Source organism: Ipomoea nil, unplaced genomic scaffold, assembly GCF_001879475.1.
Source record: "Ipomoea nil cultivar Tokyo-kokei standard unplaced genomic scaffold, Asagao_1.1 scaffold0873, whole genome shotgun sequence".
NCBI classification, from domain to species: domain Eukaryota; kingdom Viridiplantae; phylum Streptophyta; class Magnoliopsida; order Solanales; family Convolvulaceae; genus Ipomoea; species Ipomoea nil.
Genome location: NW_017617301.1, coordinates 483,567 through 555,655, shown reverse-complemented (window position 1 = coordinate 555,655; position 72,089 = coordinate 483,567). Strand labels below are relative to the sequence as shown.

Here is a 72,089-nt window from a genome sequence, read left to right as displayed (position 1 = left end):
CATCACGGTTCAACGAAACACAATGTTGAACACTTAGCACGATTCAAAACACCAAAACCTACATGGATCCCTACCATATAGTTCTAGACATACGAAACATCAAGAAGACACTCAAATAGTTCCACAAAAGAACATCGGGAAGTCAAAAGACCAAATACCGAGTCAAAAGAGTCACCGGGAACAAATCCCCAAGAACACCATAATACGTACCCGCGGGAACCACTCCCACGAAGCCTTGTACCCCGCGGGTGGGGCGACGGGTGGTGCCCCGCCCGCCGTTCCGCCCGCGGGTACACACCCTGTACCAAAAACAATCCCTTCGGAGATTTTCAACTCCAAGCTCAAATTCAAGTCCAAAATATGCCAAATCTCACCAAATACAACAAAATGACTTGAATAAAAGGAATAGCCAAGCAATGGCACACAAGAACCCTAAACACAAGCTCTAGATATGCATTTTCACAAGACAATGCATAAACACTCACATTTCATAGCAAAACACATGTAGAATCCAAGAATCATCAAATAGGTAAGCAAAATAGATTTTGTAGAGCATGAGTTACCTCTTGAAGACTTATCCTTCACTTACAACACTCCACAAGGCTCCCAACAAGGTTCCCTTTCCACACCCACTTCAAGAACACACCAAAACAACATAAAGATTTCACCTTTATAAAAAGATACATTAGAAAACACTAAAAACACAAGAGGAGCTTAGATCTTACCCTCCTAGATGCTCAAAAGTATGAAAGGTAGAATCTTGAAGGTAAACTTGAAAGATCTTGGTAGCCCTAGGTGTGGCTTGGAAAGAAAGCTAACTAGCTTTTAGAGAGAAGAGAGAGAGAGAGCTTATGATTTTTCTCTTGGAGAGTGTTTGAAGAAATGAAATGTGTTTTCCTAGGTTAGCTTGAAAGACTATTGCTGAGGAAGTGTCTTATTTACCCTTACTAAGATGAAATGTGTAAGGGAACAAGGGAACAACTCACAAAGCTTTAGGTATAACTTTTGACTTTGAGTTGACTAGTCAATTACTAGTCCCCGACTATTGAATTTTTAGGAATTTAAGGAATTAAATTACCAATTGAATTATGATTAATTACTTAATTAATCCCTTAATCGAATTTGTATTACGGGGTGTCACAAACAGTGTAAGGGAAATACACTACAATGAAATACAAAAAAACACCAAAAAATACACAACAGACCCAAAAAATACACCATATAACTCACTACACCGCAATGGTGTATTTTCGAACACTGTATGGTGTTTTTTACTCACACCTAATGGTGTGTTTTTGGTGATGCGTACCTAATTTATGTGTATTTTTGTGGTGCATTTTCCTAACGTTGATGGTGTATATTTGTTAAACTATTGGTGATGCCGCACCGCTGCACTTAAAGACATCGCCACACTTGAACATATATATATATATATATATATATATATATATATATATATATATATATATATATATATAGTATTTTGTTAAAAATTAATAATTAGATTGTTAAAGGTATGTGATGTCCCGTCTAGAGACATGTGTGCACTCATATTAACCTCATGCCTACTTTCGACATTATAAGCATTAATTTTTTTTTTTTTTGTTTTTTTTTTACTTAAAGCATCAAAATGGATAACACGTTTAAATTATTGGGTCAATATCTTTTACATATCTCATTTATGACTTGTTAAACATCTCACTCTAAAAAAACGAAGTCCTTTACCCCTATGTCCCCAACACTCATGCCCCAATAAATTTGTGAATAGGTAAATCACAATAACTTTAGCAATTTCTTAAGTGAGAGGAATAATGTCTAGTGCATATAAAAAGCTCACCACATTAAGTTGAAACTCTCGCATTGCAGCTATCATGACTTGATCTTGAGTTCTCACCCTTAATCTACCGCATTCTTAAATATATCTGTGTAATAGTAAGCAGTTTTTTTTTTTTTTTTTTGAAAGGGGGCCAGTATGGCATATATTAAAAGTACTCAGAAATAGAGTCTGGGGGGACATCGTCCGAATACATAATCGTAGAATAATTAAAAGCAGAAGCTGCTAAACTATGAGCTAAATAGTTCTCTGATCTAGGAATAAAATTAACTGAGCAGTAATCAAAAGAAGTAATGCGCGCTCTACAAGCACTAATAGCGTAGCCAACATAAGTCCGAATCGTGACAGCTTGATTCGTCAAATACTGTTGTAAGGTCAAACAATCTGTGAGTAAGCATACAGAGCGTTCCCCACGATTCCATAACCAAGACAAGGCTTCCTTACATGCTATTGCCTCAGCCATAAGCGGGGAGAGACAATCTGATAGGGGTGCACTGAATGCCGATACATATTCCCCTTCCTCGTTCAACAAAATTGCGCCAACCGTAGCTCTTCCTGTAGCCGGCATAAATCCGGCATCGACATAACATTTCCGTATTAGCTCGGTTGCCTCCAGCCGTAGGCCCTCCTCGGCAGCCACCAGGTCGTCGACAGCGGTTCGTTGCTGCTGCTGCCGTGTCACGGCAGTGGCGGTAATAGGGCCCTGTGCGGCTACTTGGTGGTTTGCTTGGCGATGGGTCGGGTGGATACGTTGCCATGCAAGTGTGGTGGCTTCGGCCAAGGCTATCACTTTCCGTGGTCGCGGTAGACATGCATCCCATACCGCTCCGTTTCTGGTCCTCCAAATATAATATAAAAGTGCAGCTGCGTGAACAATTTGGTTAGTGTCTAAAATATTTAATAGATCACTAAACCAAGTATGAAAAATATTTGTTGTTATCATGGGGATTGGAAGGTGAGATTGTGCCCAAATGGAACTTGCATAACCACATGTTACTAAAGCATGCATTGTGTCTTCATCCATTATCCCACACATAGCACATGTTGGTTGTATTTCCACTCTCTTTATAATCAAATTTGTTGTTGTTGGGAGAATACCACTCAAAGCTTTCCATAAGAATGTTTTCCATTTTGGGGGGATTTTTAACTTCCATAGGCGTAACCAATTATGAGTGCCAGTATTATCATCGAGGTTACCCACAATTGTTTTGTAGCCACTCTTAACGGTATAGTTCCCTCCCTGATCATCATGCCAATACCACATATCCTCATAATCCGGTGATACCGGTCTTCTTTTTATCCTATCCACATCCGCAGGATTAAAAATATCTGCCAATATATCCGGATCCCAGGTCTGTGTCTCATGATCAATTAATCCTTCCACTGCTGCATTATTTAAATATGGGGGCTTATTTGTATGAATCATTGGGTCATGTTCATCCTGTAACCATGGGTGATCCCAGATGAGGGTTGTTTTTCCATTTCCAATTCTGCGTCTGATTCCACTACAAACCATGTCCTGAGCTGCGATTATACTGCGCCAACAGAAACTGGGATTATTTCCTATTTTGGCATCATAAAAGGTCCCTCTTGGGTAATATCTGGCTCTGTAAACTCGTGAGACCAAAGAGTCAGGTTTTGTTAGTAATCGCCATACCTGTTTACCCAGCATTGCTATATTAAAAGCATGCAGTTCTTTGAAACCCAGACCACCATATTTCTTTGGCATACATAACTTGTCCCATGCCTTCCAATGAATTCCACGTTCATTCCCAGATCCCCACCAATACCGGTTCATGGTTCGCTCAATAGCTGTACAAATCCCCATAGGTAATAAGAAAACACTCATTGAGAAAGTAGGCATTGCCTGGGCCACACTTTTCAATAAGACTTCCTTACCAGCTTGCGATAACAACTTCTTATTCCAAGAAAGGATCCTCTGCCTTATCTTATCTTCGATATATGAAAAGGCTGCCTTCTTATTCCTTCCTACAAATGAGGGTAGCCCCAAATATTTTCCAAAGTTTGGTGCCTGAGCAACCCCAAGAATAGTAAGCAGTTATTAGAAGATGTTATACACTTTATTTATAAGGAATAATTAGTAGTAAACACGCACCACGTCCGAGCAATGACGTCCAATTAATAACAAAAAGTTGGTAAAATTAATTGATCAAGACAAATAAACGTATGAATTTTTTATAAATATTAAATGACTGGATTTTAATGTTTGATGATAAGAAATATTATTATCTAGTGTCAGTTTTTTTTTTTTTTTAAATGCATTGAAATTCATATATATTGTGTTTCAAAAAGATTAGATTTAGCTTTTAGCAAAGCCAATTCAATTAGTTTTTTCTTGATAATATTTATATTATAATTAAATTTTAACATTGGTACCATAATAAATGAAACAGAAGTCGATGATGTATATATTCTACACTAATAAGTGTCTCGTGCGATGCACAGACTATTATTAATTTAACAAATGAGCAAATTACACTTTTGGTCCTATGACTATAGGGGGCGTGTTAATTTCGATCCATGAATTTTAAAACTAACAATTTAGTCCTTTAACTATGTTTTTTTTAGCAGATTTGGTTCTTCCGGCAATCACCGGTGGAAATTGGTCGGAAAAACTTAAACCTTTTTAAATTTTTTATTCATGAGGGCAAAATAGTCTCTTTACGTAAGCTGTTTCTTCTTCTTCGCGTTCATGAGCTACGACTAACAGTGGCCTCTGTTTCTAAGAAAGAACAACTCCAAGAATCGAAGCCCCAGGTTCAGAAGCAAGGTATGATTTTTATCCTCAGCTTTTTCTTCATGTCTACTGCACATTTATTGATTCAGCTTCCCCAGATCGCACGGTACAAAGCTCTAAAAGAGATCTAATGTATACCCCCGATTTTCAACAACTTTTAAAACCAGTTAAATCTTATGAAAGAGGTAAAGTTTAAACATTAAGATTAAGCAAGGTGGAAGCGAACTAAACAAATTCGGGAGATGTTATGCCACACCTACACAACATTAGGTGCACAGGCAAACACTAACTACTAAGCAGTCTAACAGTTCAACTAGATAGGCTCACATGCCTCAACAACTATTAAAGGAAGATATCTAATCTATCTACAGGCCACTAGCGCGCTCTCCAAAGCTACTCAACCTGTAAAAGATAAGGGATAACACCCGGTCAACGAATAATGCTGGTAACCCACCAACACGCGTTAAGTATCATAATATACATAGATATAATCAAAACCATTTGAAACTGGGAATACAGTTATATCATTTTTAAGCCGAGAGAGAGGAAACATCAATAGACTCATCAATCACTCACAACCAAGGTCAAAGAACATCATACTCAACCAGACAATAGAACCACAAGCAAGAAGCTCAATAACAAGGTACAACGTACGACACACAAAGAAGGATTCACAAAAGACATGCTCTTAAACAAAGAGAGGCAAGATTCACACCATAACGATTTCTAAGTCCACATAGGACACAATCACACCAAGTCATATACCGTGGAGTCAGCACCACAACTCGATTCATAGTGGATCAGTGTGTACGGCTCCAAATCATCAATCATGTATCACGTAGTCATTGCAACGACCCGGATCACATGCTATAATGTCATCGCAATGACAAGGACCGCAGCCCAATGTAAGCAGAGCTAGCAACTTTAAGTGTATACACCCCCTATTGAGATTCCAAGCTCAACGGGTTAGTTACAATCTCTGGCAACAGGGATAAGTTTCCCAAGTTGCCCACAAATCATAAGTAACCAAAAGACAATCCGGAGCTTTAAACCCACTACCGGATGCAATCACACATAAGTCCCCACACTGTCCACTTTACCAGCTCAATCATCTCATCACATCAATCCATCATCTCAACAAGAGTCAATACACACGGAATCTAGAGATACAACAACACATAGATTCCACACAAAGTGTGTACAACAAGGGATAAGCTCAACAATAGCTTAATCAAGGAATAATCATATGTAACACCCCGTGTTACGACCCCTAAAGCCATTTAACTAATTAATCAATAGCCCAAGAGAAAGAATAAATTATAATGATTAATTAGGGAAAAAGGCCCACCATAGTCCATGGGCCCTCATATATAAACCCAACCCCTAAGCCCAATCCTTAGTTCCAAAAGGAATAGAATTAGCAAACCTATAATATTAGTTCCTAATTAGGACTCCTAAATATATAAATAGGGGACTTAAGAGGCACCTAGAACTCCCCACAAGATTAACGCCCCACCACCCCAAAAGAGCTCCAAGAATCCCCTTAGGAGAAATCAAGAAAGCAAGGAAGCTTAAAGAAAGATCCTTCATAGCCAAGGAATTAATTAAGGCTAAGAGGTAACCCATGTCTCAACAAAACCTATTTTCATAGTTATAATTCCCCCTTAGGGTTTCCCCATATTATTGTATATTGGCGAGTTATGATGATTATTATTGGTAATTGATGTGATGATCCCATGGGGGATCTTGATGATCTTGATATTGGGAGATTCTTGATAATTATGGTGTTCTTGATAATTATATGGAGTTCTTGATGATTATGTGTTGTTCCTGATAATTGTGTGATGTTCTTGATGCTTATGTGTTATTCTTACCGAATCTTGCAATTAGAAGACGAACCGTATTCTTGTTGATATAAAAGTGATTAGAACCCTAGGTTGTATCGTATGATCTTATTCTTGGATTATCCGGTGGGGAAATCGCATGTTTGGGTGTTGATTATATTTAGAAAAGCATGATAGGTTATGTGCCGTTCGTTTCTCGTATTTGATCCGTTAATTGTCTACGTGTTGTCGTTAATTGCGTTGTAAGGTGTCTAAGCATGGTTTCGGGTTCCACAATGGTTCCCGGGGCGCAAAAGTGATGAAAAGAGTCAGTGGGGGGTAGGTGGGGGGGTAGGGGACCCGCCACCTACCCACGGCCGTGAAACACCGCCCGGCAGCGGGTAGCCGGCGGGCGGGCAGCTGCCAGCCGGCGACCCGCTGCCCGGAACAGTACTTTCCGGCGGGCAGCCGGTGGGTGGCCCCCACCCACCGGCTACCCGCTGGAAATTCCCCCACCTTGGGTTCCCGGCTTCCCCGTTTGATGTTCCCCCGATCCCCGTGGTGTCCCAACGGACTCCGTTCATCGTGCCTATGTCTAGTTTGATATTTCGGGTGCCGTTCGTAGGTTTACGAGTCTATTACATTGCATGCTAGTTGAATTGGTATCCCGTTGACCTAGGTGGTAGAAGTATGAACCCCTTAGGACTATTCTTAGTATGTGATGGATCACGCATAGGTTTTGTTATACGTTTTCTCCCCCTTCCTAATGTGTAATGTGGGTTGCATGTGCTTGCTATGTGTTATGTGTGTGTGTTACCCCAATTCGGTTGCGATCGGATTGGTTATCCTGAGCTGCGGTTCAGAAGCTGGCTGCGGTCAGATTGATACTCTTGGGCTGCGGTCCACCGTTTGGTTGCGATCAAACGTTTCTATACGAGCTGCGGTTCGTCCTTTTTCCTGGCTGCGGTCAGATGACATTCTCTTGGGCTGCGGTCCACTGTTTGGTTGCGATCAAACACTATGATGAGCTGCGGTTCATCGGTCGGTTGCGATCGACCCCTCCGTGTTGCGATACGGGGCAGGGTGCTGCGGGGCCGTGTCAGAGCTATATGCGCTGACCCTCATGTATGGGCATGCGATTGGTCCTGTGGCGCCAACAAAGTGTGTTATGTGTTGTGACATGGACGAGTTGTGATTACGAGTGTCTTGGCGGATGTGACTATGGGATTTATATTGGGGATTGTTCATGTTGGGTTATGATCATTGTTTATGCTTTGCCTCATCTGCCTTATCTGTTGTGAACTGCATATGCTCGTTATAACTGTTGCTTGTGTCTGGCCTTATCTGTCGAGTCATTCCCGGTTTTAAAGCTAGAGTTCGTAGGACATATCTTCATGCTCAAAATGGTTTTCGTATATCTATATATATCTCTATATGTATTGTATTTCAACGCGTTGGAGTGGGTTACCAGCATCTCTCGCCGAACAGATATATTTGGCTTTCAGGCACAGAGGACTAGAGCACTGGAGCGCGCTAGAACTGGAACGTAGAAGTAGATTAGTTTCCCTTTTCGGCCTGCGCGCCATATTATTCATTGTGTTTCAATGGATACTAGTTAGACAGCCTGTGCACCTGGGTTCTCTAGCCCAGGTGTGGCATAGCACCCCGTACACTTATGATATACTTTGGGATGTAATGAGATATTACCTCTATTATATAAGCTTAAAATGTCTTAAAAAATCTGGGGTGTTACAGTTGGTATCAAAGCCTAAGTTTGACCCTAGGAAAAGACTCTTAAGACCGGACTTTAGGACATTAGGCGTGAACTCTAGGTACCTAGGAACATAGGACTCAGGAATCTTAGGACGCGCGGTGAGATTGTGAAACCTACACATAACTTCTCTACACTTTACCCTTCCTCATTCTAAAACCCTTCCCCACTTATCACTTCATAAGAAGTACGTCAGACTCTAATTTAACGTTCTTATAAACACTGACCAGAAAGACGATAGCATGGCACCGAACAGAAGGCAATCAAGAACTCCAGAGCCCGCCACAGACGACCCCTTGACCCAAACCCTACGACAGCTGACACAAGTCGCACAGGCACTAAGTGACGCGGCCCTTCGCAACAACAGGCCCCCACCACCTCCATCAAACGCAAACTCAGACGTCGCCCGACAAGTTTCAAATCACCGACCACCCACGTTTTCGGGAGAAGAGGATCCCGCGGTCCTAGAAGAATGGATCCGAACCCTTGACAAGATTTTTGGGGTAGTAGAATGCCCGGAGGAACGCCGCGTAGAGATAGCCTCGTTCTACTTCGGGCACGAGGCCGATCTCTGGTGGATCCACGAGGGACCCACTTATCAACAAGAACCGGGGTTCAATTGGGAGAACCTCAAGACACGACTACGAGAGAGATTCTACCCAACCCACGTAAAGGCATCCATATACGAAGAGTTCCTTCATCTAAAACAAGGAACGGCCACCGTCGTGGAATACCATAAACGATTCCTCGAGCTGGCACGCTTCGCACCAGAGCTAGTCCCCACCGAGGTAACCAAGATAGAAAGATTCGTGTCGGGCCTCAACTTCGAAGCTCGGAAGGCGCTAGTGGTAAGCAGACCTCGGACCCTCAACGAAGCTTACTCCAGCGCCGCGAATCTCTATCGGATCCAACTACTCCAACGCAGAGTTCAGGAACAAATACGAAGAAGAAACACCGGAAGTGGGGCACCGCCAGTGAAAAGAACGAGAAACGACACCGGCACAAGGACGAACAACCCGACCAACCAAAGACCACCCCTGGGAAACAACGAAGCTAATCCAAGAAGCTTCCCTTGCCCAAGATGCAACAAAAGCCACAGGGGCAAGGATTGCGCGGGCAATCCCTGGCGATGCTTCAACTGCGGGGAGGAAGGACACAAGGCCTTCCAGTGCACTCGACCCCAAAGACCACGCCCCGCCACCGTGGGTCAACACGGGGGCACTGATCATCAAGGGAGTTACGGCGCTCCCGGGAAAATATTTGTCATGAGCCACACTCAAGCCAACCTCGGGAACGAGGAGGACCTCGGGAGGGGAAACCCAATCGCGGAAGACGAGGACCATACGGACCCCGCAGAAGAAAACCAAGAAGATGAATACTGTCTAGGATAAGCCGTCACACCCCCTTGTAACCACCCCCCTCTTTTGTCATAAAGACCACTTACTTAGCTTAGCTATTTCGGAATTATTATGAATAAAGATTTTTGATCAAATTCCAATTTCCACTACAAAGGTAAAACACAAGTTATACTAGCAACCCAACTTTCCCTCCACTAAAGGACGAAACAAGGAAAAAGACAAAAACCACACCATCAAGAAATACTTAATGTTACCACTAAGAATGGAACCTTAGACCTCCCTTCTACAAGTTAAAGCCTCAATCACTAAGCTATGAGTGTTTCTTGAAACCTCAAGGGAATACTCCCTTGTTAAACCCCTCCAAATCCCTAAAACCCACAAAATCCCCAAATCAAAAACCCTTCTTCTTCTTCTTCTTCCTCCCCACTCCCTCTCCTCCTCCCTCTCACACACCCCGCTGCCCCACCATAGCAACCACCCACAATCACCTCACGCCATCGCCAATCGGACGCCGCCACCGCCCGGCCACTCCCTGCCGACCTCGCTCCGCCTCGCCGCCGTCCAAACCGAGCCACCGGAGACCACCCGCTATCCACCCGAACGCCACCCAGCTGCAACCCGCTGCCCAAACACCACCCCCACGCCGTCGCACCAACCCAGAACCGCCTAGCCGCCACCACCTCGCGACGCCACACCGTCGGAGACCCCACTGGAAAAATCGTGCCAGAACACCACCGCCATCTCGCCGGAAAACACGTCGGAGGCCCACCGGAAAACCGCCGCCGCCTCGCCGGAAAAGAAGATCGCCGGAAAAACGTCGGAAAACGTCGCCATCAACCGAAGCACCACGATGCCAAAGAAACCCCTCGGAACCCGCACCCCGGAGTGGAGCAACGCCGATTACACCGTGATCGGAGGTAAAGCACTTGAACCCGACCAATTCTCTCCGGAATTGGTTGATATGCTCAAACATCAAGGGCTTTTAGATACGTATCTCACCATCAAAGGGGATACGTACCCCGAATTGGTGAAGGAGTTCTATCAACACCTTGTAGCCACCAAACGGGGTGACAAGGTAGAAATCACCACCAAAGTCCGTGGCAAGGAAATTGTGCTTTCCGAAGGCCGTTTGGCCAAGCTCTTGAAATTGACCACCACGGGTGTGTCTAACTATGACCGAAAGGGGTGGATTGATACCCAAAATACGGGATACAAGGACTACCTTGGGTACCTACTCGGGAAGGAGGACGGGTTCACCTCGGCCACACGGCCAAACCGGAAGTGGCTATCGGCAGAACAAAAGATATTGGTTATGATTGTAACCGATAGCCTCTTGCCCACCAATAATAAAAGCAAGGACGTAGGGAGCCTAGAGTACACCTTTGCTTATCTCTTGAAACATAAAATCAAGTTCAACCTACCGGCACTCATGCTAAAGCACATGGAATTCTGCAAGACAAACAACCGGCTTAGTCTACCCTACGGGATGATCCTAAGTTGGATCATGGAAAAGAAAGGGGTGGACCTAAGCCACACCGAGGTCAAAACCGCCAATGGTATGGTTTTCAATGCTCAAAACCTTCGCCGCAACGACATCTACTACACCGAAGGGGGACATTACCTCACCCTCGAAGAAATTTGCCAAAAACCCGAGGAAGAGCGGAGAGAATTGGTTGACCGGTTGGACATCTCCAACAAGAAGCTCAAGCGAGCCATGCAAGATTGTGGGGGCTCGGAGGGAAATGAGGAACAGGAGGAGGATGACGGGCCTAACCCGTCAGTGCACCACGGTCAGGAGGGGACCCGAGGGGACAGGACGAGGGTTCGGTCAATGAGCGCATTCTCGCACAACTCAACCGACAGAACCAAATCATGGAAGAAGGGTTCTCATCCTTGATTCGCACCACACGCGCATTCGATCAGAGGGTGGCAGCAATCGAGGCCGCCTTGGGCACTCGTGGGGCGTCCAGTTCCAGCGCAGGAAACCGAGGTACACCCGGAACTTCTCTATCACAACACCATCAAAAGTTCAGCTTACCCCAAGCCAAGACAAACGTAAGGCCGCAACCCTAATCAGGAGGCCGAGCTATGAGGTGTCTAGGGGTGAAAGGATGGACTATAACACCGGGCTTCGGGGACGAAGCCCCTTGTAAGGGGGGGAGAGTGTAACACCCCGTGTTACGACCCCTAAAACCATTTAACTAATTAATCAATAGCCCAAAAGAAAGAATAAATTATAATGATTAATTAGGGAAAAAGGCCCACCATAGTCCATGGGCCCTCATATATAAACCCAACCTCTAAGCCCAATCCTTAGTTCCAAAAGGAATAGAATTAGCAAACCTATAATATTAGTTCCTAATTAGGACTCCTAAATATATAAATAGGGGACTTAAGAGGCACCTAGAACTCCCCACAAGATTAACGCCCCACCACCCCAAAAGAGCTCCAAGAATCCCCTTAGGAGAAATCAAGAAAGCAAGGAAGCTTAAAGAAAGATCCTTCATAGCCAAGGAATTAATTAAGGCTAAGAGGTAACCCATGTCTCAACAAAACCTATTTTCATAGTTATAATTCCCCCTTAGGGTTTCCCCATATTATTGTATATTGGCGAGTTATGATGATTATTATTGGTAATTGATGTGATGATCCCATGGGGGATCTTGATGATCTTGATATTGGGAGATTCTTGATAATTATAGTGTTCTTGATAATTATATGGAGTTCTTGATGATTATGTGTTGTTCCTGATAATTGTGTGATGTTCTTGATGCTTATGTGTTATTCTTACCGAATCTTGCAATTAGAAGACGAACCGTATTCTTGTTGATATAAAAGTGATTAGAACCCTAGGTTGTATCATATGATCTTATTCTTGGATTATCGGGTGGGGAAATCGCATGTTTGGGTGTTGATTATATTTAGAAAAGCATGATAGGTTATGTGCCATTCGTTTCTCGTATTTGATCCGTTAATTGTCTACGTGTTGTCGTTAATTGCGTTGTAAGGTGTCTAAGCATGGTTTCGGGTTCCACAATGGTTCCCGGGGCGCAAAAGTGATGAAAAGAGTCAGTGGGGGGTAGGTGGGGGGGACCCGCCACCTACCCACGGCCGTGAAACACCGCCCGGCAGCGGGTAGCCGGCGGGCGGGCAGCTGCCCGCCGGCGACCCGCTGCCCGGAACAGTACTTTCCGGCGGGCAGCCGGCGGGTGGCCCCCCACCCACCGGCTACCCGCTGGAAATTCCCCCACCTTGGGTTCCCGGCTTCCCCGTTTGATGTTCCCCCGATCCCCGTGGTGTCCCAACGGACTCCGTTCATCGTGCCTATGTCTAGTTTGATATTTCGGGTGCCGTTCGTAGGTTTACGAGTCTATTACATTGCATGCTAGTTGAATTGGTATCCCGTTGACCTAGGTGGTAGAAGTATGAACCCCTTAGGACTATTCTTAGTATGTGATGGATCACGCATAGGTTTTGTTATACGTTTTCTCCCCCTTCCTAATGTGTAATGTGGGTTGCATGTGCTTGCTATGTGTTATGTGTGTGTGTTACCCCAATTCGGTTGCGATCGGATTGGTTATCCTGTGCGGTTCAGAAGTTGGTTGCGGTCAGATTGATACTCTTGGGCTGCGGTCCACCGTTTGGTTGCGATCAAACGTTTCTATACGAGCTGCGGTTCGTCCTTTTTCCTGGCTGCGGTCAGATGACATTCTCTTGGGCTGCGGTCCACTGTTTGGTTGCGATCAAACACTATGATGAGCTGCGGTTCATTGGTCGGTTGCGATCGACCCCTCCGTGTTGCGATACGGGGCAGGGTGCTGCGGGGCCGTGTCAGAGCTATATGCGCTGACCCTCATGTATGGGCATGCGATTGGTCCTGTGGCGCCAACAAAGTGTTTTATGTGTTGTGATATGGACGAGTTGTGATTACGAGTGTCTTGCGGGATGTGACTATGGGATTTATATTGGGGATTGTTCATGTTGGGTTATGATCATTGTTTATGCTTTGCCTCATCTGCCTTATCTGTTGTGAACTGCATATGCTCGTTATAACTGTTGCTTGTGTCTGGCCTTATCTGTCGAGTCATTCCCGGTTTTAAAGCTAGAGTTCGTAGGACATATCTTCATGCTCAAAATGGTTTTCGTATATCTATATATATCTCTATATGTATTGTATTTCAACGCGTTGGAGTGGGTTACCAGCATCTCTCGCTGAACAGATATATTTGGCTTTCAGGCACAGAGGACTAGAGCACTGGAGCGCGCTAGAACTGGAACGTAGAAGTAGATTAGTTTCCCTTTTCGGCCTGGGCGCCATATTATGCATTGTGTTTCAATGGATACTAGTTAGATAGCCTGTGCACCTGGGTTCTCTAGCCCAGGTGTGGCATAGCACCCGGTACACTTATGATATAATTTGGGATGTAATGAGATATTACCTCTATTATATAAGCTTAAAATGTCTTAAAAAATCTGGGGTGTTACATCATACACACGGGATCACATCAAGGGATTCAATCAAGGGGTTTCAATGAAGGACACGAAACTATACTCAACAACAACAATGGACCTCAATCCAATATCAACATGATTGGAAACATGAGTTGCCAATCCTCAATAGAAAGGGATAAACAACACATACTAGCATCAATGACACCAAGACTAGCATGCATATCAAACGGGTAAACCAAAATGGTTCCAACGAACCCCAACGGCTCATAATAATCCAACGAATCACAAAGTTAGACCACAAGCACGATTCAAGACACCAAGTCCTAATATGGATACTTAAGACATCGCTCTAGGCATACGTAACATCAAGGAGACACACAAAAGCTCAACAATCCAATCAAACGGGGGCCAAAGAATCACACACGAATGGGCAAAACGGTGGGCAAACAACCCCACCCATTTTTCAAACATGTACCCTGCGGGTGGGGCCACGGGTAGGGCTCCACCCGTGGTAGTACCCGCGGGGTACATCAGGGCCCAAAAATCAGCATTTGCAAAAATTCACTTTCAAGGCCAAGTTCAAGTCCAAATGACCCCAAATCTTCCACACAACAAAGATATGACTTGAACCTATGAATAGCTCATACAATAGCATTCAAGAACCCTAAATACAAGCTCTAAACATGCATTATCACAAGATCATGCATCAATCACTCCAACACATCAAGAATACCACATAGAAGTCAATAATCATTATTATCAAGTGAAAATAGGTTTTGTGTAGCATGTGTTACCTCTTGTAGACCAAGAACACCTTCTTCAACCTCAAAACAAGACCAAAGCTCCTCTAGATCAACCTAGCACTTCACTCACTACTAGATCTTCTACAAACTCCCAAAACCCACAAGGTAGAAGAAAGATTTAGAGAAAAGATGGAGGAATCTTGTAAGGAAAAGGTAGGGAAGGATAGATCTTACCAATCCTAGCCTTGTAGTGTTGGAAAGTTGGAATCTTGGCTTGGAATTTCTTGAAGAACTTGTGAAGATCAACTCTAGGATTTCTTAGAGAGAAGGAGGAGTAGGGGGCAAGAAAGAGATGTAGAGAGAAGGGAAATCTTGAAAAATGATTTCGATTCCTTGGTTAGGGTAGGGTTTTAATGCTATCATTGTGTGAAATGACCAAAAGGGCCCCTTCCTCCTAAAACTAGTTAGGAGAAAGACCAAGTCTAGGGTACAAGGGTTAAAGCACAAGGTACAACTTATTAACCAAATTAAAAGTGTAAGGGATTTGGTCAAACTAGGTCCCTCAACTAATTTCAAAGGAAAATTAGGATAAGAATTGTAAAGCCACAAGGAATTAATTAAGGAATTAATTCGGGTTTTAGGGAATGAATTTCCTAGGTGTTACATCTAAACTCCCAGAAATATTCTTCTTCATATTCTAACCACAACCATCCTCCCAATTCCAGCTACGACCAAAACATAATTGTAGTATTGGTTGTGGTCCTGTGGATGATGGTTTATTTATAGTGTTGAAGTAGGTGTAGATGTTCATGTAAATATTGATTTTGAATTTTAAATTTATCTCCAATCAATTAATGTTAGAAACATAAAATAATTATTGCAATGTTAATTCTCAGTTATGGATCAACAATTATTACTCAAATTGCTTTAATATATATAGAGACTAGTAATTGTCTCGTGCGATGCACGAACTATTATTAATTTAACAAATTTACCAATTAAAATTTTGACATCATTTGAATTAGCAAAGAAAGTAATGGTTGTGGAAACAGAAAAATGGACTTGAGTTCTTGAGCTCAAAATTAGTTTGATTAAAAATGTAAGTACAACTATACAATGTAATATTTAATATTTTTAAAAATTTAATTATGTTATTATTATGTTGATTTTAAAGTTTATTGTTACTTGTATTATTATTTGAATTTGATTTTTTTTGAAAGGAATTTGAATTTGAAATAACTACGTACTTTAATTATATAACTAACGTATTTAAATAAAACTTGTAAATAAAATAACATGCGATATTTGTCGAAAATCTCCACCAAAAACTTATTCATTTGAAAAAGATTATTTATGTAAGAACTATATTTATTTTATATCTAATTTCTCCTCTTTATATATGTGGAGTCAAATTAATTATATTTGAGGTTTAAATGAATATTTACACAAATTATATTAAATATAAAACTTTACCAATAAAGTTGAACACAATAAACTTTTTTCCATACTTCATTATGCTTTAATATATATAGAGATAGAGATAGAGCTAAAAAAATATGTATAAATACATCTATCCACATAATTGAGATTTAAATGAATATATACACAAAGAGAAAATTTCAATTTTGGTCCTATGACTATAGAGGCTTTGTTAATTTCAGCACATGACTTTCAAAAGTGTCAATTTAGTACCTTGACTATGCAATTTTTATCAATTTTGGTCACTCCGGTCAAATTGCCGACCAAATTTCACCGAAAAATTTTAACAGTTAAAATAATAAGGGTATTTTAGTCATATCACATCTCTTCCCTTCTTCTCTGGCGAATTCATTTTTTCCGGTGAATTCGAGGATGAGGTGCGATGCGATGCTTTCAACATTATCCAAAAAGAAAAGTATTTATTCAACATTATCCAAAAAGATAAGTATTTATTCAACATCAATTTTATCATAATGTTGATATAGAGAAGTTTTAGAATAAATAGGCACCAACATCACTTTTAGCATTTCGCTTTCTTCTTCGAGCAAGCCTTTTTTTGGCCGGAAAAGCTTCCAATCGGAATTTTGGCAGGAGGTGCGCTGGACGAGCACAAAGAGAAGTGCAGTTTGGAGATTTCTAGGTCCGTCGATATATCATGCTCCCCTTACACAAACGGCCAGATGTTTTCAACCGGAATTTTGGCCATCTAAACCCTAATAAATCACCGGCGACGGCTTTGGAAGGTGTGCTGCTGCGACGGATTTGCTGGAGAAGATGGAAGAGATGTGAAATGACTAAAATACCCTCATTATTTTAACTGTTAAAATTTTTTGGCGAAATTTGGTCGACAATTTGACCGGAGTGACCAAAATTGATAAAAATTGCATAGTCAAGGTACTAAATTGACACTTTTGAAAGTCAGGTTCTGAAATTAACAAAGTCCCTATAGTCATATGACCAAAATTGAAAATTTCTCTATACACAAATTATATTAAATATAAAACTTTACCAATAAATTTGAACACAATAAACTTTTTTACATACTTCATTATGCTTTAATTTATATAGAGATAGAGATAGAGATAGAGATAGAGATAGAGATAGAGCTAAAAAAATATGTATAAATATATCTACTCACACAATTAATGCATTCATACTTGCTAATCTTGTTTCTATCAAAATGCACTCACATTTTGGAGGGAAAATTTTGTGGCTAGATTATTTATATATAATAATATAAAGATAAAGATAAAGAAGATAAAGATATAAAGAGATAGAGATAGAGATAGAGATAGAGATAGAGATAGAGAAGAGAAGAGAAGAGAAGAGAAGAGAAGAGAAGAGAAGAGAAGAGAAGAGATAGAGATATAATATATAATATATGCAATATTTTATAAATTACCGATATAGACATGTTATGTTGACTAATTTAATAATTACTAGTAGTTCCACCCGTGCGTTGCACGACAATATATGTAATCAATATAATATATATTGTATAATAGAAAAACGAGCACTGCCGCAAAACATTTAAAATGTATTAGACATTATTGAATACTTCTTTATATACGACATTTGTAGTCGTATTTTTAGATTGTACATTTTCGTCATAAATAAGTATTTTTAATCCCTTAGGATTACTAACTCTTGACAATGTTACATACATTTGACCATGATTAAAAACCGGCCTCTTCAAAAACAAACCCACATTGGACAATGTTTGGCAGTGGCTTTTATCTATTGTCATGGCATATGACAACATTAGCGGAAATTGCTTTCTTTGGAATTTAAAAGGGAATCTTGGATCCGAAGGTGTTAAGGACATCCTTGGAATTAAGACCTTTGTACCAGCACTTGATCCGGTCAGTATTTGAGCTTCTAAAACATGATCAGCCAACTTTGAAATAATCATCCTTGTACCATTGCACAACCCCAATGAGTGATCAATATTTCTTAAGAGCATAACTGGGGAGCCAACTTTTAGAGTCAATGAGTGATTTGGAACTTTAGAACATCGTAAGCCATTTAAAAATTCCGGTGTGTGCAGATCAGCAAACATGTCAACATTAGAATCAGATTTGCATACCGATTCACAACTGAGATACGTCCTTCCTTCAGCATTGTTATAGTCATTCATGTATTCGTTGACTGTATCTACAACATCCAAAGTTGGCGCCAAGATCGCACGATCTTTTAGATATTCATGATTTCTGTGGCCACCGCGAAACATAGGGAATGTGCTATCAACAATTGTAGAAATAGGATCCTCCCCACACGTGAGCAAAAATTGTTCAGGAATATTTATCTCAGATTCTCCATCCATTGAATCACCAATTGTTCCATCACCTATATTAGCAATCCACTTTGCAAAATCCGCAATCTCTTGAACTTCACTATCTGATTTCAAAGCCCTAAGCCATAGATTCTTTGTTAACCTAAACACTTTACAGCTTCTCCAAAGATAGGATGAATTTATACTTGCTCGCACAATATCTTGCCTCGTGCCCTTTGGAATGACTGGTAGAATCTGTCTGAAATCTCCACCTAACACCACTATTTTTCCACCAAAAGTCATATCGAAGCTGTTTGGATTTTTGGCACGCATTATATCTCTCATAGATCGGTCCAAAGCTTCAAAGCAGAATTTATGCATCATTGGTGCCTCGTCCCAAATGATCAACCTACTTTGCATGATCAACTGTGCCAAAGGACTGCTTTGGCTGATATTGCAGGTTGAATCTTCATTAACAACGATCGATATTGCGAACCTTGAATGGGCAGTTCTTCCCCTGGGTAATAGAAGAGAAGCTATGCCACTTGATGCAACGTTCAAAACTATCTCACCCTTTGACCTTAGAGCAGAAGATAATGCTCTCCACAAGAATGTTTTTCCCGTTCCACCGTATCCATAAACAAAAAAAATCCTCCAAGATTATTCTCAGCATCTTGCAATACGTTGTCATATATTGTTCTTTGCTCTTCAGTTAGTTTCTCCACCAAAGTATCATTCTCTTCCTTCATTACATTAATATCATATGCCAATTCCTTCTAACCGATTGGTTGTTCTAGAATGATTAACTAAATCAGGTATCGGCATTGACTGAAAGTCTTTCAAACTTTTTCCCATAGCTGAAAGCATTATTTCTATCTCCGTAAGTGTAAAATTCTTCTTCTCATCTTCAGATATAATCCAATCTGTGACAATATTATTAACAACTATGATAACTTTGTTTGTAAAATTCTATTGTAACAGTAAAAAGGAAAAATAGAATACCTGGAATTCCCAATTGTTCTCTAATCTTGAATTGTGCATCGTCTGACAAATGAATCCACGCAGCTTCCCACACCACCTCTGGTTTTGCTATTGAGTTAGTCATCAAGAGAGTGACAAACAATCTTCTCAAATTCATAGCTGTGGCCCAGTGACTTGCTTATTCTATAGCATGAACATATTCCCTGTTGTCATCTACTAATCCTCAAGCACAACACGCATTCCTAAAAGATTCATATTAGACACCATCCACTGTTTTTATATCTAAATAACTTGTGGGACCTTTGACTTTATTCAAAAGACACCTCAAATAAAAGATCTCCCCTAACCCAGGAGGTACATAGAATGCTTTACCAATTGAAAATCCTTTTTTCCTTGGCTGCCATTGTAACACCCCCAAAAACCAATCTATTTAAAGCCTTAAAACATGCAGATAACTTAAACCAAAACACCAAACACAGCGGAAGACTGAAAGATAAGGTATATATAAAACAAGGAAACGGGGTGCTATGCCACGCTCACCCAAGGGTGAACGCACAGGCTAAATCTGTATTGTTTAAATCTACAACCATCCAATAGAGTTTTACGTCTATATTGGCTCCCAGGCCACAAAACAAAAAGGGGAAACTATGCTAGCAGGCTCTAGACCGCGCACTCGTCTAAGCATTACCTGAAAGAAGCATATAAAACATGGGACGACGCCCGGTCAGCGAATAATGCTAGTAACCCACCAATACATGTGAAATATCATACATAGGTAAGATATAAGTTTGTAAAACCATTTTCGAAACGGAATATATATATATATATATATATATATATATATATATATATATATATATATATATATATATATATATATATATATATATATATATATATATATTAGTAGAGTTATTATTTGTCACATTATTATTATATTCTATAGGTATTATTTGTGTGGTATTATAGGTGTTACACAAAAAGCCGCCCCCATACACATTTCTTCGTGTCTTTGGGTGCCGGTGTTACCCTCATCTACGGCCTTATAATCGCCACAAGATAGAGTACCGCTCGGCCCCATGTGTATTCCTAGGTTACCCCCCGTCTTTTAGGGGATATAGGTGCATGGACCTAACAACTGAGAAAATCTATATCTGCCGCCATGTCAGATTTGACGAAAGTGTGTTTCCCTTTGCAGAACAACAATCACGGATTTTATCCGAGTCCGCACCTCTACCATGGGCAGCAGGGCCCATTGTGCCCCATGTTTTACCGCCAGGCCCAACTCCGGGTCCTGGCCCAGTTGTTCGTGAGCCCACTCCATTGGCACAGGAACCGCAGCCTCTTGCATTAGAGGCCCCGGTTGCTCGGCGGGGCCGGGGACGGGGTCGCGCCCGAGCGCAACCGCAGGAGCGGGATCATGTCATGCGTCTGCATCATCAGACCCGTGGCACGAATGAACCCTTTCAGGCCCTAACTACATCTACTGACCCGACATGTTATTCGCAGGCTGTAGGGCACTCACAGTGGCGTGATGCCATGGATCAAGAGTTCAATGCTCTTATACATAACAATACGTGGCGGCTTATTCCCGCTGAACCACATATGAATATTATCGGGTGCAAATGGGTCTACCGTACCAAGCGCACTGCAGACGGTAAGGTAGAGCGCTATAAAGCCCGGTTAGTAGCCAAAGGGTTCAACCAGGTGGAGGGCGAAGATTTCTTTGAAACTTATAGCCCTGTCGTCAAACCTACCACGGTTCGTTTGCTCTTTTCCGTGGCCGTCTCACAAGGCTGGACACTCCGTCAGCTGGATGTCCATAATGCCTTCCTAAATGGGCACTTAGTGGAGACTGTTTATATGAAACAACCACTGGGTTACGAAGACCCTGCTCATCCAGGGCATGTATGTCATTTGCAACGGTCGTTGTATGGTCTGAAGCAAGCACCCCGCGCCTGGTTCAAGCGCCTACATGATTACCTGGTTTCTGCAGGTTTTTCACCTTCCAAGACAGATGTGTCCCTTTTTCACTACACAGCGGGCTCATCCCGGGTTTTTCTCCTTGTTTATGTCGACGACATCATCATGATGGGCAGTGATGCAGCCCTCATTGATGCCTTACTACACCGATTGGCAGCAACTTTTAAAATCCGGGATCTTGGCACACCTAGTTTTTTCCTTGGGATTGAAACGGTGCAGGAAAATGGTGGGATTATACTATCGCAGCGTCGTTATATGGGAGATATTTTACACAGGGCAGGTATGACCGACTGCAAAGCTTTGGCCACTCCAGCTGCAGTCACGCAAGCCGTTACACCATCACCACAACCGTATGAAAACCCGACGCAATATCGACGCCTAGTCGGTGCTTTGCAGTATCTCACCATCACCCGTCCGGATCTTTCTTTCTCAGTGAATCGCTTATGTCAGTACATGCACTCCCCGACTGATGATCACTGGGTCTTATTGAAGCGGGTGCTGCGCTATATTAAAGGCACACTCGACTATGGTTTACGTCTTTCACCGTCGTCGTCTACTTCGATACATGCCTATTCAGACTCAGACTGGGCAGGCTGTCCGACTGATAGGAAGAGTACCAGTGGGTACGCTGTTTATTTGGGGCCCAATCTTATCTCTTGGTTATCCAGGAAGCAACGCACTGTTGCGCGCTCGTCGACTGAAGCAGAGTACAAGGCCCTAGCCGATGTCTCGGCGGAGGTAACCTGGGTGGTATCCTTACTACGTGAGCTGGGGTTGCATAGTGGTGAACCGGCAACTCTATGGTGCGATAATCTGGGCGCTACATATCTCTGCGCCAACCCCGTCTTTCACGCGAGGACGAAGCACGTCGAAATACACTTTCATTTTGTTCGGGACAAGGTAGCTTCAGGGGACTTCGTCGTCAGCTTTGTGTCAACGAAAGACCAGATAGCGGACATCTTCACCAAACCTCTGCCAGGGCCGCGATTTGCTTTGCTACGTGACAAGCTCAACGTTGTTTTACATCACCCTTGTGCTTGAGGGGGTGTATTAGTAGAGTTATTATTTGTCACATTATTATTGTATTCTATAGGTATTATTTGTGTGGTAGAGAGTTAGTCTACTTTGACTATCCTGATAGATAGGGATCTCTACGTTAGCTTTTCCTATTGTATTGTATTCAGATTATGATTGTTCAATCGAATTGAATTAGCTTTCCTCATCATATATATATATATATATATATATATATATATATATATATATATATATATATATATATATATATATATATATATCTATATAAAAGTCAAAAACCAAAAGTAATAGTCAACACAAGACTCAAACACTCTCAACAAGAACACGGGAACACATCCCAAGACTACATAGAACTACAACGACTCACAAGAAGTCTCAAGGTATAGTCTATCATCACACAATAGACCAACACCCGACATGCATAACTCAAAGGGATAAAGACACAACACACGGCAACACATGCCAAGGCAACACATGCCTTTGTGACTACACACGTCACAAGAAGAGAACTCACAACAACGGCTACACAAGCCCTCGTGACATCACCCATCACGAGTTGATATGCCTTCCTTATGCGCGGTTCCAACCTTATGGCTACCCCCAACCTTATGTCTAGTTCCAACCTTTACCTCTAGGACCCCTGTACACCAAGTCCAACCTTATTCCCCCGGGAACCGTCGTTCCCCCTCCAACAGACCTCCAACAAAACCATCGATTTCATAGTACACGAGGATACCGATCACACATGGCAACACATGCCCTGGATAACACATGTTATCCCAGAAATAAACACGTGAACCTTACACAAAGGCCACAGCTCCATAATCACGTCATGGCCACCACGAGGACCACTGCAATACCTTGGTGACTAGTGTCCCATACCACTAATCGTGCAATCCAGGTAAAGCCACACACACATCACACCACGACAGGAATCAATCAACGGATCACAACGAAGATTTGAAACCATACTCAATCAAGGAATGGGTCACAACCCAACAACAACAACGATGATTAACACAAGTTAACATCAACCAAGGAAGGTACAAACAACACACATGCTAGCATATAAACACCGAACAAGCATGCTTATCAAACGGGTAAACCAAACGTAATTCCGAAGAACACACAAGACTCATCACGGTTCAACGAATCACAATGTTGAACACTTAGCACGATTTAAGACACCAAAACCTACATGGATACCTACCACATAGTTCTAGACATACGAAACATCAAGAAGACGCTCAAATAGTTCCACAAAAGAACATCGGGAAGTCAAAAGACCAAATACTGAGTCAAAAGAATCACGGGGAACAAATCACCCTACAACCACAATACGTACCCCGCGGGTGGGCCCACGGGTACCAACACCCACAAGCCACGTTCCCGCGGGTGGGGCGGCGGGTAGGGCTCTACCCGCCGTTCCGCCCGCGGGTACATCCTTGTGCCCAAAATAATCCCTTCGGGGATTTTCAACTCCAAGCTCAAATTCAAGTCCAAAACATGCCAAATCTCACCAAATACAACAAAATGACTTGAATCAAAGGAATAGCCAAGCAATGGCATACAAGAACCCTAAACACAAGCTCTAGATATGCATTTTCACAAGACAATGCATAAACACTCACATTTCATGTCAAAACACATGTAGAATCCAAGAATCATCAAATAGGTAAGCAAAATAGATTTTGTAGAGCATGGGTTACCTCTTGTAGACCAAAAACCTTCACTTAACACAACACCAAGCTCCTATCAAAGCTCACCTTCCAAACCCACTTCAAGAACACACCAAAAGATCATAAAGATCATATCTTTAAGAAAAGACACCTAAGAGAACACTAGAAACACAAGATGAACATGGATCTTACCCTCGTAGATGCCCAAATGTATGAAAGGTAGAATCTGGAGTCAACTCTTGAAGTCTTGACAAGGTTTCAACTTGGCTTGGAAGAAAAGCTATCCACCTTTTTAGAGAGAAGATGGAGCTAGGATTTTGGAAAGTGTAAGGATAGAAATGAGGTGTTCTCACTAGGTTAGGTTACAATACTAACACAAGGTGAAAGGTCAAGAATACCCTTACTAATCATGGAAAGGTGTAAGGAACAAGGGAACTCCTTACAAAGCTCAAGGTACAACTTTGACTATGGGGTTGACTAGTCAATTACTAGTCCCCGACTATTAAATTTCGGGAATTTAAGGAATTAAATTACAAATTGAAATAGGATTAATTACTTAATTAATCCCTTAACCGAATTTTGATTTCGGGGTGTCACATCCTCCCCCCCTTCAAAGAAGCTTCGTCCCCGAAGCTTGGGTACGGCGAATTAGAACAAACGGTAACAAAACAACAATGTGACTTAACTTCTTGTGTTGGTTGCCGAAGCCAGTGATGATGTCTCTCCAGTGTTTATTCCAGAACCCTCGGATGGAAATCGGGCCGGGGCATTCCTTCAATTTTTTGCTCAATGTGCCCTCGAATCTGTTGAAGAAGCTCGACGACGAGAGGAGTCCCAAGCTCTGTATCTCGAAGCTGCTCAGAGAGAAGCGACACACAGACAGGAGATTATTCGACAACGGGTAAATGATTCTGAAACCCCTATTGAAATTTCTCCTGATAGACCTGTTGATTCTTCTATTCCATCGTCTGTGTCTGTTTTGCCTGAAAATCTATCTGCTTTGGGTTCCGAGAAGTCCCCTGTGAATGTTGATCCTCTATCTTTGTCTGTAACTGATTTTGCTGGTAAAAAATCTGATGCGTTGCATGTGTCTGATGAGAAAACAAAGTCCTCTGATGAACCAAATCCACTAAGTCTGGTTGTTTATGCTTCTGAGAATATTGCTCTGCCTCCGTCTGAAACTGTTAATGTCTCTAAAGAGTCTTGTCCTGCTGTTGATCCTCCTGCCTTACCTGCAACTGTTGAAACTGTTGAGTTATCAAGTCCCCACAAGTCTGAGAAAACAGGTGGAGTCCCTGTTTACACTGCAACATCTTTAGGAGAAAGCCTGGATCATGTGCGACATTTTGCTGGGTTACCATCTGCTTCAATTCCTCAACCTTACCGAGTGATACATCCTTCAGAATCCTCCAGTGAAGATGATAAGATACTGGCTGAGGTGTATGGATCCCAAGCACCTTCACCGGCTGCACCTACTGTTGAGGCAACTGCACATCCTGATTCCACGAATTTCAAAATTCGAGAGATATCGAATATTGTTGGAAGCTCGTCTGCAAATGTTTCTGATTCTAGCCATTCTGTGACACCAGTTCAATCCCCGACCAGAGAAACAAGACCGACGAAAAAGAAGAATGTTCCAACAAAGGTTGTTGTTGAAACCAGTGCTGATAATGCTGATGTGGTTCAGCCTGTGAAGAGGAGAAAGTCGAGTGAGAAGCTTGAAGGAGACCCACCTATCCACCAAGTATTCAAGACTCTACGTTCCTCTGTTAAGCAACAAGGAACTGCTGCTGCTGAAGCTACTTCTGCACCAGTCCCCTCTGCCAAAAAAGGGAAATCGACCACAAGGTCAAGAGGTCGAAGTGTAACTCCGGAGGTTCCACCTGTTGAAGGAATTGACACTACTGTTTACAAACCTCAGTTTGTATCCCTTGCTGCACAAACAAAATGGGCCACTATGGTCAGAAGGGAGCTGATTGTTCAAAGAACTGTGGATGAGAATCAACTGAACTCAGTTTGCGATATCCTGCCCTTGCTGAATGAAGTTGGCCTTTTGAAAACTGTTACAGATGTTTGTCCTTACTCCAAGCTGCTCACATATGAATTCTATAGCAATCTCAGTGATGAGATTGACAGTCTCACAGGGCCACGACTGATGCAGATTTTCATCAGAGGGAAGTGGTATGATTTTGGGCCAGATGTGATAAATAAATACTATGGCTTGCCTGCAGTGCAAGAAGAAGCTGTTACTGAATGGGATGTGGTGGCCAAAACTCTTACCGGTGGACAGACTACATCTTGGCCTACTGGAGATAAGGACTATTTGCTGAGCTCGCATCTCACGTCTAGATATGTCATCCTACATCGCCTGGCTCTGCACAACTGGCTTCCATCAGCTCATTTCAACACAGTTGGTAAACTTCTGGCAGGGTTCTTATTTAGAATTGGAACTAAGATGCAGTTTGATCTGGGCAAATGGATTTATTATCATGTTCTAACTCTGGTTCATCCCCGGGAACAGAAGGTAAGACTACCGTTTCCAAATCTGATTTTTGGCATCCTTACCTCTCAGGGTCTTAAGCCTATGCCCAGCGAAGTGATCAGTCCGACGCTGCTCTATACTGTTGACAAACGTCTTCTCTCTGGAGATCATATGAAGGATGTCGTTCCTGTGACTGCCCCATCCAATTCGGAACCTGATGTCGTGAATGATGAGTCTCCTCATGCTAAAGATGTGAAGCTTTCCGAACAGTTGAAGGCGCGAGTTGCTGATCTTGAGACGGTGCACGGTATCATTGCCAAGCAACTGACAGGTGCGCGCACTGAGCTAGCTACTATTCTTCTCCGCATGAGCCTGACTGATACTGCTGCTGCTGCTGTGGATCCCGTGAAGTCTGACTGTGACTCTCCCTCAAATGCTTGATCTTTGGCTACCATTGGCAAAGAGGGGGAGAAGTAACTCAGGGGGAGTTTTTTGTGCTTTTGTGATCAAGTACCTTTTGGCCCTGGCTGGGCGTTATGTACCTTCTGACCCTGGCTGGGCGTTATGTTTTGATGTCGTTTTTTTGTTTTTAGACTGTTTTGGATCTTATGTGCTTTTTATCCTATGTAATCAGTTTGGACACATGGGTTGCTTCTTTTAATAACCTATCTTAGTTCTTTTTATATAGTTGAGTTGTTTTGCCAAATAATAGCCAAAGGGGGAGCTTGTTAGTGTTTTTATGTTCAAAAACCCCATATTATAATTGGCAATATTATTATGGCATACTAAGATAGGTTTAGAGTTGTCCGGTTGGGTCTACAGATATCTGATCAATCAGAAGCAACAACAGAAGAACTGACACTGAAGATCTGACTTAGGGAAGCTGTTTCCTTAAGAAGCTCACGCGGTATTATCAGTCCAGTATGGAAAGACGATCAACGTATCTTCAAAGAAGGTAATGGACCTAATCTGCTAAGATTACATTCCTCTTTTATAGTCCTACCTTCTACAATCAAAGACATCTATGGAAAGTGTTTATTGAAGGATCTATAAGTACCAGTTCTTGAAGGGAACTAGGGTTACGTCAAATAAGAAGAAGAAACACTTCATATCAGCTTGATGAGACTAGATCTTTGATTGTCATGCATCTTCTCAATACAACATGTTCACGGTGATTAAGATGATGAACTTGAGAAGAGTTACTGCTGCTTAAACGAAAGGACACTAAGATCACACTGTTGTGGGAACAACGTTATAGAGCGTCACTGAAGTGGACTGCATCAGAGTGAGCTCTCCAAGTGAAGGGATTTCATTGGACTTCTGTATGCATGGCTCTCCATCTTCAACAATCCACTAAACCTGTGTAGACTGGGTATGTACCTTGTGTGGGGCACTAGGGTAAGATTATTGTATATCTACCTTTGTACATTGGATTATGATTTAGTGGATTGGACGCCTATGTGATCGTCCCCCAGACGTAGATACACACCGTATCGAACTGGGTAACATTGTGAGTGTTCGTTCTGTGTGTTTGTTTATTTTTTTCCTCTGATGTTCTCTTCATGATCTATCATTACTTAGTAGGCGCTTAACTGAATCAATCAGTATTTTAAGTCAGCCAACCATTTCTGACTTTTTACGTAAAATGAGGTAATGCAAAATTACATAGGTTAAGAAGGAAATCAAGATCTTCAAGATTACAACTTAGGAAAACGAGGTTGTCATCTTGTATAGAATCAAATTAAGAAGGAAACGAGAACGACGCTCGAAGAGATAGGAAAGATTTCTCGGAAAGAGACAATTGGTTTGACAAGAAGATGATAAAAAGACGGCTTAAAGAGGGTTAAGGATTCTCGACTTCAGGCTACTTCTTCGACTTGACGCTTCGATCACTGCACTATTGACGAACTGAAGGCTCTCTACTTCGACTCGGACGTGGTTTAACTCTTAGACCTTGCCGGATTCCTTCATAAGCTGATGTCACCGCCGCCATGCACAAGATGGTTTGGAAGAACACAAGAACAAGGTTTGGAAGAAAAGGATCACTTGGCAAAAAGGGTGATTGGGTTTGTCTAAAGGAAAGAAGAGATTTACGAGGGTCAAGGCAACACTCAAACAAGCTAACGCCCGAAGCTAACACGCAGGAAAGGCACAAAGATGAAGGGAGGTGCAACAAAAGGGTACAAAACTTACTTCCACGGTCCCCACTTGTATCTGTCTCACAACTGTTGATCTTGCCTTGCCGAGGTTGTTGTTGAGTCCATTGAAGTCTTCCTCTTAAACTTGCACTCGAAGGACCGGTGACCTTACTTGCCACAAGCAAAGCACTCTATCGGTTTCCCAAGGCAGTCCACGCTGGGGTGGTCACTTCCACACTTCTTGCAAACGGAGCACCTTCCCTTAGCCTTGATCTTCCGGATTGGCTGGGTAGCCTTACCTCTCTTAGAGTCATCTCTTTGCAGGCTTCTTGTTGATCCAACACTAGTAGCCATCAAACTCCTAACCACAGGTGAAACGCTTTCGTCAAGCTTCTTCTTACGGTTCCCCCAGATTCCTTTTTGAACTAGCTGAACTCGGTAGAGGTCCGTTGCACAAAGGTAGGCCTCCTTGAATTGAGCAGGATAGAACCGCTCACGTAACTTAACCTTCAGGTCCTCCCAACTAAACTCCGGATCTTGTCTACAATCTGGCCTTTCAAGCATCCACCACGGGTCCGCTTCTTGCCGAAGGTAAAACGTAGCCAATTCCACCTTGCGATCCTCCAGGCATAACACAACTTCAAAGATCTTGTCAAACATCCGGATCCACTCGTCCAGCACTGTAGGATCTTTTTCACCGGCGAAGATCGAGGAACGGAGACTTGCGACTTGGCATACTATGTCACGATTCCCATATCGAAGAGGGTGGTTGTTGAGGAGGGCGTTGCTCAACGTCTGGGTGATCTGCGTCAGTTGATGGAGACTTTGAGCTAACTGTTCATTGGTGACTGCTTCTGAAGACCTTGCATGACGTCTCGATGATGCCATCCTCGACTTCTACAGCAACAGCACGATAACGGGAGGAAGCTTAGGGCGCGCACCCTTACCTGATGCCTCAACTAAAGAGAACCAAAGCTAAAAGGAAAACAAGCACAAAAAGCACAACAGAAAACGATAAAAGAACTCACAACCTCAACGCGCGTCCTAAGAATCCTAAGTCCTAAACACTTAGATTCTTACGGTCACCTTAAGGTTTCAAACCACACTTAGCCACTTAAAAGTCTAGACTCTAACATCCTAAGCTCAAACCTAGGCTCTGATACCAACTGTAACACCCCCTAAAACCAAGCTATTTAAAGCCTTAAAACATGCAGATAACTTAAACCAAAACACCAAACACAGCGGAAGACGGAAAGATAAGGTATATATAAAACAAGGAAACGGGGTGCTATGCCACGCTCACCCAAGGGTGAACGCACAGGCTAAATTTGCATTGTTTAAATCTACAACCATCCAACAGAGTTCTACGTCTATATTGGCTCACAGGCCACAAAACAAAAAGGGGAAACTATGCTAGCAGGCTCTAGACCGCGCACTCGTCTAAGCATCACCTGAAAGAAGCATATAAAACATGGGACGACGCTCGGTCAGCGAATAATACTGGTAACCCACCAATACATGTGAAATATCATACATAGGTAAGATATAAGTTTGTAAAACCATTTTCGAAATGGAATATATATATATATATATATATATATATATATATATATATATATATATATATATATATATATATAAAAGTCAAAAACCAAGAGTAATAGTCAACACAAGACTCAAACACTCTCAATAAGAACACGGGAACACATCCCAAGACTACAAAGAACTACAACGGCTCACAAAAAGTCTCAAGGTATGGTCTATCATCACACAATAGACCAACACCCGACATGCATAACTCAAAGGGATAAAGACACAACACACGGCAACACATGCCAAGGCAACACATACCTTTGTGACTACACACGTCACAAGAAGAGAACTCACAACAACGGCTACACAAGCCCTCGTGACATCACCCATCACGAGTTGATATGCCTTCCTTATGCCCGGTTCCAACCTTATGGCTACCCTCAACCTTATGTCTAGTTCCAACCTTTACCTTCAGGACCCCTGTACACCAAGTCCAACCTTATTCCCCCGGGAACCGTCGTTCCCCCTCCAACAGACCTCCAACAAAACCATCGATTTCATAGTACATGAGGGTACCGATCACACATGGCAACACATGCCCTGGATAACACATGTTATCCCAGAAATAAACACGTGAACCTTACACAAAGGCCACAGCTCCATAATCACGTCATGGCCACCACGAGGACCACTGCAATACCTTGGTGACTAGCGTCCCATACCACTAATCGTGCAATCCAGGTAAAGCCATACACACATCACATCACGACAGGAATCAATCAATGGATCACAACGAAGATATGAAACCATACTCAATCAAGGAATGGGTCACAGCCCAACAACAACAACGATGATTAACACAAGTTAACATCAACCAAGGAAGGTACAAACAACACACATGCTTGCATATAAACACCGAACTAGCATGCTTATCAAACGGGTAAACCAAACGTAGTTCCGAAGAACACACAAGACTCATCACGATTCAACGAATCACAATGTTGAACACTTAGCACGATTCAAGACACCAAAACCTACATGGATACCTACCACATAGTTCTAGACATACGAAACATCAAGAAGACGCTCAAATAGTTCCACAAAAGAACATCGGGAAGTCAAAAGACCAAATATCGAGTCAAAAGAATCACGGGGAACAAATCCCCCAACAACCACAATACGTACCAAGCGGGAGGGCCCACGGGTAGGCCCCTACCCGTGGTCCTGCCCGCGGGTACCAACACCCACAAGCCACGTTCCCGCGGGTGGGGCGGTGGGTTGGGCTCTGCCCGCCGTTCCGCCCGCGGGTACATCCTTGTGCCCAAAATAATCCCTTCGGGGATTTTCAACTCCAAGCTCAAATTCAATTCCAAAACATGCCAAATCTCACCAAATACAACAAAATGACTTGAATCAAAGGAATAGCCAAGCAATGGCATACAAGAACCCTAAACACAAGCTCTAGATATGCATTTTCACAAGACAATGCATAAACACTCACATTTCATAGCAAAACACATGTAGAATCCAAGAATCATCAAATAGGTAAGAAAAATAGATTTTGTAGAGCATGGGTTACCTCTTGTAGACCAAAAACCTTCACTTAACACCACACCAAGCTCCTATCAAAGCTCACCTTCCAAACCCACTTCAAGAACACACCAAAAGATCATAAAGATCCTATCTTTAAGAAAAGACACCTAAGAGAACACTAGAAACACAAGATGAACATGGATCTTACCCTCCTAGATGACCAAATGTATGAAAGGTAGAATCTTGGAGTCAACTCTTGAAGTCTTGACAAGGTTTCAACTTGGCTCGGAAGAAAAGCTATCCACCTTTTTAGAGAGAAGATGGAGCTAGGATTTTGGAAAGTTTAAGGATAGAAATGAGGTGTTCTCACTAGGTTAGGTTACAATACTAACACAAGGTGAAAGGTCAAGAATACCCTTACTAATCATGGAAAGGTTTAAGGAACAAGGGAACTCCTTACAAAGCTCAAGGTACAACTTTGACTATGGGGTTGACTAGTCAATTACTAGTCCCCAACTATTAAATTTCAGGAATTTAAGGAATTAAATTACAAATTGAAATAAGATTAATTACTTAATTAATCCCTTAACCGAATTTGGATTTCGGGGTGTCACATCTTCCCCCCCCCCCCCCCTTCAAAGAAGCTTCATCCCCGAAGCTTGGGTACGACGAATTAGAACAAACGGTAACAAGAACAACAATGTGACAAAGAGTGCCAAGAGCAATTTCTTTTGGTCAAAAACCCCAAAAGATTCCACAAGGATTCAAAGCAAGAAAGAAGGTATACTAAAACAAGAAAGTGAGAAATTTATCCAACGGATATACTGAGCATATCAAAATCTAAACCAAACACAACCACCAACTTCTAGCCAACAACTACGAACTAACAACTATTTCAAAGCATCAACCACAAAACTAGCTACTCAACAAAACGAACAAGCAAGAACGGCACACAAAGCAAACAACAAGCAACTACAAACGGTAACAACAACTAAGAAGATAACAACAACTAAGGAAGGGCGAACAAGATCACCACAACACCGAAAATAACCCTTTGTTGATTCGGAAAGTGAAAGCTTAATCGTTCCACTGATGGTGTCCTAAACTGTATATCAAAACCGAACAACCGCCACGATGCTTCACACGACGATATGTACCTACAATCATAGTATATACTGATTTCATCAATAACTTGCGGTCCATCTTGATCATTGCTGGTTCTGTAAAACTCTGCTGTCACCTTATCGTGACCCTTGTTTACGTACTTGAACAGATATTTGATTGAACGGGACTGATTGCACCATTAAACATTAATATGAGCATTATACTTTAACAACAAATGCCTATTGTGTGGTACCACGTACCTATTATCCAAGTTAATCCCATTGCGCATCACGGAACGACCATTGTCTCTTCTCCGATATATAGGATAACCATCCTCATCAAATGTTGAGAAATTAACAAACTTTTTGGGAAAATGTTTAGTACATTTACCATTCGCCATACATGGAGAAGTCAACCTGGCTCTCCCGCAAGGACCATGCATCATAAACTCCTCAACTACTTTGAAGTATTCTGCGTCAGCTTCTTGATCAGGTAACTCAGCTGAAATAATGTGGTTCAAATTGTCCACACTATGGGCTCCATTGATTTTATCCAGAAACAGGAGAATATGAGCATGCGGTAAACCTCTTTTTTGAAACTCTATGGTATATATCATTGTTAACATATAAAAATGAAAAAAAATTAAAATAGAGCAAAATATATCAACAGTCAAACTTCTCGCACTGCTTTAAATAGTGGCATTTTATTTACGTACCTCCCATTACTGGTCCAAATAACTTGTTCTTCCTACAGTCTGAGATTAGAGCATCCAATTTCATTTTGAATAATCTACATATTATGTCAGGATGATCTTCAGGTTTTAAATTTCTACCATTCAAGATGCGTTATACCTCAGGCCACTTGGGGTTGCAGGTGAATGTGATAAATAGATCTGGATATCCAACCAATCTACATATCGCCATAGCGTCCTGGTAATTTGAATCATGTATCTAGCACTCCCTGTAAAACTCGAAGGCAATATTATTCTCTTTCCTTGAGTAGTGGGGTCAACTTCACCGCGTGTTAATGCACCATTCAAGCAATTATACGATTCGCACCTCAAACTTTTTTGGTGTGTCCTTATATAGATTAACCTTCCTGACTCAACCATTGTATAGGCATCTACCAGAAATTATTGGAATAACCTTTTTGAATGTAATAAAGTAGATACCTCAGAGACCCTAGACTGTATACGGTATGTAAAATATTCTCGAGGCCTTATCCTTTGACGACCACCAGTTGTGTTTTCTTTTAATGTAGAGAAGGGGATGTCTTCCCTGTATCCGTCCTCACCATACGGAAACAATAAAGGGTATTGCATAGGCAAGTAAGCTGGATTTAATTCACTAATTCTTTGCAAGAGGCCGCTCTTCATTTCCACCATAATGTCACGTTCTCCAATATTTGTATCAATATGCTGCGACTTCAGAAACTTGTGGCAAATTGTATGTTCTCGCATCCTTTGATCTCTTCCCAAGCAATTTAATTTTAACCTCAGCCAGTGGATTCTTTTGTAGTTCAGATCGTGCCATGCTGAATGATTTGACCAAGACATTATTCGTATCCAAAACTTGTTGAATATCATTAACAATCTCGACATGGATGCCGTTTTGCTCACCATCTTGCCTAGAAAGAGACCAAATAAGTATATCAAATATCCACATGGATGTGCTTACAAATATGTATAAAATTATACATATAATTAATTTACAGGTACTTACCTTACAGAATTGATATGACTACTAAGGTCATTATTAGTATCATATATATACAATTGTGCAAAATGGGGTTTTTTCCCGTCGAACGGCAAGAGACTACCAATGTAGTGGAAGTTTTGCCCATTTATCCAGAAAATTGGTGGACCACCGGTCTTGTTCACGCTTCTATCTATTTTACCACCCATGGACGTGAAGCAAAACATACTATTGTATGTTCTAATGTTTTGCAGGAATTGCTTGTTTTTTTCTCCTTCTCCAAAAAACAGATTGTATATTGCATTTGGTGGCCTCATGGTTGGTGGCAATTGAATCTTACCATTGTTGCAACACATTGAATATCTTGGGGTGCCGTGAATAACTGTTTTGTTTATCCTTTCTTCGTACAAAAAAAAAAGCTCCACAATGTTGACATGTGTTATTTGCATCGCCAAGATCGTTGTATTCAACTACATTGATAATTAAATATTATTTAGTTAAATTATATAAGATGACCTTAAACATTTCATATTATACATACCGGTATTGAACTGAGTATTATCAAACAGGTGAATCCTTTGGTTTCTACCCTAAACATTACGTACACCTAAAATAATTTTGAATTGACCTAAGATTTAAAATAATAAAGGAATTACCATTTGAAATATGTTGTATAGGTTGTTGCGGAATTTCGACCAATCCTACGATACAGTAATACATTTGATTTAAACAACTAACTACATACAATTGAATAATTATTTTGTAAAGTATCTTCGCAAATGTTAGTGGATATTGAACTTACCACAAGTGTCTTCCATTTGTTCTAAAATGCGATTAGTATTGCAAACTTCTTCAAAACCTTGAAACAAATCGCGATTGGCCACATTATCTTGGCTACGGTCTTTACCCTCATTCATGCATGGTCTCTTGTTGCATTGTCTGGTACCTACTTTATTTAAAGTAGAAAAAAAAGTCTAATACATAAAAAAAATTACTTAAGCAAAGTTAAATGATGTAAAAAATACTTACCGTTTGATATATTGTGTAGAGGTGATCGTTTGCTCTTCGACATAGTTACAGTACCTTTTACAACAAATGTGAAGTTTTTCGGTCTGTCATTGATGATATCAGAATTTTGATATGAAATAAACAATATTATGTATATGCATTAATATAACTAACCAGGAAATATAGAGCTTGTTGTACTTGATAAAAAGGGAGTTCTGCCGCCTATTGCAAAATGTCTGGAGTTACTTTTGCTTGTCGTATATTCCATGTGACATGTACTCATACATATATTTAAACTTTCTGGATTAACTGCAAATAACATATAATGTTCAACAAAATTTCTAAATAGTGTATTAGACCGAAGTATATGCAGATATTTTAAATTTGAAAAGTGTAAAGCGTTTACCTGTTGTTAGACCACTTTTTGGTGTACCACTTGAAGTACCCACTTGTTGTGGTGTGTATTCCGTGTGTAAATTTGAACTATTTTTTTTGCAAAATAGCGTTGTGAGTGCTTGTAACCGGAGAATTTTCAACATTTTCTGCAATGAAAATGTGCAAATATTCATAGATAAGTACCTTTAGTTTTAAAATGAACGATAAGATTATGACCATAATTTCAAATAAAATACATTTCTAATATACTAATGGTACATAATTTACCTACGTAAGGTATATATTTTGAAAGTGACTTTTTAATCTACCAAGTGTACATTATTTTATATAATGTACCATAAGTCTCAAAATAATGTAACTTAAGTACATAAATAAAATACATTTGAATATACTTTGAATATATTAAAAATGTACATGATGGACCAATTGTTCACACAATGTTGTGGACCATTATCCACAACATAATTTGACCAATAATTCTAGCATTTAAATGCATTAAACTTTATTTTACACTGCTCTTTTTAAGACCAAGCCCAACTTTACCTAAAAACTAAAGCCCAAACCCTACCCAATATAATGTTAGCATATCGTGATTTCCAAAATGGGGTCTTCTAGATGGATCTGGCATTTCTTGAACTCTCATATTCCAAAGCCTCGTACAGCTAGCATCCTCTCATATCTACCTAACCTTATCTCTAACATTGTTCAGACAAAAAACCCCATTTCCGATCGTAGAGTTCCTCATTTGCCATTACATTGTTGAGATCTTCTTTAATTCGTAGAAGATCTCAACCTTACTGCAAGGTCTTCATCACCGCTAACATCCGATGAGGGTTCAGTTCTGAAACCCTAGCTGAGATGTGCGGATCATCGGTGGAGTTGTTGTTCGAGGATCTAAGTTTTTATTCTCCGATCTTCGTTTTGAGTCTGGGATCGGCGTTTTTGAAGGTTCTAACGTTGATTGATGATCTAGATCTTCACTTACTACCCTATTCCACTACATCGGCTGTAAGATAAGTAAACTATACCCTATTGTAATTCGTATTTTATAAGAGATTATGTCCGACCGTATAATATATCTTGTTTTAATCTTATTTTGTTTCCTAATTCTAGATCAAGCAGATCTGTATGCCTCCGTACGGTGTTCATGACCTTAGATGGACATTACCGGCAGCTTTCTCGCAATCTTATGCAAGATAAGTGAAACTAAACAATTTTTTTTCTCTAAATTCTTATCTTAGCATAGGATACATATTCGTAGTTTTTTTTTTTTTTTTTTTTTTTTTGGTCTGTATAGTGAACATCACACATTATTTGGTTATTATTATTCATAGGATATTATTGACGAACCAAGCGATGCCTAATTTAATTTCAGAGTTGCAGTTTTTAGATCTATATCTATACTACAAAGATGGGAAGCTAAGCATGCATCAATAAAGGTAAAGAGCTGTAAAATTGTGCAATGAACTAAAACTGCTGAGGTAAAGTATAAATTTTAGTTTTGAATGTGTTTATGGTACCTTTATTGTCGATTATCTGCTTCCTTTTGCTTCCTATTATTGTAGAAGCAACTATTTTCCTCATCTCTGATCTGTTATTGTGTATGTTCCAATGTTTTGTTGTGATTGTATTGGTAGTAGAAATAGTTGGATTAAAAAAGGTGAAGGTTTTATTGGGTTTTTAGCATTTAAGATTGCACTGTAATTGGAATGATGAAAAACAATGATATGACTCTTCATTTTTTATTGAAAAACAACAAAGCAATGTACTTTTTATGTAATTGAATACACATGTTCCCACTGACTTTTAATTGTTTAGTTTTTAAATAGAATTGTGACTAACAATTTTTTTTAGGCTTTGGCAAATGATGAAGCTACATTTCTGATGCCATTACTGTACACAACAATTGAGTGGATTGCAGAGAATGATATTAACATGTCTATTTCTTTTGTTGGCTGATTCACTTTAGTTATTATTCATCTAATTATTTGTTGTGTTTTTAATTTTTAGTACATTCAATTTTTCAATTTTAGGTGTGATCTGTACTGTGATATCAAAAGTGTTAGACCTAGATTGTGTACTTTTATTAGAAATAGACATGATCTGAAATTTTGTAATTACAAAACAGCAGTCTGATTTTGTAATGAAAAAAAGAGCAGTGTTACTCCTCATTGTCAAATTTCAATGTGTATCAGTTTTTAGTTCACATGTTTAGAAGTTACCGTAATAGCACCATTTGTTTTCACTTATTTGTAATTAATATATTCTATTTAGTATACTTTCAAATGTAGTTATGAAAATGTAAATTAAATTCTATTTACTTTAATTTGTTTTGATTGCTGGTTTAGGGTTTAATTGAGTTAGGTATAAAATTTTCTTCATTTGAAATTGACCAAGTCAGACTTATGTAAATAAATACACATGTTCCCACTCACTTTTAATTGTTTAGTTTTTATTCAAAATTGTGACTAACAATTTTTTTAAGGGTTTGGCAAATGATGAAGCTACATTTCTGATGCCATTATTGTACACAGCAATTGAATGGATTGCAGAGAATGATATTAACATGATTGGTCATTCTGATGCCAAATTTTAGTAGTTATTATTCATCTAATTAGTTGTTGTGTTTTTAATTTTTAGAACATTAAATTTTTCAATCTTAGGTGTGATCTGTACTGTGATGTCAACAGTGTTAGTCCTAGATTGTGTACTTTGATTAGAAATAGACATGATCTGAAATTTTGTAATTTTGTAATGAAAAAAAGAGCAGTGTTACTCCTCTATGTCAAATTTCAATGTGTATGAGTTTTTAATTCACATTTTTAGAAGTTACCGTATTAGCACCATTTTTTTTTACTGATTTGTAATTTATATATTCGATTTAGTATATTTTCAAATGTAGTTATGAAAATGTAAATTAAATTCTATTTACCACATTATTTGTTTTGATTGCAGGTTTAGGATTTAATTGAGTTAGGTATACAATTGACTTCTGAAAATTTAATCACATTTGAAATTGACCAAGTCAATTTATGCTGAATTCTTTTTTTTTTTTTGACTCTATAATTAATGTTTATTTAAAGATCTAGAATACTATGATAAATGTATTGTGTTTGTTCTTATTTTTTTTTATGCATAAAACACACCAATGATATCCAGAAAGTTAATTCATAGTATTAAAGTGTGAACACTAACTTTTTTAAAACTGAATTTCAATTTAGCGAGACCTAAATCTATCATGTTATATGTGAAGTGTTACTGATTTACTATTGTCAGATGTTACTTTATTTTGGTAGTTTGCTAATGATGATATTTAAACTGTGTGAGTTTCAAAGTAAAAGAGCAGTCTGTATACAGTGTAAATAATGAGTTTTATTACATTAGATAGAGTCCAATTTAAAATACAGACTTAGTACTTGGATACACATTTAGCAGATGGCAACAGCTTAATAATTGAAAACCATTATGTGGTACAGTACTTGACTGTGTTTGCTTTCTTAAATGAGTGTGATTGTGTTTGCTTCCTTGTGTTTGCTTCCTTCTTGTCCTGCATACATTTTCATATATCTAACAGTAGAAGGTAATAAACAGAGATTTATGAATGTTTATAAAAAATCATAGGTAAATAACAATGGCAAATAGTCTAATCATAGATTCAAATCAAATGAAATTGTTCAGCACAAACACAGTGAAATTTAACAGGGCAAGTGATCAGTTTAAAAAGATAAAAAACCACAATAATGTGGTAATAGTCTGTAGTCTCCCAAATCATTAAAGTTTTTCTTGTTTAACAGCCACGGTTTTTCCCTTCTTGCTAGAGGAGGAGAATTGGTCCATAAGCGATCGCTTCACACCATTAGCCTCTAAATGTTCATTGTCTAGCCTTTGAGACTGTTGTATATTTATTGGACTGTTGACATCACTGTCTCAATTTGAAGCTTCCTGTATATTAAAATAAAGTTTAGTCTAAAACATGTCAAACATAGGATTAAAAATGTAAAAATTTATTTGACTTTAGTAATAATAAAAACCTGATCTGAGTCCTCCTCTTCCTCCTCGTCCTCATCTATCATTTTTGATATCAAGTACTTGTCATGGTCTTCAATCAGTTTAGAACAGTATGCTGAGACTAGGGATGTCAATCGGGCCAGCCCACTCGGTTTCGGGCTAGCCCTGTCGGGTTATCGGGCTAATCGGTTCGGGCTAATCGGTTTATTATTATTTTATTCTCAGATTCGGTTTGGCCCTAACCCTAAACTTCGGGTTGTCGGGCTAATCGGACGAGTTGAACCATCTGAACTAAAATTAGAAATTAAAAGTGAGTACCCATATTTAGAGTATGGATGACAACGGGTCGGGGCGGGGCGGAGCGGGTCGGGGGCGGGAAGTATACTTCCTGTCTCCGTCCTCAACAGGAAATTGAAAATAGTCCCTGTCTACGTTCCTGCGGAGAATTTGGCGAGGACGAAAAATCTTTCGTCCTCATCAATTTTTAGTCAAAATATTAGATTAATGTTGTTTTAAATTTTAAAAAACTAAAAACTTAGATTTTAATTTAAATTATATATATATATATATATATATATATATATATATATATATATATTTATTTATTTATTTATTTATTTATAATTATAATAATTATTTAATGTGTGTTAGGTTTCACATCACTTCTATAATAAAGAATAATTTTCAATAGTTCGGGTTGTCGGGCTAGCCCTTTTAATTTCGGGCTAGCCCTATCGGGCTACCGGGCTAATCGGTTTCGGGCTCGTCGGGCTAATGTGTTTTATCGGGCTAGCCCGTTCGGGCCATAGCCCTGGCGGTTTCGGTTTTATCGGGTTGGCCCATCGGGTTCGGGCTAAATTGACATCCCTAGCTGAGACTAAGGCTTCATCCCTTAGAACTCTCATAACAGTGTAGGCTGAATTAGCTCCCTTCATGAACTCCATTTTTAATGATATCTTAAATACCATTCTCATACCAACTAATGATTCCAATTCTTTTGGAATGTCAAAAACCTAACATACAAAAAATAGCATACTTTTTAAAAAGACAAATCCAAAATGACTCTATATGTATGTGTAAAATTTATAAGTAATGTAACTTTACCTTATTATACTTTGTGTACAAACTGTGTGCTGGGATACCAACTAATTCAGAACACTCCCTATCCCATAAAAAGAAAGGAGCATCTCTTAGACCTTTATCTAGAACAATAACTCTGACCCGATACCTTGCCATTCCTTGTTTATATTTCTTATCACAATTTGTACAAATCAGATCACCTGATTGTTCATAAAGCTTTCTATTACATCCCGGTGACATGCAAGAGATGTACATCCATCCAAAAGAACCTTCAATACCCACAATTTCAGCAGGTACATAGAAATCCCCATTCTGCATTTTTTTTTTGAAATTACTTGGTTACTCTGTCTTATGTAATCTATAATCAGTTTTGTGGACTGTATTCATGGTTTTTAGAAATATAGAGTCTAACCTGCTTCTTTTTCAATAGATCAACTACTGTAGTTACAGTCAAAGCACCACTCGTAAAATCATCAATTCCAGTTGATTGAGACAACATTGTTGCTGTATTGATACTGCGTAAAGGACTCTTTGCAGCAGTTAACCTACAGGTAAAATTAATACACAGTTGTATAAATGTCTGATACAATAGTTTAGAAAATGTAGAGTGTAGATAAAAAAAAAATTCAGGCACTTACTGAAACCTAAAATAAGCAAATTCCTGGTAAGATGCATTGAAATGAAGTTGGGTAGCATCATAGCAGCTAGTGATTCTGACTTCACCTATTAGCATGATAGATGTTAATGAACAATGGAAAACCTAGAAATACTGTAAAAGAATAATCTATCATTATAACTTACCATTGACCACCTTTGCCCGACACAGCTGAAGAACCAAAATTAGTGGTTTAATTAAGACCTGCATCATAGTATGGTAGCATGGCACCAACATGACTATCCCACACAGTGCACTGTAAGGTATTTCCCCTATAGGCAAGTGTGTTAGAAAAAATATAATCATTAGAAATATAGGAACAGATTTGTTAATATGGAACTTACTCATTATCAGCCATTTTAAAGTCCAGGAGTTTGGCTGGTCTACCTCCTATGATTTTGTCAACAGGAGCATGGATCTCGACAACTCTGCCTATTAAATCTGTATCATCACAAAATAAATGAATAGTAGACCAAATACAAAAATAGTTGAATGAAAAATAGCAAAAATAAGAACAAAATACTTACCAAACAGCACCTTGTCATTGACTTGAGTAGGGTCTTTCAAAGAGTCATAGCTTTTTAGCTGAAACATCTTAGTAGAAAAAGCTTTGGATTTTATTGCCTTTACCTGAGTCTTATAGTTTCGCCTGATCATATATTTGTGATCACAAGTTTTGTACATATAATAGTGGGTGAACACCAAAAAAATTTTGACTGAATAGAGCTTCCCTTCTATTAAAACATTGTTATATTTTTTAACATCCTTGTTTTGCATGTTCAAATGAACGAAAGTTCCCTGCACATAAGATTAGTGAAATAAATAAAACATTAGCATAAAGATAACCTTAAACAGTGAACAGAAAAAAAAGTGTAGATCAAAAATCTGTTTTGAGCCTAGATTTGGTAGAGCATAAATCTGTGTAGAGCCTAAACATTAAACAGTAAAATAAAATATTAAACAGTGAACTAAAATATAGCATAAGGATAACCTTAAACAGTGAACAGAAAAAAAAAGTGTAGATCAAAAATCTGTTTAGAGCCTGTTGGTCCCAAAAGAGGTAAGGTGAAAGTCTAGGGGGGGGGGGGGGGGGGTTTGAATAGACTTTCAAACTTTTTCGCACAGCACAACAATTGCTAAGACAGAGATAAACCAAAACTCTTAACTAGATTGTTAGAGTATGGTGCACAGCGGAAATAATTAAACATAAAGTGTGTGTGAGATTGTGTGAGCAGTATATCTTCGTGTAGAGCGTATATGTAAAGAGCAGTAAGTAAAGAAAGCAGTAAAGAACACAAGACAATTATAGTGGTTCGCGAGGTGGTGTAATTCTCCTACTCCACTTGTTTTTTTCTCCAAGAGCCAATTCACTATATCTACCACTCCTTGGTTCCAAGATACAATGAATTCCGTGATCTAGTGCTTTGATCACAAAGCCCGCACTAATCACGCCCAGTGACACCACACTGCTGCTTCGGGTTTCACGTCGCCGCGCTACTATCCCAGGATTTCACGACTCCGCGTTACTTTCCCCCCGTCTTCCACACTCCGGTAGAAACGTATCCCATGATCTGGTGCTTTGATCACCAAGCCCACACCAATCACGCCCAGTGCCTCCGACACTGCTGCTTCGGATCTCACAGCTCCGTGTGACAATCCAGGATTTCACAGCTCCGTGCTACTTTCCTCCCTTCTCTTGTTTTGCTCCAAAACAAGTGTTGTCTTGCTTCCAACTTCTGAGACTCTGTAGTTGATCTTCAATGATGCGCAGGTCTCTTTGATGAAGATAAACACTCTGGAAAGATTTCTCCTGATAGCTCTGAGTGTTTTCTCTCTTTGAATATATCAAGTAAAGCACTTGATATTTTTGCTCTGCTTTGCTCTGTTTAAGAACTCTCAGAATATTTCTCTTTTGAAGCTCTCTGAGTTCTTTTTCTTTTCTCACACTTGAAGATTTTAGCTCTTTTAAGCTTAATTGCTCTATTCGATCCTTTGATGGATTCGAATTTTCTGCTCTCTTGTTCGTGAGTTCGTTGTATGCTCTTCTGCTCTTATTCACTGCTTCTTCAAGTCTTCATATCTTCATCATTTTATAGCTGGTGATGAGAATTCGTCCGTTGGAAAGAGACGCTCCCATGTCAGAGATCTTATCTTATCTTTTGCAAAAATGTCAGAAAGAGATAAGCTAGCCGTTTGAAAGATCTTCATCTCCATGTAAATGAGCTCCCAAACTTCGTCTGATATTCCTCTGGTTTTACGTTGAGTGGAAATATCTGGGTCTCAGTTTTGGTGTAGAATGGCTTCTCTGATTAGCTCTGAAGTGGTCCTTGTATCTCTGGGATTCAAAAATAATCTTTATTTTAATCCCATACTAGTTAGACTAGTATTTTCCTTGTGAGAATATTTTTCACTGTAAGTTCTGCTTCATCTTCTTCATTCTCACGTCTGGGTGTTCTCAGACTTCAAACTGGCTTTGAACTTCCACCCAATTTGAATTTCTCCTTTGTAATTGACACCCAATTTCAATTGGATTGTAATTGGCACCCAAATTGAATTTCTCCTTTGTAATTGGCTCCCAATTGACTTTGACTTGCAATTGGCTCCCAACATCTCCTGGTGCTCCAATTACTCCTCAATGTTGACTTCGAAATTGGACTTCTCTTTGAATTTCATCTCAATTCAATTGCTCCTCAATGTCTTCTTTTAATTGGTCCCCAATCTGAATTGCATCCCATACTACAACTTGAATTGGCTCCCAATTTCAATTCTACATTGGCTCCCAACTTGAATTGATTCCCATGTGAACTAGCTCCCAATTTCAATTAATCTCAATGTCTTCTTTTAATTGGTCCCCAATCTGAATTGCATCCCATACTACAACTTGAATTGGCTCCCTAGCTGTCTTCTTTTAATTGGTCCCCAATCTGAATTGCATCCCATACTACAACTTGAATTGGCTCCCTAGCTCCCAATTTCAATTAATCTCAATTTCTCTGAAACTGGCTCCCAATTTCAATTGCTTCGAACTAGCTCCCAATTTCAATTTCTATGAAATTGGCTCCCAATTCCTTTAAATTGGCTGCACTTTCCCAATTCCTTTAAATTGGCTCCCAAGTGCAATTGCATCTCAATTGCCACCCAAGTGAAATTGCTTCCCAATTTCCACTTGTAATCGGCGCCCAAAGCTCCCCAAAGTGAAATTGCTTCCCAATTTCCACTTGTAATCGGCGCCCAAAGCTCCCCAATCTGAATTGCATCCCATACTACAACTTGAATTGGCTTGGCTCCCTAGCTTGCTTCGAACTAGCTCCCAATTTCAATTTCAATTTCTATGAAATTGGCTCCCAATTCCTTTAAATTGGCTGCACTTTCCCAATTCCTTTAAATTGGCTCCCAAGTGCAATTGCATCTCAATTGCCACCCAAGTGAAATTGCTTCCCAATTTCCACTTGTAATCGTTGGCTCCCAAGTGCAATTGCATCTCAATTGCCACCCAAGTGAAATTGCTTCCCAATTTCCACTTGTAATCGGCGCCCAAAGCTAGTTTGGCTCCCAAGTGCAATTGCATCTCAATTGCCACCCAAGTGAAATTGCTTCCCAATTTCCACTTGTAATCGGCGCCCAAAGCTTAAACTAGCGCCCAACTCCATCAGATTAATTTAATTTGACTTCTCAAATTTTACCTTGTAAAATTGTTGATGGTGAGTTTTGAACTTGAGCCATTTCGGATAATATATCAAGCATCATCCACTTCGTCCGTACAACTTTTGATTAAATCTCTAATCACATATGATGTACTTCTTTCTTTCCATAGATGCTTGATCTCCAAGTCAATTTCATGCATTCTTCCAATATTAATTTTCTTCACGAAAATTCTTCTGGGATATCTTCTTTGAGTAGTAGCGACGTGATTTCATATCATTCATCTTCTTCTTCAATTTGTCATTTTCTCCAGACAAATTCTTGATTTTCGGGTTTATATCTTCTTCTTCTATTTTCATCCATTTTCCTCTGTTTTTCTCTTTTCATAATTAAATAATTTCCCGATCATGGTCTAAGACTCTACTAGACCTATGAAATAAAATTGGGGGATCTACAAATACATATTTGGCATATCAAAACCATTACACTTTATTCCTAACAATTTCCCCCCTTTTGATAATGCCAAAACCTATACTCAGTCATTGGCTTTAAGTCTTTGAAAAATAATCTTTTTGCTCAATTTTATTTGACAAAGCCAAGACGAGTTTAACAAATGGTTTTCTAGACACAATCAAAAGAAACTTGTGAATTAAATTTTTAGACAAGCTTCTAAACGCATCTTGAATTATTTTTATTTTGATCATCATCAATTTTTAATTTTGGCGTGCGTTTGACATATTTCTTGTCTTTTAATTCACGAAAGTCTAATTACATTAAACAAATAAAATTAAAGACTCAAAATAGACCTTGGGAAATATTTATTGATATATTTCGAATTTATAGAGAAAAACGCAACAGAGGTTCGAAAATAGAGAAAATATCAGCTTAAGAGAATTTTCAGATTACCTTCTGGGTTTCTTCACACCAAAGTCTTTCTTCAAAATTTCCTTGACATGTTCTCTGAGCTTGAAGAAATCATCTTTGAACTTTGCATTCTGAAATTTCTTTGTAAGCTGTCCGGCCATATAGTATCCATAAGCTTCTTTGATATTGTTGCCCGGAAGAACTCCGTTTTCCCACCATAAGACACATTCTTCGAAGCTTCTTTCTTCTCCAAGATTCATGCCCATATTTCTAGTGAAATCTTTTAGTTCATACCACATCTCGGTTCTTTTCCTTTTGCCTTCTTCTTCTTTATTCTTTTCCGAGATCCATTGGGCTTGATCGGCTGCAGGCCATTTCTTGATCATGCTTGGTAAATTTTCCTTCGTCCATACGATTGTCTGAGTGGCGGTACCTTTTGAGCATTCAAACCAGCCACGAGTTTCAGCAACTTTTGATGTAGTACCAAGACTAGGATTCGCGAACTGAGCAAAACCAATCTGAGATGGTCCTTGTGAGGATTGTCCGCGGCTTCGGCCTCTACCTTGAGTAGACACTACTGGCTGTTGTTGACTTCCAAGAATAAATTCTTGTTGTTGCAAAGCCAAGTGACTGAGAATTTCTTCCCCCCTTTTGGCGTTATCAACCAAAAATGCAAGGGTCTTAAAATCTCGGTCTTGGCTTGCCTTCACAGTTTCAACACTGTTGTGTGTTTCAATGGAAACGGTTTGCACGTTGTCAAGCTTGTTTGTTGTAACTGCGAGTTCAGCTTCAAGTTTGTTGATTCGGCTTTCTTGATCTTGAATCGCCTTGATTTGTCTCAAGTGACGTTCGTTGTGATGCTTCTCGTTCCTTCTTCATGAGCTGAATCACTTCAAGTAAGCCTTTTGTCAATTCTCCTTTCAGAATTCTTTCTGCTTTGTCAATCTGGGTCTTCAAAATATTTTGATTCTCCATTAATTCCTTCAGATTGACTCGTACATCCGTGTGTTGTTGATCCATCTTTTGATTTTGTTCAATCAACTTTTCTCCAATAGTTTGACAAACAACATCACTGGATTCGGCAACTTTGGCAAATAAGGATGAAAATATGCCATCATCTTGTTCATCCATCTGCACAAAATTTTGAGGGGATCCGAATGGACTTTTATTCGGATCTATGAGAATAACTGTGTCAATAAGTTGCATCCCTTCTTCTTCAGGTGATTCGGCTTCTTGATTGAGATCACCAACTTGTTCTTCTAAGACTTCTGTTCTTATGTAGTTGTCTGCAAATATATCTTCATTTTCTAGAACAGGGTCCACAATGGGTATGGTAGACTCGGTATGGTGTACTGGCAATACACTGGATAAATCCTCTGTGATTTGCAGTCTACTCTCAGTAGCAACTTCTATTGCAACTTCCACTGGTATATCTCTTCTTCTTTCTTCTGACACTTGTTCTCTTATTTCTTCTCGTACTGACACTTCTCCTCTTAATCTTTTCTTCTTTTATCCCTTTTGTAGCCATAATATATAATTTTTTTTAATTCCTTTTTATTTTATTTTTATTCATATAATTTTTTTTTGTGTCTTTTTGGCTACGAAACTTTTGATCTTTTTATATACGTAGGGATTTTTCATTTTGTAGGAGAGAGAGGCAGAGAGAGAATAGAGATAGACAAAACCAGTAGCAAAAACATCCAAGAATTTTTATTTATCTCCTTCTTACAGAGAAGGAGAGAGAGAGAGAGATAGCATAACATTTCTTCAGCAGGCAGAAAAACCCGTACTCATGCAGTCTTCTGAGTCATAGCCTCCTGGTGGTGAAGGAGCATATCCCGGTCCTGAGTCACCACTTGACTCACTTTCCTCGAACATCGACCCGTTTGAGCTTGAAGATGAATAGGTTTGATTAAAAAACCTAGTAAAGTCCACTCGAGGACGGATGAACGGGTTGAGTGGCATCTGCTGAGGAGGCGGTGGAAGAGCAGGGATTTCTTGTGGCAGAGGTGCAAGAACTGGCAGACTTGGTGGAAAGTTCGGGACAGGCTCTGGTGGAGGTGGAGGTTGATAGAGCCCATCAAAACCGAAACCGGGAGGAGGTAGAACCGGTCCAAAAGTCAGTTGTTTTAAATACTGGAGATATTCTGAATTGCTCATATTCAGAATTTCAGCATATATGTCAGGTTGAACAACCGGAGAGAACTTCATGAATGGAGGCTCAGACCCTTCCACTCGGTCTTGTTCTGCCAATGGTTTCTTGGCACCATCATCTTCTTCATAGATAAAGCCCAGTTCACGCGGTGGTGATTCTGCTACAGCTTGAATTTTTGGCGACTCCTTCTCTTGCTCCCTTTCATCAGATATTAACACCAGAGGGTTGCTTGGTGTTTCTCCTGCCATTTTTCGTCCGTCCGTGCGTGTTGCCCTTCGGGGTTGTTTGAGAACTTTCTCCCAGGTTCTCTGACTTTGCTTCCTTATCTCGTTTTCTTGAGACTCGCTGGACACCATCTTGCACCTGCAAAAATTCAAACAACAAAATCTTCCACAACAAGTATGTCTCGGCTGTCTCCCAATATATAGGGCGGTCAGGAGTGTAATCGGTTCACTTGCCGATGGAGAGTTAATTCTTCTTGCCGTCGTTTAGAGTTTACGGATGTGATGGATAGCAGAAAGACTTCTCATTGGCTAAGATGGCGGTGGATCGGAAGAGATTTGATGGGCAACGGTTTAGAGGGGAGAGTTTAATGAGGGGTTAGGTTTTAATTGCTCTGTGGGAGACGATTGATATTATTAAGCTGAGAGAAGGTATGGGGTGCCGATTTGAGAGAGAAAGAATATCAGTTTGGAAAGATTTGATCTAGGAGAGGATTATGGGGGGAGGTTTAGGTTGGGTGGAGGTTTAGAAAGGGTAGGAGTTTATGTGTGGAGGTTTGATACCCAATTAAACTCTAAATTTTCCTCTTTTATCTCCTGATTTCCTTCTCAAAATCGTGTACCACAGATATAAACACACTCAAACATCTCGTTAGTAGCAAAAATTACTCCACAAATAATTTACCACACATACCAAAATATTAAACACATATACACGACATTCCTAATTAAAATACATATAATTTGGAAATTAACACAATTAACACACATATTCCTAATTTGTAATTAGAAACAACTTTATATAAAATTTTACATCCTAAAAACAGATTTTAGAAACGAAAAATATTAACTTAAAGCATTTTAACACATTATATCATATATATGCACGAAACACATATAAAACACGGTAAATCACATTAGGCACATATATAATTAAATAAACACGGTAAATCATTTTTAGAGCAAATTGTTCATGCAAACAAGTTAGTTAATTTACAGAAACATGAACTCATACTCAAAAACTGATTAACACATCAAAAACATGCAATTTTAAACAAATTATCAAATAAACCACGAATTGCACATTTTATCAAATTAATTTGCATGGCATATGATCTCACGTTAAATAATACATGCAAATACACAAATAAATTCCAAACACATATTGCAATTTTATCACATAAATATTTCGAATAAAATCATGCATAGAAACACATAAAACAATTTATCCACATAAAACAATTAATGTTGAGCACAAGTATCAATTTAAATAGAGAGATTAAGATCAGTGACACTTAGCTCATTTCGATCATTCCCAACTCGTGCCTTAAGGTAGAAAATCTCGTTTCGCATAAAGGCTTCGTGAGAATATCAGCAACTTGGTTTTCCGTAGGGATATATTCGATCTTCAGATTTTTCTTTTCAACGTGATCCCTTATAAAATGATGTCGAATGTCGATATGTTTGGTTCTTGAGTGAAGCACCGGATTGTGAGTGATAGCGATTGCACTAGTATTATCACAATAAATACTAACGTCATCACAATTAACTCCGTAATCCTTCAATTGTTGCTTCATCCACAAAATTTGCGCACAACAACTTCCTGCAGCAATATATTCGGCCTCGGCGGTACTAGTTGCGATGGAATTTTGCTTTTTGCTGAACCAAGAAACAAGCCTTCCCCCCAAGAACTGGCATGTCCCGGAAGTGCTTTTTCTGTCTATTTTGCAACCTGCAAAATCCGCATCTGAAAAACCCATTAGAGTAAAATCTGTACCTTTTGGATACCACAATCCAACATTGATTGTGCCTTTCAGATATCGTATGATCTTCTTTGTTGCGGTGAGGTGGCTTTCTTTTGGATTTGCTTGGAATCTTGCACACACTCCCACAGCATAAGAAATGTCCGGCCTGCTTGCAGTAAGATATAGAAGTGAACCAATCATTCCTCTATATTTTGTTTGATCGACATCTTTTCCATCTTCATCTTTGTCTAGCCTTGTTGATGTGCTCATTGGAATTTTGATCGATGATTTTCCATCAAGGCCAAACTTCTTTATCAAGTCGCGGGTGTACTTTGCTTGATTGATGAATACTCCTTCTTTCAGTTGTTTGACTTGTAAGCCCAAGAAGTAATTCAATTCACCCATCATGCTCATTTCGAATTTGTTCTGCATAAGCTCAAAACCTGGGGGTTGTTCGACATAAACTTCTTCTTCAAGTAGACCATTCAAGAATGCGCTTTTCACGTCCATTTGATAAACGGTGAAATCTTTGTGTGCGGCGTAGGCTAGGAAAATTCTGATTGCTTCAAGTCGGGCTACTGGTGCAAAGGTTTCATCAAAATCTATTCCTTCTTCTTGAGAGTATCCTTTTGCAACGAGCCTTGCTTTATTCCTAACAATCACGCCTTCTTCGTTTGCTTTGTTCCGGAAGACCCATTTGGTTCCTACAACATTGTGATTCGCCGGTCTTGGAACAAGTTCCCAAACATCATTTCTTTTGAATTGATCGAGCTCCTCTTGCATAGCATTTATCCAATCCGGATCATTGAGAGCTTCGTCAATTTCTTTTGGTTCAATCTGAGATAGATAACACGTGAACAATGCTTCCATGGTAGATGATCTTGTTTTCACGCCTTCATGGATATTCCCAATAATTAATTCTGGAGGGTGATTTTTGAGCCATCTTAAATCTGGTTGAAATGGATGCATGGTACTGGGTGGATCCATTTGTTGTGAATTTGCAGTGTTGGTTCGAATTTCATCAATTAAATTGTCTTGAAATTGATTACCAACATCACATGCAATTTGATCATTAATTGGATCACCAACTTGTACTGCATCTCCATTCCCACGTGAGGCATCACTCCCAAAATTATTATTTAAAGAATTTCCAACTTCTTCTGGGTGAGGGATGGGATTTTCTAGAGAATTAATTTCCAACTCATCCATTCCCTGCAAAACATCATCTTCACACGTATCATTAGTATCACAAAAATCAATATGACACTTGTTACCATTTTGAGCAATTTCTTCGTCCAGTGCATCATTTTTGATCTGTGATTTTTCAAAAAATACCACGTGTATGGATTCTTCAACCACCATTGATCTTTTATTCAGAACTCTGTACGCCTTGCTGGTAGCTGAATATCCTAGAAAAATTCCTTCATCTGCACGCTCATCAAAAGCTTTTAGATGCAATTTATCATTAATATGAATAAAACATTTGCATCCAAAAATATGAAAATAACCAATATTTGGTTTTCTCCCTTTATATAGCTCGTATGGCGTCTTCTTGTACTGCTTATGGATCATGCTTCGATTTTGCGTGTAACAAGCAGTGTTGATAGCTTCCGCCCAATATCGTTTCGGGAGACCGGCAGCACTAATCATCACTCGTGCGGCTTCTTTGAGCGTCCGGTTTCTTCTTTCGGCAACACCATTTTGTTGCGGTGTTCTTGCGGCAGATAATTGATGAGAAATTCCATGTGAATTGCAAAAAGCTTGTATAACTCCATTCACGAACTCGGTTCCGCGATCCGTTCGTATTTTTGATATTTGCAATTCTTTCTCATTTTGTAGTTGCTTCAACAGCTTCGGTAGAACTTGCTCAACTTCATTTTTCTTCTTGAGAAACACGGTCCAAGTGTACCTGGAAAAATCATCAACAACAACGAGAGTATATTTCTTACCACTTACACTTATTGGATCAACTGGTCCAAATAAGTCCATATGTAGTAAGCTTAGCGGTCTTGACGTTGACTCGTGTGTCTTTGATTTGAATGATGATTTGATTTGCTTTCCGCGTTGGCATGCATCACACACTTGGTCCTTCTTGAAGATAATATCTGGCAAGCCTTCTACTAGATTCTTCTTTGCAAGCTAATTGATGGTCTTGAAGTTTAAGTGGTTGAGCTTTCTGTGCCATTCCAAATTAGCTTCATTTGAATTTCTGGCCATTAAGCACACTGAATCTTTGCTTGTGCTCCAATCAACAACATACATATTCTTTCGCCGTTTTCCAGATAAAATAATCTCATTTGTGAGCTCATTTTTGATTAGGCAATTATCTTTAGAAAATTCTACAAGATAGCCTTTATCACAAAATTGACTAGTGCTCAACAAATTAAATTTTAATCCTTCAACGAAAGAAACATCTTCAATCTTCAAACCATTTTTCTTGATCGTGCCAACTCCTTTTGTAATTCCATAATTTTGATTTCCTCCGAATATAACTTTTGGTCCATCGATTTCTTTGAAATTCACTAGATATGATTTATTTCTAGTCATGTGGCGTGAGCAACCACTATCGATGTACCAAACATCCTGCAAAAAAGATTAATTAACTTTAGGTACCCATACTTGCTTGGGTCCTTTACTGTTAGTGATTTTTGGTAACCAAACACACCTTGATCTTATTGAATTAAGATGAGGCGATTTGTAACCATTGGAGACACGATAATCATAACTCACATTAGAAAATATTTTTGGCGCCGGGTTTTGAAAATTATTTTTATATTTTGGCACCTGGGAAGAGAATGGTTGCTTTGGTCTATAAAAAATATTACATCTATTACACAACCAATCTTTTTGAGTGGGATGAAATTTCCCAACTTTATTTCTAGAAAAGCTTCCCTCTTTTCTATGAAATCTTTTTGCACTTGACTCTTTGGCATATCTTTGCTTGTAGAATTTTTGTTGCTTTGCCGTAGTATAAACTTGTTTCGTCCTTTCAACATTCAACTTTGCGTTTAATTGATAGCCAAGTCCTTGTCTCATTGTGCTATTCTGACTTTTAACAAATTTTACCACTTGAACTTTATTATTTAAAGTAGTAGTAGAATTAGTCAGATTTTGAGGGGTTTGAGAACATGTGGAGTCATAACCGATTCCGGTTCTATCTCCTGATGGCTTTTGCATGCTCACCATTTTATCTATAATTTTAGACGAATTAGTGAACGTAGCAATAGTAGCTCTAAGATTATGTTCTCTAACCTCTCTAGCTTTACACTCTTCTTGAAGATGAATATTTTCATTCTTCAATTTACTCACTTCAAGTAAAGCATCTTGCAATTTTTTATTCATTTCTTCTTTTTCAAGAATTAGAATATTATTCCGCTCCTTGAGTTGAGGATGAGTGAGCATAATCTCTTGACAATCTCGCATTAGATTATCAATAGATTCACGAGAAAAAGAGGAATTAACAGAATTGAAAGAATTAGAACTTACCTCTTCTTCCTCTGCTTCAAGAGCCATAAGACAATCTTCACTTGTACTCAACTCAATTGACTTGCATACTAGCGCCGTATCATCATCCGAATATGAACTTTCATCGCTTGATGATGAATCCTCCGAATCATCATTTTCGTTTGGTTCGTTGCCAACGAGAGCTTTTCTTTTGTCGCGCTTGAACCTTTTGCTTTCGGATTTATTCGGCGTAGATTCAACATTTTTTCCTTGATACTTGCTAACGATCGGATACGGACAATTTATTTTAAAATGTCCGGGTTTGCGGCAATTGTAGCACAAATCCTTATTTTCTTCGACTTTTTCTTCTTGTGTTATGCGAGAGATGAATTTTCCACGAGCAGAATTTTTGTTGTCTCCTTTTCGCATAAACCTTCTAAACTTTTTGACAAAAAGAGCAAATTGTTCGTCAGTCATAAAATCAACATTATTTTCTACTGACCTGGAGGTTGGCGGTTGTTCGGCCATTAGAGCAGCATTTCGAGCTTCATGAACATCATCATCTTTGGCCTTCATTTCGAACTCATATGCCTTTAGATCACTAAATAATTTGTCTGTTGACAACATTCTTAGATCTCGGTGATCGCGCATAGCCGTAACCTTCATATCCCATGCAGATGGTAAGCCTCGTAGGATTTTGAGATTAATTTCTTTTTGGCTAATATTTTTGCCAAGATCACTAATCTCTCCAAGAACTTTGATCATTCGAGCTTCCATGTCTGCAACACTTTCATTTGAGAGCATTTTGAAATCTTCGAACTTCTTCATGGCGATTGTGAGTTTATTGTCTTTTTCTTGTTCATCTCCTTCGCCAATCTTGATGAGAGTTTCCCATATTTCTTTGGCAGTGGCACACTTTCGGATCTTCGGAAATATTGTATCATCAACGGCTTTGAATAGAATATCCTTGGCAATATTGTCAAGATTATTCCGCGTTCTATCGTCCGATGTCCATTCCGGTTTTGGCTTTTGTACGTACTGTGGAGCATCCGGGGATATAACAAACGCCGTATTGATTTTTAATATTTCTATAGGGCCAGTGGAAATAACTTCCCACATTTCATCGTGTAAAGCCGATAAGTGTACCTGCATACGAACTTTCCAATCATCAAATTGATCAAGAGAGAATAATAGATTTTGAGCTAAATCTTTCTTCATCATCATCACGTGAGATATGAAAGATTAATCCAATTCACACACTTTGTAGAATGGATCAGCCTAGCAGTCAAAAACAGTTAACCCAGTTGGGCAACGTGTTTAAATACCAAAGATTGGTATAAACTGACTCAAATAGGCTACAGGCTCTGATACCAATTGTTGGTCCCAAAAGAGGTAAGGTGAAAGTCTAGAGGGGGGGGGGGGGGGTGAATAGACTTTCAAACTTTTTCGCACAGCACAACAATTGCTAAGACAGAGATAAACCAAAACTCTTAACTAGATTGTTAGAGTATGGTGCACAGCGGAAATAATTAAACATAAAGTGTGTGTGAGATTGTGTGAGCAGTATATCTTCGTGTAGAGCGTATATGTAAAGAGCAGTAAGTAAAGAAAGCAGTAAAGAACACAAGACAATTATAGTGGTTCGCGAGGTGGTGTAATCCTCCTACTCCACTTGCTCTTTTCTCCAAGAGCCAATTCACTATATCTACCACTCCTTGGTTCCAAGATACAATGAATTCCGTGATCTAGTGCTTTGATCACAAAGCCCGCACTAATCACGCCCAGTGACACCACACTGCTGCTTCGGGTTTCACGTCGCCGCGCTACTATCCCAGGATTTCACGACTCCGCGTTACTTTCCCCCCGTCTTCCACACTCCGATAGAAACGTATCCCATGATCTGGTGCTTTGATCACCAAGCCCACACCAATCACGCCCAGTGCCTCCGACACTGCTGCTTCGGATCTCACAGCTCCGTGTGACAATCCAGGATTTCACAGCTCCGTGCTACTTTCCTCCCTTCTCTTGTTTTGCTCCAAAACAAGTGTTGTCTTGCTTCCAACTTCTGAGACTCTGTAGTTGATCTTCAATGATGCGCAGGTCTCTTTGATGAAGATAAACACTCTGGAAAGATTTCTCCTGATAGCTCTGAGTGTTTTCTCTCTTTGAATATATCAAGTAAAGCACTTGATATTTTTGCTCTGCTTTGCTCTGTTTAAGAACTCTCAGAATATTTCTCTTTTGAAGCTCTCTGAGTTCTTTTTCTTTTCTCACACGTGAAGATTTTAGCTCTTTTAAGCTTAATTGCTCTATTCGATCCTTTGATGGATTCGAATTTTCTGCTCTCTTGTTCGGGAGTTCGTTGTATGCTCTTCTGCTCTTATTCACTGCTTCTTCAAGTCTTCATATCTTCATCATTTTATAGCTGGTGATGAGAATTCGTCCGTTGGAAAGAGATCTGATATTCCTCTGGTTTTACGTTGAGTGGAAATATGGTGTAGAATGGCTTCGTTGAGTGGAAATATCTGGGTCTCAGTTTTGGTGTAGAATGGCTTCTCTGATTAGCTCTGAAGTGGTCCTTGTATCTCTGGGATCCCATACTAGTTAGACTAGTACTAGTATTTTCTCACAGTGGTCCTTGTATCTCTGGGATCCCATACTAGTTAGACTAGTACTAGTATTTTCCTTGTGAGAATATTTTTCAGTGTAAGTTCTGCTTCATCTTCTTCATTCTCACGTCTGGGTGTTCTCAGACTTCAAACTGGCTTTGAACTTCCACCCAATTTGAATTTCTCCTTTGTAATTGGCTCCCAATGTGAATTACATCCCATACTACAACTTGAATTGATTCCCATGTGAAACTTGCTCCCTCCCAATTTCAATTTCTATGAAATCTTGAATTGATTCCCATGTGAAACTTGCTCCCTCCCAATTTCAATTTCTATGAAATCGGCTCCCAAGTGCAATTGCATCTCAATTGCCACCCAAAGCTTAAACTAGCGCCCAACTACATCAGATTAATTTAATTTGACTTATTGATGGTGAGTTTCGAACTTGAGCCATTTCGGATAATATATCAAGCATCATCCACTTCGTCCATACACCTTTTGATTAAATCTTCAATCACATTTGATGTACTTCTTTCTTTCCATAGATGCTTGATCTCCAAGTCAATTTCATGCATTCTTCCAATATTAATTTTCTTCACGAAAATTCTTCTGGGATATCTTCTTTGAGTAGTAGCGACGTGATTTCATATCATTCATCTTCTTCTTCAATTTGTCATTTTCTCCAGACAAATTCTTGATTTTCGGCTTTATATCTTCTTCTTCTATTTTCATCCATTTTCCTCTGTTTTTCTCTTTTCATAATTAAATAATTTCCCGATCATGGTCTAAGACTCTACTAGACCTATGAAATAAAATTGGGGGATCTACAAATACATATTTGGCATATCAAAACCATTACACTTTATTCCTAACAGAGCCTACATTTGGTAGAGCATAAATCTGTGTAGAGCCTAAACATTAAACAGTAAAATAAAATATTAAACAGTGAACTAAAATATAGCACAAGGATAACCTTAAACAGTGAACAGAAAAAAAAATGTGTAGATCAAAAATCTGTTTAGAGCCTAGATTTGGTAGAGCATAAATCTGTGTAGAGCCTAAACATTAAACAGTAAAATAAAATATTAAACAGTGAACTAAAATATCTCTTTATCGCAAAACAACACTTCTCGACTCTTAATCTCTGTAGACCCTTTTTCAGCGATTTCGTAACATCTAACACACTTTACTCTTATTGCGTTCTCCCTATTGAGAGGACCAATATCGTTTACAGCAACATACATTGGCATGGTTCCTTTGCTGATATTTTTGTTTTCTTTTTTTCTGGTTTGCAGGTGATACGAACTGAAGATAAGGTGGAGTGGGGAGTGGATGTCTCAATCGACAGAGGCTTATATACAATGTAAAACTGGATTTCAAAATCTATGTTGTTATCTTGGAAGTATGAATGGTGCGGGCGACCTTTCAGTTTCCAAGAGCATGGTGATCAGATATTTAGATCATTGAGTCTCTTTAGTATGAGTGTATTTATATTTATTTATTCTAGATTTGAGAAGTATGTTTTCGAAGTAGTGTTTAATATAAACAGTCTCTTTAGAAGTCTGTAATTATTAGAAGTCTATTTAAATTGCTTTATTTTAGTTGGTATTACCAAAAAGTAGCCGGCAAAATTAAAGTGCACGCGTTAAGCTTTGTTGAGCACCATCTAGTGTACACCTTTTTTTGTAGACATAAAGTGACGTCGTTTGATTTGAGCGGGAAAATTGTTTAGGGAGAAAGTTGTTGCTTTATTATAATAAGAGAAGATAAGAGATGTTGATGTTGATTTGATTTGTAATTAAAATTACATGAATTTATAAAGTAATGTGAATACAATAAATGCCTTCACACTTTGGAGGAAAAAAAATTTCCTAATCTTTTTGCTTTAATATATATCGAGATAAAGATATAGAGAAGAGACAGAGATTAAATAAGATACAAATGAAAAACATAATTCGTGCAAAAAAAAAGGGTGAAATTTTAGTTTTTTTTTTTTAAAAAATAGAAATTAAAATAAATAGAAAATTATATTAAAATGTATACACAGTATTCATTAATTAAACTATATTCTTATAAATAAACTAAATATACACATATGTATGTTTGTGATTGTATTTTACATAGTGAGAATATAATTGATAAAAGAAAAAATATTGATGATAAACTTTGTAAGAAAGTGGGTAAAATTGGAAAGAAAGTGTTAAGAAGCAACACAAAGAACAAACACTTTATTATTATTTTTTCTTCCAAAAGGTTGAACCCCAATCCTAAGGCCCTCCCCACACACCGACAGAGCATTTGAGAGGATGTAAATTATAGTAACTCCTAAGCCCCCCCCCCCCCCCCCCCACCACACACCGACAGAGCATTTGAGAGGATGTAAATCATAGTAACTCCTAAGCCCCCCCCCCCCCCCCCCCACCACCACACACCGACAGAGCATTTGAGAGGATGTAAATCATAGTAACTCCTAAGCCCCCCCCCCCCCCACCACACACCGACCCCGACAGAGCATTTGAGAGGATGTAAATCATGGTAACTCAACTAAACATGAACCACAGAGGCTAGACCTTTGCTCACTGCGCACAAGGAACCCCCCTCACTTTGAGAGGTCCCCCCTCACTTTGAGAGGTTGCTCCCACACTGCTGCTGGTGAGACTCGATCCCTGGTTATTCTTCCAAACTTTGACCTCTATGACCAATTGAGCTGCCTTTTTTTTTTTTTTTTTTTTTTTTTTTTTTTTTTTTTTTTTTGTAAGCCACCAGGTGGTCTGGGTGCAAAAAAACAAACACTTGATTTTTTTTTTTTGAGTTCTACGTACTTCCAAATCTTACTCCCTCAAACTGATATGGTATTTTCTTCATGTGGGTCCCTGTAAAAATGTCTACATCAATATTTTAACCGACTAATCCCCGTTCGGAGTGGGAACTGACCCAAGGGGAATCGTCACTTGTGATAATTGAACTCGTGTTATCCCAAAATTCTCCCCCACAAAGAGATCTCATTTGCCACTTGAGCTACCCCATTGGGTTAAAACAAATACTTTATGCAACTTATATTACCAACACAAATTTTGGGGTCTATTTATACATTTTTTGGGCTATGAGCCCTATAAGGAGTAGAAATCTTAGACTATCTCATATTGGTAGTCATTGTTACATTAGGAATAACAAGCACTAATCCTACTACATTAGGAATAATGAGCCTAATATTTATTACATTGTGAATAATGAGCCTAATCTTATTAAACTATGAATATGCCAAAGTTGTTCATTCCTCAAATAACGGATAATATCTTAGTTTACCAAGAAGTGTTACACTCCATGAGATATAAAAAGGAACTACCGGCTGGATGATTATGAAGGTGGATTTGGAAAAAGCATACGATAAACTTTCTTGGAAATTTATTATGGACACTTTGCAAATATCTTGGCATTCCTACCATCCATGGGAGGTTGAAAAAGGAATCCTTTGCTGGGATTACTGATAGGATTCATGCAAGATTGGCAAGATGGAAATCGAAGACTCTATCCTTAGCTGGTAGGCAAGTGTTGGCACAGTCAGTTCTGTCTTCCATACCGTATTACACCATGCAGACCACTTTGCTACCAGTGGGCGTATGCTCGACAATCAAACGAAGCATTCGAAGTTTTTATGGGGCAATACGGGAGGAGAAAGGAAGTGTCACCCAGTTAACTAGCAGATAGTGACATCTAACAAATCTAGTGGTGGGCTAGGGGTTCGTATGTTGTAAGAAATGTACCATGCATGCGATGCTTGGTTGGAGAATTATACAAAATGAGGACTCCCTTTGAAAGCGAATGTTTAAGGCCAAATATGTAATAGATCATCAAAATTGCTTGCTATGGATGCCCAAGTATAACATGTCAAATGCATGGAGAAGCATTCTCAAAGCGACCCCCCATTCTACGTGAAGGGATTAGGAAGCATGCATTGAATGGAAAGTATACACTTTTCTAGACTGAAAACTAACTTGATGACAAACCCTTAAAGGAGATTGCTACAACCCCCATCCGGGATATGGAGTTATTCAGAACAATTTTGTCCTACTAGGATGAAATCATATGTTGGAAATGGCCCCAGATTGATAACTTGCTACTGACTAATATTTTAGATAAATTAGTTGCTGGCATTCTATGCGAGCAGTGGGATAACGATGACACCATTGTGTGGAGAGGAGAACCCTTTGGCAGATTCTATATGAGTTCAGCCTACGACTTGGTTACAGATTCAAAGAGCTTGGTGGAAGCTGCAAAATGGAATAACATCTGGAAGCTTCGAGTCCCAAATCGTATCCGAACTTTAATTTGGCTTGCTAGGCATGAAAATATAATGACGAATAGTAACCGTTTCAGCGAGGTATTGCTAATAGTGACAAATGTTTGTTGTGCAAAGAAACAGTGGAGGACACATAGCATGTCTTACGTAGATGCCATGAAGCTAAGGCCATCTAGAGTGTGCTACTCCCAAATTCGCATCCTAATTGTTGGTCCCTTCCATTCTCAATATGGTTGGACGATGGGATTTTAGGAAGAGTCCCCGACAGGTGTTACAGTTGCTAAAGAGAAGAGGAAAATTAAAGAAGTAAGTGAAAGTGTATTTTTCATTAACCGTCTTACAGCAACACTTGGAAGGTTAAGTAGTTACAAGGAGTTTAACTAACAGGGGTATAAAGGATAATTCCTGCTCTAACTTCCTAACTACTAACTGTCTCAACAGTCAAAAGCTGCATTTTAATCCTGAGGGTTGTTGCAATACCCTCCCCTTCCGCACAACCTTGTCCTCAAGGTTTGAAGTTGGGAAATTGAGCCATGAGGTGATGATATTCTTCCCAGGTTGCTTCTTCTGAAGACAAATTAGCCCACTGCACCAACACTTCTACCATAACATCATTATTCTTCTTCAGAATCCTTCTTCCTAGAATGGCAACTGGTTTTGTCAACATTTGTCCATCAGGACCAGTTATAGGTGGATTTATTTGTGCTTGCTTTCCATGGCTAACTCTTCTTTTGAGCTGTGATACATGAAAGACTGGGTGGATCAAGGCTCCTGCAGGAAGCTTCAGCCTATAAGCCACTTGGCCTAATTTCTCTAGTACTTCATAGGGTCCATAGAATTTGGAGTTGAGCTTGACATTCCTCCTAATAGCCATTGTGACCTGCTTGTAAGGTTGTAGGTTGAGATAAGCCATATCCCCTACTACAAATGTCCTCTCAGATCTGTTTCTATCTGCATAATGTTTCATTCTTTGTTGTGCTACTCTCAGGTTTTCTTTCAGTATGGACATCATGTGTGTTCTTTCCTTGAACCAGCTTTCTGAGTTCTCATATGTAGCTCTGGTTGCATCATTAACAGCCCATTGGGGGGGGGGGGTACCCATATAAGGCCTGAAAAGGGGACATTTTCAATGAGCAGTGGTGGTTTGTATTATACCACTGTTCTGCCAGTACAAGCCATCTTCCCCCTTGCTTAGGTTTGTGTGAGCTCATGCATCTTAGGTAGGTTTCCAGGCACCTATTGATCCTCTCTGTTTGCCCATCTGACTGGGGGTGGTAAGAGGAGCTCATGTGTAGTTGAGTTCCCATTCTCTTGAAGGTTTCCTTCCAGAATTTACTGAGGAAAATCTTATCTCTGTCTGATACAATCCCTTGTGGTATACCATGCAATTTATACACATTCTCCATGTAAAGGTTGGCCACTTCCTCAGCAGTAAAAGGATGAGATAGACTCATGAAATGGGCATACTTTGTGAACCTATCCACCACCACCATTATAACATTTTTGTTGTTGGACTTGGGAAGTCCTTCAATAAAATCCATAGATACCTGAGTCCATGCCTGATTAGGGATTGCTAAGGGTTGTAATAGGCCAGGAGTGTGCACATTCTCAGATTTTTTCCTTTGGCAGTTATCACACCCTCTCACAAACTGTTTGACTTGCTTCTTCATACCCTTATAGTAGAAGATTTCCCTTAGTCTGTTGTAAGTTACCTGAGTTCCAGAGTGTCCCCCTAAAGCAGAATTGTGGAATTCTGTGATCAATTTCTCCCTCAAATCTTCATGGGATCCAATTACTAATCTGCCTTTATGTTTGAGCAGTCCATTTTCCAATCTCACAGTTGGTATAGAGTAGGGATGGGCGTTTCGGGTTTTGGTTCGGTTTTTTTTCGGTTTTAGTTTCAGTTTTTCGGTTTCAAAAAAATCAAACCATTCGGTTTAACATTAGATTTCGGTTCGGTTTGAAAAAGTTCGGATCGGTTCGGTATTCGGTTCGGTTTTGGTGGAATTCCACTATTTTAACGTTTCCTTTTTTTGCCTGACTGATTGTTCAGTTGGCTCACTTGGAGTGTCACTTAAAGTGTTTTGTTGATGACAAGATGAAGAATCATCCATTTGCATAGTTAACATTTCAAAAAAAAAATATTAAAACACCAAATGTTGGGACTTACGACTTAGAGTTGAGGTCTCAGGACTTGAGGAGTTGAGATTATTAATTATTATATTATTTATATATAATACTAACATTTTGTACGCGCGATTCGTGAAAATTTATGCTCAACATTAAAAAAATTATAAATGCAAATAATTACAAGTTATACTTCAAATTATATTTCACAATTCCTGAAAGTAGTAAATTTTAATCATCGTATTTGAAAACTATATAGATGAAAGAAATTTATATTTTGTTTATAAATAATGTAAACAATTTTAACATAATTTATACTTTACTTTTACAATAAATAAATAAAATAACTATAATACTAATCTAGTACTCGGTCACATATATTATATTAGTGCGTGTTCGTGCATATATATATATATATATATATATATATATATATATATATATATATATATATATATATATATATATATATATATATATATATATGATTTACTATTTATAGAAATTTAATTAAAATATAATCAACTATTAAAGTAATTATATAATGATTTTAATAATAATAAATAATAATAATAAATAGTACGAATGAAGAATGGAGTTCAAGAAAGGAAGAGGAGATGAATTTGTATATATTCATTCATACACATACACATACACATACATGCCCAGCCCTAGTATAGAGTTTGGATCCAGCAGAATAGCCCAGCCCTAGTATAGAGTTTGGATCCAGCAGAATAGCAGCAATTGTCTGTTGCACCTAGTCATCCTTAGTATAGCGTACTTCGGCTTGAGATCGAACTGGTTCGGTTCGGTTCAGTCCGGTCCAGTTCGGGTAACCCGAACCAAAATGCCCAGCCCTAGTATAGAGTTTGGATCCAGCAGAATAGCCCAGCCCTAGTATAGAGTTTGGATCCAGCAGAATAGCAGCAATTGTCTGTTGCACCCAGTCATCCTTAGTATAGCTCTGCAGTAGGGCTTCAGGTTAGATATGCACAACAGTTCCCTTCCTCTTCTTTCCTAGAGAGTGCATCAGTTGCAGTGTTGTCTCTTCCTCTCTTATACACAATAGAGTAATCTAAGCCTAATAGCTTAGTCAGCCCCCTTTGCTGGATTACTGTAGTAATTTTCTATTCTAGCAAATATTTCAGACTTTGGTGATCAGTTTGGATAATGAAATGTCTGCCTTGGAGGTAAGGCCTCCATTGATCTACTGCATTCAGTATGACCAAGTATTCCTTCTCATAAATGGACCAGCCTATATTCTTACGCCCCAAGCCTTTGCTATAGTAAGCTATTGGTTTCCCTTCCTGTATCAGTACAACCCCAATTCCTTTACAACATGCATCAGCTTCAACCACAAATTCCTTCTCAAAATTAGGCATGGTTAAGACTAGTGCTGAGCACATAGCTGCCTTCAATCTTTCAAAAGCCAGTTGTGCCTCATCAGACCATGAGAATCCATTTTTTCTAAGCATGTCTGTCAGTGGTTTAGATATGGCCTCATATCCTCTTATGAACCTTCTATAGTAGCCAGTGAGCACCAAGAACCCTTTTAAGGTATTGACAGTGGAAGGTTTTGATCAAGACATCACAACTTCTATTTTTGTAGGGTCAGTAGCTAGCCCTTCTCTTGTCAGGATGTGCCCTAAGTGGGGCGTCTGGGCAAAGAAGCATTTACTTCTTTTGGCAAACAACTGGTTCTTCCTTAACAATTGTAGGGTGATGGCAAGGTGTTCCAGATGTGCATCTAATCCATGGCTATAAACCAGAATATCATCAAAGAATACAAGAATAAACTTTCTCAAGTGGGGCAGAAATACCTCATTCATTAGAGCTTGGAATGGGGCTGGAGCATTGGTGAGGCCAAATGGCATTACCCTGAACTCATACAAGCCTTGGTGTGTTTTGAATGCAGTCTTGAACTCTTCTCCCTTCTTCATTCTGATCTGATGATAACCAGCCCTCAGATCTATCTTTGAGAAATGTGTGGAGCCTGATAATTCAGAAAATAAGTCCTCTACTAGTGGAATAGGGCACTTATTTTTTATAGTGATCATGTTTAGGCCCTATAGTCCACACAAAACCTCCATGTTCCATCCTTCTTTGGCACTAGTAGTATAGGTGATGCAAAGGGAGAGGTACTAGGACACACAATTCTAGATTGTAGCATCTCAGAGATCATCTTCTCAATAATATTCTTCTGATCATGTGTATATCTATAAGCTTTCAAGTTGACAAGATTTGCATTGGCCACCAAGGGGATGGCATGATCATGCAGTCTAGCCGGTGGTAAACTTTGTGGTTCATCAAACACATCAGTTGTTGAGACAACATGTAACACCCCGTATTACGACCCCTAAAACCAATTAATCATTTACCCAAAAGAAAGGACTAAATTCCAATAATTAATTGGGAAAAGGCCCACCATAGTCCATGGGCCTTTATCCCTAAACACAATCCCCTAGTCCTAGAAGGAATAGAACTAGCCCTAATTAGGGACTCTTAGGTATATAAATAGGGGGCATAGGAGGCACCTAGAACCCACACCACAACCTTGCTAATTAAGGCTAAGAGGTAACCCATGTCTCAACAAAACCTATTTTCCTTGCTATAATTATCTTCTTTGGCCTCCTCTCTATGCTTGTGTCTTGATGAATCGTTTATGATATTAATGATATGTTCTTGATGATTTTATGTGTGATCTTGATGATCTTGATGATGATAAGAGGTTCTTGATGACTATGTGATGTTCTTGACGAATCTTGATGTTTTGGCAATTAAAAGATGAACTATGATTTTATTGATTTGAATATGATTACAGCCCTAGGTTAAAATTGGGAATTTCGTATTGTGTTATTCTTGATATAATTGGGTGGGATTTCGCATGTTCGGGTGTTGATTATGTTTAGAAGTCGTGACAGGATATGTGCTATATGATTCTTGCTTTTGATCCGTTAATTGTCTACGTGGTGTCATCAATTGCGTTTAAAAGTGTCTAAGCATGGTTTCGGGTTCCACAACGGATCCCGGGACGTCTATTTTGGATAAAGAGTCAGTGGGGGGTAGGTGGGGGTAGGGGGACCCGCCACCTACCCGCTGCCCGAGAAGGGCGTCGCCGGCAGCGGGCAGGCGACTGCCCGCCGGGCACCCACTGCCCGGAGACTTGTCGCCGGCGGGCAGCCGGCGGGTGGTCCTCCACCCACCGGCTACCCGCTGGAAATTGTCCAACTCGGGACTCTGGCTTCCCCGTTTGATGTTTCCCCGACCCTCGTGGTGTCCCAACGGACTCCGTTTATCGTGCCTAAGTCTAGTTTGATGTTTCGGGTACCGTTCGTAGGATAAATGAGTCTTATATATCGCATGCTAGTTGAATTGGTATCCCGTTGGCCTAGGTGAAAGAAGTATGAACCCCTTAGGACTATTCCTAGTTTTTGGATGACCACGCATACGTTTCTTTATACGTTTTCTCCCCTTTCCCAATGTGCTAATATGAGTTGCATGTGCTTGCTACGTGTTATGTGTGCATGATACCCCAATTTGGTTGTGATCAAATTGGTTATTCCTGAGCTGCGGTTTAGAAGCTGGCTGCGGTCAGAATTACACTCTCGGGCTACGGTCCGCCGTTTGGTTGCGATCAAACGTTTTACATGAGCTGTGGTTCATATTCCTGGATGCGGTCAGATGATCACTTTTGGGCTGCGGTCCACCGTTTGGTTGCGATCAAACGTTTTACATGAGCTGCGGTTCATATTCCTGGTTGCGGTCAGATGACTACTCTTGGGCTGCGGTCCACTATTTGGTTGCGATCAAACATTATGATGAGCTGCGGTTCATCGGTCGGTTGCGATCGACCCCTTCGTATTGCGATACGAGGCAGGGTGCTGCGGGGCCGTGTCAGAGCTATATGCGCTGACCCTCATGTATGGGCATGCGATTGGTCCTATGGCGCCACCAAAGTATGCTTGTGTGATGAGACGAGAATTGAATGATGACGTGAATGAGATGAAGTGAATTTATGACCATATGATATATGCTAGTATCTTTATATGCTTGGTTATAACTATTGAATGTGCTTATCCCTATCTGTCGAGTCTATTCCTGGTTTTAAATCTAGTGTCTCCTAAGTATATATCTTCCTGCTTCAAAATGACTTTCGTATATCTGTATATATATCTATCTATAATGTATTTCAACGCGTTGTAGTGGGTTACCAGCATCTCTCGCTGAACAGATATATTTGGCTTTCAGGCACAGATGAGTAGACACTGGAGCGCGCTAAAGATTTGGAGTGTAGAGTAGATAGTTTCCCATTCGGCCTGCGTGCCATACTTATGTATTGACATTATTGAGGATATTAGTTAATGGCCTGTGCGCATGAGTTCTCTAGCTCAGGTGTGGCATAACACCCCGTACTCTTACATTATGTTTTGGAATTTAAATGAGAATTTACCTTTATTATATTAGTCTCAAAAGTTTTAAAATTTCGGGGTGTTACAGTTTGTATCAGAGCCTAAGTTTGACCCTAGGATAAAACTCTTAAGACCAGGACCTTTGGACAATAGGCTTAAACTCGAAGTATTTAGGAACATAGGACTCAGGAGACTTAAGACGCGTGGTGAGATTGTGAGCATACCCATATTCCCCCTCACTCTTGTTTAAGGTTAAAAAGAACTCCCCCCCCCCCCCCCCCCCCCCCCCCCGCTTATCGCACGAAGGTAAGAGTACAAAACTCTAACTCGACATTACTATAAACATTGGTCCAGTAAAACAGCAGTATGGCGCCAAACCGAAGACAATCAAGGACTCCAGAACCCACCACACATGATCCCTTGACTCAAACCCTGCAGCAACTGACACAAGTCGCCCAGACACTAAGCGACGTAACCCTCCGCAACAACAGACCTCCACCACCTCCATCAAGCACGAACTCGGAAGTCGCCCGACAAGTTTCAAACCATCGACCACCCACGTTCTTAGGAGAAGAAGATCCCGTAATCCTCGAGGAATGGATTCGGACCTTAGACAAGATTCTAGGGTTGGTAGAATGCCCAGAGGAACGTCGTGTAGAGATAGCCTCATTCTATTTCGGGCACGAGGCAGACTTTTGGTGGATCCACGAGGGGCCCACTTACAGACAAGAACCGAGGTTCAACTGGGAAAACCTCAAAACACGACTACGAGAACGATTCTATCCAACACACGTCAAAGCATCCATGCACGAAGAGTTCATTCACTTGAAACAAGGAACAACCACCGTCATGGAATACTACAAACGGTTCCTCAAGCTAGCACGCTTCGCACCAGAACTAGCCCCCACTGAGGCAACCAAAATAGAGAGATTTGTAGCGGGTCTCAACTTCGAAGCTCGGAAAACACTAATAGTAAGCAGACCCAGGACCCTCAACGAGGCTTACTCCAATGCCACAAATCTCTATCGGATCCAATTGCTACAACGTGGGGTTCAGGAATAGATTCGAAAAAGGAACACAGGGGGTGGAGCGCCACCTATGAAAAGAGCGAGAAACGACGCCAACACGAGGCCAAGCAATCCGGTTGGCCAGAGACCACCCCTAGGAAACAACGAAACTAACACAAGGAGCTTCCCTTGCCCAAGGTGTAACAAAAGCCATAGAGGCAAAGATTGCATGGGCAACCCCTGGCGATGCTTCAATTGCGGAGAAGAGGGGCACAAGGCCTTCCAATGCACTCAACCCCAGAAATCACGCCCCACCACCGTGGGCCAACACGGGGGTACGAGTCGTTAAGGAAACTACGGCGCCCCCGGAAAGGTGTTCGTCATAAGCCACACTCATGCCGAACTCGAGAACGAAAGCAACCTCGAAGAAGGACCACGCAACCCACCAGAAGAAAACCAAGAAGATGAATTCTGTTTAGGTTGACCGACAAATCCCTTGTAACCACCCTCGTAGAAGAATTTTTTGCTTAGATTAGCTACTTCGAAATTATTATAAATAAAAAGCTAAATCAAAACTAATTTTAGCATAAGAGAAAAAGATTAGATTATGCACATCAAGCAACAAAAAGGGGACCAACCCAAGTCTTCTACCACTAGAAGACAAAAGAAGGAAAAAGACAAGAATCACACAATCAAGGAGCCTAATGTTGCCAACGGGAATTGAACCCTTGACCTCCCACTTACAAAACCAAGACCTTAACCACTAGGTTAAGGGTGTTTCTTAAAACCTCAAGGGAACACTCCCTTCTTAAACCCCTACAAAACCCTAAAACCCACAAAAATCCCCAAATCAAAAACCCTTCTTCTTCTTCCAGACTCTCTCTCTCTCTCTCTCTTCCTCCCCTCTCACCCTTCCGCCGACCCAACACCACCCCAGCAACCGTCCCACCACTCGCCGTCGCCAGCCGAGTCGCCGCCGGCCACCCAAGCGACGCCCCACCGCACGCCACCGTCGCCGCTCGGAAGCAGCCGCGACGCCACCACCGTCCGTCACTCGCCCGGACGCACCCCGCTGCCCCACGCACAGCCACTGCCCGACTCCGCCCAAGGCCACCGCCACCTCGCCGAGTCGTCGCCGGAGCCAAGCCACGCCGCCGCTCCTTCGCCGTCGAGAGGACCACGTCGCCGGGGTCACGCCGGAGCCTCGCCGGAACCCTCGCCTGAAGTTTGTCGGAAAAACACCACTCGCCAAAATGCCGAAAAAGCCCCTCGGAGCCCGCACCCCGGAATGGAGCAGCGCCGACTACACCGTGATTGGAGGTAAAGCTCTCGAACCCGACCAATTCTCTCCGGAGTTGGTCGACATGCTTAACTTCCAAGGGCTCTTGGATACATATCTCACCATAAAAGGGGATACATACCCCGAATTGGTAAAAGAGTTCTATCGTCACTTGGTGGCTGTCAAGCGAGGTGATAAATTGGAAATCACCACTAAGGTCCGAGGCAAGGAAATCATACTTTCCGAAGGCCGCCTGGCCAAGCTCCTGAGACTGACCACCACAGGTGTGTCAGACTACGACCGAAAGGGGTGGATTGGTACCCAAAACCTGGGGTACAAAGACTACCTCGGGTACCTACTTAGAGAGGGAGAAGGCTTCACCTCGGCCACTCGGCCAAACAGGAAATGGCTAACCGCAGAACAAAAGATAATAGTCATGATTGTCACCGACAGCCTGTTACCCACAAATAACAAGAGCAAGGACGTGGGGAGTTTGGAGTGTGATTTTGCTTACCTTCTAAAACACAAAATCAAGTTCAACTTACCGGCCCTCATGCTAAAACACATGGAGTTTTGCAAGTCTAGCAACCGGCTTAGTCTACCTTACGGGATGATCCTGAGTTGGATGATGGAGAAGAAAGGAGTAGACCTGAGTCACACAGAGGTCAAGCCCGCAAGTGGTATGGTTTTCAATGCCCAGAACCTCCGCCGCAACGATATCTACTACATCGAAGGGGGACAGTACATCACCTTCGAGGAGATTTGCCTTAAACCCGAGGAGGAACGAAGAGAATTAGTTGACCGGTTGGACATCTCCAACAAAAAGCTTAAACGGGCAATGCAAGATTGTGGGGGATTAGAGGGAAGTGAGGAACAGGAAGAGGATAGCGAGTCTAACCCACCGGCACCCCCGCGATCAGGAGGAAACCCAAGAGGACAAAACGAAAAATCTGTTAATGAGCGCATCCTCGCACAGCTCACCCGGCAAAACCAGATCATAGACGAAGGATTCTCGTCCCTAATCCACGCGACACGCGCCTTAGATCAGATGGTGGCAGCAATCGAGACCATCCTGGGCACTCGCGGGGCATCCAGTTCGGGAGCAGGAGACCAAGGTAGACCCAAACTTTCCAAACACCACGTCACCCGAAATCCAGTCTACCCCAGCAAGGACAACACGTGGGGCCACCTTCCTAACCATGAGGCCAAAATACGGAATGTCCATGGGTGAAAGAATGGGTTAACGCACCGGCTTCGGGGACGAAGCCTCTTGTAAGGGGGGGAGAGTGTAACACCCCGTGTTACAACCCCTAAAACCAATTAATCATTTAATCATTTACCCAAAAGAAAGGACTAAATTCCAATAATTAATTGGGAAAAGGCCCACCATAGTCCATGGGCCCTTATCCCTAAACCCAATCCCCTAGTCCTAGAAGGAATAGAACTATCCCTAATTAGGGATTCTTAGGTATATAAATAGGGGGCATAGGAGGCACCTAGAACCCACACCACAATAATCTCTCACCACACAAGAAGTTCCAAGAATCCCCCTAGGAGAAATCAAGAAAGAAGGAATCTTAAAGAAAGACCCTTCATAGCCAAGGAAATTAATTAAGGCTAAGAGGTAACCCATGTCTCAACAAAACCTATTTTCCTTGCTATAATTATCTTCTTTGGCCTCCTCTCTATACTTGTGTCTTGATGAATCGTTTATGATATTGATGATATGTTCTTGATGATTGTAAGATGATTTTATGTGTGATCTTGATGATCTTGATGATCATAAGAGGTTCTTGATGACTATGTGATGTTCTTGATGAATCTTGATGTTTTGGCAATTTAAAGATGAACTATGATTTTATTGATTTGAATATGATTAGAGCCCTAGGTTAAAATTGGGAATTTCGTATTGTGTTATTCTTGATATAATTGGGTGGGATTTCGCATGTTCGGGTGATGATTATGTTTCGAAGTCGTGACAGGATATGTGCTATATGATTCTTGCTTTTGATCCATTAATTGTCTACGTGGTGTCATCAATTGCGTTTAAAAGTGTCTAAGCATGGTTTCGGGTTCCACAACGGATCCCGGGACGTCTATTTTGGATAAAGAGTCAGTGGGGGGTAGGTGGGGGTAGGGGGACCCGCCACCTACCCGCTGCCCGAGAAGGGCGTCGCCGGCAACGGGCAGGCGACTGCCCGCCGGGCACCCACTGCCCGGAGACTTGTCGCCGGCGGGTGGTCCTCCACCCATCGGCTACCCGCTGAAAATTGTCCAACTCGGAACTCTGGCTTCCCCGTTTGATGTTTCCCCGACCCTTGTGGTGTCCCAACGGACTCCGTTTATCGTGCCTAAGTCTAGTTTGATGTTTCGGGTACTGTTCGTAGGATAAATGAGTCTTATATATCGCATGCTAGTTGAATTGGTATCCCGTTGGCCTACGTGAAAGAAGTATGAACCCCTTAGGACTATTCCTAGTTTGTGG

General features: G+C 40.2%; 1 protein-coding gene and 2 long non-coding RNA genes across 3 annotated transcripts; all 3 read right to left on the bottom strand.

Annotated features, from left to right (window-relative positions):
* Nucleotides 1-16,857: 16,857 nt before the first annotated feature.
* Nucleotides 16,858-29,501, bottom strand: LOC109178878. Its single transcript, XR_002053784.1, has 3 exons — nucleotides 29,490-29,501; nucleotides 21,742-21,744; nucleotides 16,858-16,952 (listed from the first exon to the last, which is right to left on the bottom strand). It is a non-coding gene; the product is annotated as an uncharacterized LOC109178878 (long non-coding RNA).
* A 2,671-nt stretch (nucleotides 29,502-32,172) lies between these two features.
* On the bottom strand, nucleotides 32,173-40,317 carry LOC109178876. Its single transcript, XR_002053782.1, has 3 exons — nucleotides 40,190-40,317; nucleotides 39,287-39,292; nucleotides 32,173-32,183 (listed from the first exon to the last, which is right to left on the bottom strand). It is a non-coding gene; the product is annotated as an uncharacterized LOC109178876 (long non-coding RNA).
* A 481-nt stretch (nucleotides 40,318-40,798) lies between these two features.
* On the bottom strand, nucleotides 40,799-48,711 carry LOC109178835. The gene is made up of 8 exons (XM_019328389.1): nucleotides 48,505-48,711; nucleotides 42,330-42,600; nucleotides 42,147-42,243; nucleotides 42,007-42,074; nucleotides 41,786-41,870; nucleotides 41,560-41,692; nucleotides 41,172-41,459; nucleotides 40,799-41,080 (listed from the first exon to the last, which is right to left on the bottom strand). Exons 1-8 carry the CDS (start codon nucleotides 48,709-48,711, stop codon nucleotides 40,799-40,801), a joined length of 1,431 nt encoding a protein of 476 aa, XP_019183934.1.
* Between the last annotated feature and the right edge of the window lie 23,378 nt (nucleotides 48,712-72,089).

Coding starts and splice junctions, on each gene's coding strand:
- LOC109178835 (XM_019328389.1), bottom strand. CDS start 48,711: ATGGCAGGAGAAACACCAAGCAACCCTCTGGTGTTAATATCTGATGAA. Junction 42,244..42,329: donor CAATGACAAGGTGCTGTTTG/GTAAGTATTTTG, acceptor GTGATGATACAG/ATTTAATAGGCAGAGTTGTC. Junction 41,693..41,785: donor TTTGCTTATTTTAGGTTTCA/GTAAGTGCCTGA, acceptor TTTTACCTGTAG/GTTAACTGCTGCAAAGAGTC.